Genomic DNA, 72,089 nt, shown 5'->3' with positions numbered 1-72,089 from the left:
ATACATTATACATTAAGATGGCTGCTCTCATTGTCCTTCAAGGCATGTAATGACAAAACTAAATCCCTCTGTACTGTTGACCTATCCACCAGAGAAATCGCTGTCTGGTTGAAACATGCATCTAGGTTTGAGGTGTCTGAGGGCTTTAGGCTTGTTCTGAAGGTAGAAATGACAGTTGGTTTTCTTACCTTGGGCAATTTAGCATACCTTTTGAATGAGGATTCTGGTTCTCTTTCCCCCACTACAGAACATTTCCTCCGGAGCTGTGTTTGACTTGGCTTACTTCTTTTCCTCTTTCCCTCCTCTGCTCCCTCCTTCTCACTTTCTCTTGTTTCCCCTTCCCTCCACCCTCTTTCTTTTTTTCATGGTCTCATGTACCCCAGGCTGATCTCTGACTCACTGTGGCATTAGGACTGGCCTTGAACTCTTTAATCTTCCTGCCACAGCCTCCCAACTACTGAGCTACCCCACCACACCAAGAGTAGTCATCTTTTTCTTCATACATTTTAGCTAGTCTAACATTACTTTTGTGAATTTCCAAAGTTCTTCTCTATTTTGGAACAGGATCTACTATTTCTTCTCTTTTTTTGATTTATTTTATTTTATTATTTTTTTTAACTTTTATTATTAGTTACATTTTATTAACTCTGTATCCCAGCTGTATCCCATTCCCTCATTCCCTTCCAATCACACCCTCCCTACCTGGTCTCCTCCCTGCCTCTTTCCAAGTCCACTGCTTAGGGAGGACCTCCTCCCCTTTCATCTGACCCTGCTTTATCAGGTATCTTCAGGACTGGCTGCAAAGTCCTCCTCTGTGGCCCAGCTGAACTGCTCCTCCCTTAGGGGGTGGGGAGGTCTAAGAGCCTGCCATTGAATTCATGTCAGAAATAGAATGCAGGGAATCATATGAAAGAAGGGGAAGTTAGTATGATGTGGAAAGGATAGCAGCTCCACAAGGACCAAATATATCTGGGCACAAGGTCTTTTCTGAGACTGACATACCACCAAGGACCATGTATGGTTATAACCTGGAACCTCTGCTCGGATGTAGCCTGTGGTAGCTCAGTAACCAATTGGCTTTCCCTAGTAAGGGGAACAGGAACTATTTCTTTTCTTGATTGATTCTTTTCCTTCACTACATGACATGATAACAGATTGTTATTCCTCCATGTTATCTGAAATTTCACCCTCACATTATTAACAGCAAGTGAACTCAGTTTATATATTGTTTTATTCTCAGACATTACCCCTACATCAACATGTCATACATCTGTACCCATTCATATTTCTTCACTTTGCTCATAACGTCTTTCTCTGTAGATGTTTGACATTTTCCAATCGTACTATCACTTATTTTTTCCTAGTGTTTTCTATATTTTTAATGTGTGGGTTAGTATTATACACTTAAAAGATTAAAAGAAATTTAAAATGTTTTTTTTCAAGCCTTTTCCTCCCCTCATATATTCGTGTCTCTGTGTTTAAAAAAAATCCTTCTGGTATGTATATTTGTAGATGGCATGAATTAGAGATGTAATTTTATTTCTTAACACTAGCCTCAAACATCAACTATGCCATTTTTCCATTTTTCGACAGGACTTTTCACTTGCTATTAGTCATAAGTGATTCCTAAAATGTTCTTATTATGGCACTGCTTTTGATAGAGCTCTAATGCGCTGCACAGTGTTAGAGTGTGATTCTGCATCAGTGAAATATGAAGGATTGACTTAATAGCATTAGGTCGTGATTCCTGGGATTCATTGTTCTATGCATGCATTACAAAAATGTTTAAAACCAAGACAATAAACAAATTGAACTTTGGGCTATGAAGATGCCATGATTTCTAAAATGTGACCTAAGAGGTGACCTGAGAGAGTATAGGGCACCTCAGTAAAAATGAGGTAGCTGCTATTTTTGGACTTATGAAGAGGAGGGATCTAATAAGTATACTTGAGAATTTGGAAGTTTGATGATTAATTCAGTCTTCCAAGCTGTAGAGTTGCTATACACTGCCAAGTGTTGCTCAAGAAACTTCTTTTTTGATTCGTGAAATGTTCCATCAACTTTAGAAACCTTGTACACTATGCATTAAGATATTTGGTGTGCAGTTATCAGATAAAAATAATACTTTTATCAGAACACTGGGTTTAATTACATATTTAAATTTATAAAATTCCTTTGGGTTTTTACCTACACAGAGAAATCAATATAATGAATAAAGTAAATACCAAGGAAACATTGATAATGACATGACTGAATTAGTGACTAGTGCACTTTTTCACTGTGATATATTGTTTTCCCCCATGGACCAGTAATTTATGTCCTTTTAAGCAATATATATATATATCAAAAAGAGTATACATATTAGCACAGAAGCTCTAAAGGTGTCAGTTTTCAAAACTTGATAGAATAGAGGGAAGTAAAATAATTTTTTGTTTATTTTATGTATGGCCACTTCTAATTTTTTATTTTCTAATTTGTAATATGGTTCCTTGTATTTAGAGCATAATCATATTGATCATAATAATTCCATTTTCTCAAATTATACTAATCATTTTGTTATTCTAATGCAATAGGTATAATTTCTGAATATACCCCCCCTTCTTTTTTTTTGAGTCAGAGTTTCTCTGTGTGTCCCAGGTTGTCCTGGAACTTGCTCTGTAGACCAGGCTGGCCTTGAAATCAGAGATCCACTTGCCTCTGCCTTCTAGTGCTGGGATTGAAGGTTTGCCCCACTATTGCCCAGCTGAAAATACTCTTAAGCGTAATAAAAGTTAAAGGTGATATGGACCTATTTCTGGTTTTTTATCAAAAGTGCCTTTGGCATTTTGTGGTTACAGTAAGGATTGCCTTTGGCTTTTGTTAAAGGATATTATTAATACTTGTTAGTCCCTTCTATTTCTATTAGCGCCTGTTAGGATAAGCTGCTGATTTCTGCCCTTATGTCTTTTCAACATATTGACAAAATTATCTATATTTTTTCCTTATTTATTTTTAAATAGTATTTTTATTCTTTGAGAATTTCACATGGGTCACTTATTTATTTACACTTTTATTAATTTTGTATGTACATGTCTTTGTATGCGTGTATGGATGTGAATTGTGCATGGTATAGTGCGTGTGGATACAGAGGACAACTTGGGGAAGTTAGTTCTCTCCTCCTACCATGTACATCCTGGGGATCAAACCCAGATCACTAGGCTTGAGGGCAAGTGCCTTTACCTGTTGAGCCACCTCACTGGTTCTCTCTCTCTCTCTTTCTCTCTTTTTTTTATTCTAATGCAATTAATTATATCGATAATATTCCTGGTTAGGTTTTTTTTTTTTTTTTTTTTTTTTTTTGCCTTTTTGGAATGTGGTGAATAAGAATGTCCCTCATAGACTCAGATGTTTGAACACTTGGTCCCCAGTTAATGGAGCTGTTTAGGGAACATCAGCCTTGCAGGAGGAAGTATGTCAGTAGAAGCTTTTGAGGCCTCTTACCCTTCCCAGTGCACCCTCTGCTTCTTGTTTGCAGTTCAAGATTCGAGCTCTCAGTTCCTGCTCCAAGTACCATGTCTGCCTGCTGCCATGCTTCTCTGCTGTGATGGTCATAGATTCATACCTCTGGAACGATAATCCCCAATAAATGTTTCCTTTAATAAGTTGCTTTGGTCATGGTGTTTTATCACAGCAATAGAAAAGTAACTAATACATGGAATTCTATTACGTCATACCAAAGCTCGTTCTTGTCATTTTTCTGAGTTCTATTTGTTTTTGTGTTTTGTAGTTCTCATAATATTTTCTTTTGGTTTTAAGGTTATTATAGGTACTTGTTTATGGTTTTGGTTACTTTTAGTTACTTAGTTTTTTTAATTTAATTTAATTTTATTAATTATACTTTATTCACTTTGTATCCCCCCATAAGCCCCTCCCTCCTCCCCTTCATTCTCCCCTCCCTCCTCCCCTCCCTCCTCCCCTCCCGGTCCCACCCTCCCTCCCCTTTTTTCACGCATGCCCCTCCCCAAGTCCACTGATAAGGGAGGTCCTCTTCTCCTTCCTTCTGATCAGATCACATGAGGAGTGGCTACATTGTCATCTTCTGTGGCCTGGTAAGGCTGCTCTCCACTCAGGGGGAGGTGATCAAAGAGCAGGCCAATCAGATTGTGTCACAGGCAGTCCCTGTTCCCATTACTATGTAACCCACTTGGACACTGAACTGCCATGGGCTACAACTGTGCAGGGGTTCTAAGTTATCTCCATGCCTGGTACTTGGTTGGAGTATGAGTCTCTGGTAAGACCCCTGTGTTCAAATTTTCTGGTTCTGTTGCTCTCCTTGTGTGGTTCCTGTCCTCTCCAGATCTTACTATTTCCCACTTCTTACATAAGATTCCATGCACTCTGCCCAACAGTTGGCCATAAGTCTCAGCATCTGCTTTGATAGTCTGCAGGGCAGAGCCTTTCAGAGGCCCTCTGTGGTAGGTTCCTAGGTTGTTTCCTGTTTTTTTCTTCTTCTGATGTCCATCCTCTTTGCCTTTCAGGATGGGGATTGAGTGTTTTAGTCAGGGTGCCCTCTCTTGATTAGTTTCTTTAGATGTACAGATATTACTGGATTTATCCTATGTTATATGTCTATATGAGTGAGTATATACCGTGTGTGTCTTTCTGCTTCTGGGACAACTCCCTCAGAATGATACTTTCCAGGTCTCACCATTTACCTGCAAATTTCATTATTTCCTTATTTTTCATTGCAGAGTAATACTCCATTGTGTAGATGTACCACAATTTCTCCATCCATTATTCAGTTGAGGGGCATCTGGGCTGTTTCCAGCTTCTGGCTATTACAAATAAAGCTGCTATAAACATGGTTGAGCAAATGTCCTTATTGTGTACTTGAGCCCCTTTTGGATATATGCCTAGGAGTGGTTGGATAGTTGGATCTTGAAGAAGCACTATTACTAATTGTCTAAGAAAGCGCCAGATTGATTTCCAAAGTGGTTGTAAGTCTATTTAATCTGTTTACCTGATCTTGACTCAACTTTTGTAAGTGCAATCAAGAAAATTCTCCATTTTTCTCTAGATTTTCCAATTTTGTGGAATACAGGTTTTTGAAGTAAGACCTAATGATTCTTTGGATTTCCTCAGGATCTGTTGTTACATCCCCCTTTTCATTTCTGATTTTGTTAATTTGGATTCTGTTTCTCTACCTTTTGGTTAGTTTGGTTAGGGGTTTGTCTATCTTGTTGATTTTCTCAAGGAACCAGCTCTTGATTTTAAAAGTTGACTCTTTATATTGTTCTCTTTGTTCTACTTTATTGATTTTAGCTCTGCACTTGATTATTTCTTACTGTCTACCCCATGTGTGTGCTTACTTCTTTTTGTTCTAGAGCTTTTAGGTGTGCTTTTAAGTTGCTAGTATTAGGTTACTCCATTTTTTTTTAACAAGTGCTATGGACTTTTCCTCTTAGCACTGTTTGCATTGTGTCTCAGAAGTTATGCTATATATTAATTTTCACTGGATTCCAGAAAGTCTTTAATTAATTAAATTAATTTAAGCTTTTAAAAAACATAAAACATTTTAATTTCACGTCTGTATCACCAGTAAGAAATTTGTGCTTGGATATGTTTGCAAACCTATTTGTTTAAGGATGTTAATTACAGCCAGTTTACAATAGCTTAATACATATTTTTTGAAAAACAAAAGACAGGATCCTAAAGCCTTTGAACAAAAAGCAATGAGGAAATAGATGCTAAGTACCCTGGTTTAGTCAGTATACCTTGCATACGGTTATTAGAATACCATAGAATATCCCATAAAGACTTATAATGCTGTATTGATTGCAAAATAAAGTTGTACTGAGAACTGTACACAGGAACCCTTCATCTTGTATGTGAAGAGAGAGTATGGTGAATTATCTAACCTGTGGCTTTTATGTCATATGGCCAAATGTTCCATCATCATGTGACTGCTTTAAGTACAGAAGGGTTCCTTTGGATGAGTGTAGAATAGAAGTCAAAAGAAATGAAGAATGTGAGAGGTTCACTGTCACTGGTTGAAGATGGAATGGACTGTCTCTATCCCTAGGAGATCCACAGAGTAGCTTCTAGAAGCTTAGACTAATCCCCAGGTAGCATACAACATGGAAACCTAGACCTTCACCTTCATCCATATGGATCTGAATTCAGCCAATGAGCAGTGGGTACAGTGTGATATTTCAACACAAGTTTATACAATATATGAAACAAGCCAAGGAACTTAGCATCTACATCACCATGTTGTACTTTTATGTTAGAAAGCTTTGGGCTTGTTTCTTCTATTTTTCTTCTCTCATATATTATGACCTGACCCTCTCTCCACTCCTCCCAGTCCTTTTCCCCACTTCTCCTCTCCCCGAAATCCACTCCTCCTCTGTTTCTGTTCATAAGATAAATAGAAAGAAAAGAAAAGAATAAAAAAAGAAAGGAAGAAAGAAGGAAGGAAGGAAAGGAAAGAAAAGAAAAGAAAAGAAAAGAAAAAAGAAAAGAAAAGAAAAGAAAAAGAAGAAAAGAAAAGAGCCATCATTCCAGGAATATAAACTGAACATGTAGTAACAGTGTGCAATAGACTAGGCTAAAACCCTCATATCAAGGCTGGATGACGCAACCCAGTAGAAGAAGGGCCCCCAGTTGCAGACAAAAGAGTCAGAGACACCTTCTACTCCCACTGTTGGTACTCCCACAATAACACCAAGCTATACAACCATACGGAGAGACTAGCCACATAGGGTCTGTTTTTGTCACTTCAGTCTCTGTGAGCCCCTATGAACCCTCTTTAGTAGATTTTGTAGGCGATGTTCTCATGGTGCCCTCAAACCCTTTGGTTTGTACAATTCTTCTTCCCCCTCTTCTCCAGGGTTGCCCTGGCTCTGTCTAGTCTTTGGCTGTGGGTCTCTGCATCTGGTATCTGCTCCCTTATGCTGCTGATTAGCACCTCTCTTATGACAATTGAGCTAGCTAGTAGTCATATGAGTAATGTTTTTTTTTTGTTTGTTTGTTTTGTTTTGTTTTTTTCAGTTCTGTTTGACGCTAGCCTAAGACTCTGGGCTATCCAGCCCCTGGTTCCTGGCCATCCAGGCAGTGTCAGACATGAGCTACCCCTCATGACATGGGCCTCAAGTTGGACCAACATTGGTTGGCCACTCCCACAAGTTCTGTGCCACCATTACCCCAGCACATGTTGAAGGCAAGAACCTTTGACATACAATATGTTTTTCCTTTCTAAATTTTTTTTTTATCTTTTGAGATTATAATTACACCATTTCCTCCTTCTCCTTCGTCTTTCCAAACCCTCCCATATAAATCTCTATACTCTCAAATTCATGTTCTCTTCTTTCATTAATTATTGTTACACACATATTTGTGCATGCAAATGTATATGTATATATTCTTAAATACATAAGCACAACATGCTCAGTCTGTATAATGTGCTTTGTATGCATGTTTTCAGAGTTGATAATTTGGTATTGGATAACAAATTGCTGTGCTCTTTCCGGGGAGAGACTATTTTTCCCACTCTCAGCAGTCCTTAGTTGCCTGTAGTTTTTTGTGTAGGACTGAGGCAATAGGGAGTTTGCTGTGACAGTGTGTCTTCTAAGAGTGTCAGAACCTATACCCATAAAGTCTGACCAACACAACTGCCTAAACATGAAATGAACAAGGACAACAATAATAGATATGCAAGAGTGTGTGCTTTTTATTTCTCTGATGCTTTTACTGAATCACACAGAGTCCATTTCTTTTATTTTATTAATTTTTTAAATGATCTGTCTCTTAATTTATCGTGTCTACAACTGTTTCACTTGGATATTCCCTTTTTGGGGAGAAAGAGGGTTTCATGTAGGCCAGGATGGTTTGGAATTCACTTAGCTAAGCAAGAAAGAGGACCCTGGGTAAGATGCTCAGTCCTCATTCAGAAAGGCAAATGGGATAGACATCAGAAGAGGGAAAAAACAGGCAACAGGACAGGAGCTAACCACAAAGGGCCTCTGAAAGACTCTACCAAGCAGGGTATCAAAGCAGATGCTGATAATCATAGGCAAACTTTGGGCAGAGTGCAAGAAATCTTATGAAAGAAAGGGGAGATGAAAGACCTGGAGGGGACAGGAGTTCTCAAGGAGAGCAACAAAACCAAAAATCTGGGCACAGGGGCCTTTTCTGAGTCTGATACTCCAACCAAGGACCATTCATGGAAATAACCTAGAACCCTTGCTCAGATGTATCCCATGGCAGCTCAGTCTCCAAGTGGGTTCCCAAGCAAGGCGAACAGGGGCTATCTCTGACATGAACTCAGTGGCTGGCTTTTTGATCACTTCCCCCTGATGGGGGAGCAACCTTACTAGGCCACAGAGGAAGATAATGCAGCCAGTTCTAAAGAGACCTCATAGGCTAGGGTCAGAAAGATGGGGAGGAGGACCTCCCCTATCAGTGGACTGGGAGAAGGGCATGGAAGAAGAAGGAGGAAGGAGTGAGAGGGGACAAGGGAGGGGGCTACAGCTGGGATACAAAATGAATAAATTAAAATTAATGAAAATAAATAATTAATTTTTTGAAAAGTTGGCAAAATATTTTCTTAATACTTTCATTTTTCTTAATTTTTTATTTAAGTTCTATGTATACTCATTTCTCAATAATGACATTCCATTTTTATTTAATCTGGGAAAATCATGGGCTTTTTAATCTCAGAAATCAGGTGTTGTTTAAATTCTTTCTTTTGCTTGTTACTACTACTTTTAGCTAATAACATGAGTCTCCTAATAGTCTTATTTCATAGGAAGATAACATAAATGTCATAATGCATACATATTAATATAAGTAGCATTTTAACACAAGGAGCTGGATGATAAGCTGAACTGGAAGTTGACTGAAAGCAATTTGGTACTCCTCGGTGTATTTTTTTTTTTTTTTTGTAATATTTGGCTCCGTGCTCTATTCTTAGATTTACCCAGAGAGGCTTAAAAGGCAGATTAAAAAGATTTTTAGAAAATATTTTTAGACTGTTAACCATAAATTCTCTGTTCTCTTGATCCCAACCTCTTCACAGCCTCTGCATTTTACATAAGCAAAGTGTTTCAGCTCTCAGTATTTTAGCTTCATTACCTTAGTCTTATTTATTTATTTATTTATTTTTTATTTTTTATTTTTTTTATCAGTTACATTTTATTAACTCTGTATCCCAGCCATGTCCCGATCCCTCATTCCCTCCCAGTCCCTCCCTCCCTCCCTCATCTCCACCGTGCCCCTTTCCAAGTCCACTGGTAGGGGGGGACCTCCTCCCCATTCATCTGATCCTGTTTTATCAGGTATCTTCAGGAGTGGCTGCAAAGCCCTCCTCTGTGGCCTAACAGGACTGCTCCTCCCTTGGGGGTGGGGAGGCCAAAGAGCCAGTCATTGAGTTCCTGTTAGAAATAGTCCTTGTTCCCCTCACTTTGGGAAACCAATTGGTTACTGAGCTACCACAGGCTACATCTGAGTGGAGGTTCTAGGTTATATCCATACATGGTCCTTGGTTGAATGTCAGTCTCAGAAAAGACCCTGTGCCTAAAGGAAGTCAGTGAACACAGGAGAAATCAGAGAACAAGTACACAGGTTGGGTATAGACTGTGGCTTGCCCAATAGACAATACCATCTTCCCATCAGCTTATTCTGTTTATATCCCCAAACCTAGCTTTGGAATAGTCAGGAAAAAAAAAGAAAATATAGTTAATTAGTAAGGAAGGGATGACAAGCACAATAAACTATGAAACAGTTTTGTACTTTCTCAATGCAATTATGAGAGGAGTGCTATTGCCATCTTTCCTTGATGATAACTTATTTATTTGAAAAATATATATTGTATATTGAAATATATATTTTCATGTACACATGTATGACAAGATACTGTAATATTCCTGTTTTCTCATCCCACTATATTTATTTTTCCATTTTATTCCTTCTATGCATTAGGGGAAGTATTTATAGAAGAGCATCAAATTTTCTAAATTCATGAATATATTTTACAGCTATCCTCTGCCCACCACAATGTATATTTTGTTTTATCTTGCTTAAAACTAACATGCTCAATATGAAGATTTATGTCTTGCTTTAGTTGTTGAAAATTGTATGTCACAATTTCTTCAAATATTAAATTCTCCTTAATGGAATTCCTTCCAAATGTATTTTTTAAAATATTCTTTCTTTCTGCCATGCATTCTAGCTTCCCTTTTATGTTTTGCACCACTTTACCTTTGAGGGCTTCATTTGGGATGATTTCTTTCTATTTAAATTATTTCCCAGCCTCTGAGTTTGCCCCTATCATATGTTTCAGTATTTCCATATTCATTGCCATGTTACACTGCTTTAGAGATATGAGGCTGAGATTGTAGTTTAGATGTAGAGCATGTGCATAACATGCAAGAAGATCTAGATTCAATCTCTACTACCACAAAAGCATTAAGAACAGAATCCCATATCATGCCTTTACATGACATTGAAGAATGCCCTCCACAAAAGTCTTTCATATTGTAGGAGAACTTTCTCGCTCTCCCATGTTTTGTGCTTTCTCTTAGGAACCCAGGATCAAGGCCTCTAATGAGACTGAATTCATGTCAGTGGATAGATGCTGTATTGCAAAGTTGCACTTACAAAGCTTCCCCATGCCTATTTCAACACCCCTGCTCGTTTCTAGTGTTGAATAATGTATTAGTGTTCATCCACCTTAATTTACTTCTAAAAACAGAATCTAGTCTGCTTCTAATTCCCTGTTACCTCAAACTCTGTGCAGTATGTCTTCATATATATCTCCCTGTTGATCTATGTGAGAGGGGCTCTGGAATACATATATAAAAAGAAATGTGATTTTTATTCCACAGGGTATATGCATAATTAATTTTAGTATCGCATGATTGCTCTTTGCACTATCATTTCCACTCTGAACTCAAAAGGTCGTTTCTTTCATCTATATCCTTAGGAACAACTCATATGTCTCAGATTTCTAATTTTTCTGGCAAAATAAATATAAGTGAATTGTATTTTAGTAGTTGGTTATCTGAATAATAATGAGTATGAGCATCTTTTCATCTATTTTTAACAATTTTTGTTTTCTTTTCTACAAGTATACATTTATATATTCTATCAGCTTAGGGTAGCATGTTTCTTTTATCTGGAACTATTTTGCACATGTTAGTTATTAATTTATTAAAGTTACTGCAAATATATTTTCCCATATATAATCTGTTACCTTTGTTCATGGCATTCACTATTAATGTGTGTGTTTGTGTGTGTGTGTGTGTGTGTGTGTGTGTGTGTGTGTGTGTTTTACTGGGCATCAAACCCAGGACTCATGCACACTAAAATGTGCTCTACCATAACTGTCTTCTGAGAGGCTTCATCCAGGAGCTGATGGAAACAGATGTAGAGACCCACAGCCAAACAATAGGATGAGCTCAGGGAGTTTTGCCTGAAGAGTAGGAGGAAGGATTAAGGGAATAGGAGGGGTCAAGGACACCACAAGAAGACCTACAAAGTAAACTAACATGGGCCCTTGGGCCTCACAGAGACTGAACCATCAACCAAAGAGCATTCATGGGCTAGACCTAGGCCCCTACACATATGTAGCAGATGTGCAGTTTGTTCTAACAATTGGAGCAGGGCTGTCTATGACTCTGTTGTCTGCTTCTGGATTCCTTTTACCTAGCTGGGCTGCCTTGTTCGTCCTTAGTGGGATAGGATGAACTTAGCCCTGCTATGACTTGATGTGCCAGGATAGGGTGGTACCCATGGTGGGGGGCTTCCCTTCTCTAAAGTTTAGGGAATAGGGCATTGGGGAAGTGGAATGTGATGATGGGATTGGGAGGAGAGGAGGGAGGGGGCTGTGATGTGGCTGTAAAATGATTAAATTAATTAATAAAACATATTTTAAAAAAAGAAAGAGAAAAGAAAAATACAAAAAAAAAGTACTCTACCACTGAGCTATTGTCCCGGTTCTACTGCTATTTTTAAGGTTTGGTTTAAAGAATTGTTATCTGCTCTAAAACATATATTTTAAAAACATACTATAAAAATATATCCCTATATTATTTTTACTCCATTAATTAATTTGTATGTGATGTGTTGTGATGTGATGTGATGTGTGTGTGTACACAGGTGCATATGTGTGACTATCCATGTGAAAGCCAGAACACAACCTTGGTTGTCAAACCTTTAAGTGTCATCCACTTTAATATTGAAACAGGGTCTCTTACTGGTATGGAACTCTAAGCAGGCTAGGCTGAGTGGCCTGTGAGTCCCAGGGATCCTCATGTCTCCACAGCTCTGGTTTACAAGCAGGCACAACTACATCCAGATTTTTATATGTGGGTTATGGGGGGGAGTAAAAAATCAGGCTGTCATGTTTGTTCAGCAAGCACTTTACCTACTCTACTATCTTTACTTACTGTGCTATCTCTCCAACTCATGTATTATTTTTTATTAATTTCTTATTTTAGCCTTTATATTTAGATTGTTCATCTTCTTGAGTTCAAGTTTATACACTTAGTACTACAGACTGATGAATAGTGAGTCAGTATTGCCAACACTATATACTAAATAGTCCATCTATTTCCCATTGATTTGTGGTGCTAGTTTTTCAGTTTATTGCTTCTCCATTTAAGTCTTTCTATTCAACTATATATCTTTTCCATACTACTTTATTATTTGGTAAGGAAAGGATGCATGTTGTTCACCAAATTATCGGTGTATTTATATTCTCTACTTGCTTTTATTGGGCATGACACTATAATTAAAAATAGTATGGATGACTTCTGGGCCATGGTGTTTAATATTCTTTGTATGACAAGCAATATACTGAGTTGAGACCTATGAGACTGAAGAAGGCTGGTTGCTTAAGTGTGTGTACCTACCTATTCTGGATAATACATTCAATATAAAAATTAAAATTATTCCAGTTTAAACAGCTTTTATTGAATATCATAATTTTATATTATCATTTCATTTAAAAAATACTTGGTATAAATTAGTGGTTTTATTTACATCTTTAACACTAGTAGGTGTCCAAAACAGGCTGATGTCCGTGGGCATACTTAATGATATATTTATTTGTTTTTCAACATTAAATACTGTCTTTTAATTTTTAACACATTCAAAACCCTCTTGGATTCACATAATATTGAACCCAAAGGCAATGGAAATAATATAATTAGTTTTTTGTTCTTTTTTTATTTTAATTTTATTAATTACACTTTATTCACTGTGTATCCCCCCTGTAGTTTCCTCCCTCCTCCCCTCCCAATCCTACCCTTCCTCTCCTTTCTCCACTCATGCCCCTCCCCAAGTCCACTGATAGGGGAGGCCTTCTTTTCCTTCCTTCTGATCCTAGTCTATTAGGTCTCATCAGGAGTGGCTGCATTGTCTTCCTCTGTGGCCAGGTAAGGCTACTCCCCACTCAGGGGGAGGTGATCAGAGAACAGGCCAATCAGTTCATGTCAGAGACAGTCCCTGTTCCCATTAATATGGAACCTACTTGGAGACTGAACTGCCATGGGCTACATCTGAGCAGGGGTTCTAGGTTATCTCCATGCATGGTACTTGGTTGGAGTATCAGTCTCAGAAAAGACCCCTGTGCCCAGATTTTTTTGGTTCTGTTTTTCTCCTGTGGAGCTCCTGTCCTCTCCAGGTCTTGCTATTTTCCACTTCTTTCATAAGATTATATAATTGCTTTTTAAATTTTAATCACCAAGTTCTTCATTTGGTTCTTTAAATGTTTTTAACATAGGCTTAAAATAGTACAGGGAATTTAAGCATTTTACAATTTCCTCAAATTTTTATCAGCACAATAAAGTATTACAAATTAAAGATGAAAGTCTGCACGGAGCAATTTTTACAAAAAAATCATGAAGAACGGGTCAAAATTATCAAAAGATTTTCCATGACAAAGAGATTAAAACTCGAAAGAGAAGACTTTTGCAGAGACTGGTGGAGGAAACTGAAATCCAGGTAACAAAAGATACAGCTATTTCAGACCTGATCTGAATGTAAGAAGTCAGAACTTGCAAGTAGCAATTGGCAAAGAGTATCTTTTCATAAAGAAAGCACCAATTCTTAGCAGTTGTTTTTTTTTTTTTTTTTTTTTCCAATTTTGGACATAAGATTGAGATATGTAGCTCAGGCTAGTGTCAAACTTACAATTCACCTGCTTCAACTCTCCCAGCACTGGGATTACAGGAACGTGGGAGGCTGAAGAGGGGTGTTAGATCCCCAGGTGTTAGAGTTCCTAGTTGTTAGGAGGAGCCCATCATAGGTTCTGGGACTCTCTGGTCCTCTGCAAGAACAGCAAGCTCTCTTAGTCATTGAGACACCTCTCCAGACTCTCTGTGGGTAGAGTTTAAATGTAATAAAGGTGCAAACCTTCCCAACAAGGACTATTCTTAGAAAACATGGAGACTCCACAATGATTCTGAAACCATGATGCTCAATCCTAAAGTGCCTCTTTTCTCCATCTTGGAGACCATACCACTCAGAAGAGAAGAAATGCAGAGTTGTCTGAGTAGATCACCGAGTCCAGCTCTAAAACTTCAAACTGGAGATAACAAATTAATCCTAAGAGGGTTGGAAACAAACAGTTTACATATCATACATACATTGGTTTTACAACAATCTTTTGGGTGCAGGAAATTGGAGACATATACTATGCAGAGGCCAGCCTAGCATTCATAATGTCTGTTTGTAAGTCTCTCCTGAACAGTTCTGAATGCTTAATATATAAAACAATTAGTACCATGTATACCCTCTTTTTTCCATGAGTGCTAGGCAAGATACATTCCTAAAGAAATCATGAAGGTATTGGTTATAGAAGATGTGGGTACAGCTTGGAGAGATGGTTTAATGGGTAAAAAGTACTTGTTGTAAAGCATGAAAACCTAGATTCAGACTCCCAGAATCCATATGACATTGTTTGGTTTTCTGTTTCTATGAACAAAAGCAACTTGGAGAGGAAAGGGCTTGTTTTTGTTTACATGTTATAGCCTACCTTTGAGAGAAATCAAGGCAGAAACTCAAGACAGGAACCGGAGGCAGGAACTGAAATAGACAATGAAACAATGCTGCTTTACTGGATTAATTCCTCTGGCTTACTTAACTATAATACAACCCAGGCCCATCTGCTCAGGGATGGCTCAGTCCACAGTGGGGTGGGTCCTTCTACATCAAATGGCAACCAAGAAAATGCCTCCATAGATATGTCCACAGACCAATCTGATGAAAAAAAATTCCTCCATTGAGATTCCTTCTTTCCAAGGTATGTCTGTGTTTGTGCCAAGTTGACAAAAACTAACAAGCACACTACATAAAGCTGTGTGTGTGTGTGTGTGTGTGTGTGTGTAGTTCCAGCCATCTTCTGGTTGTATGCAAAACAGAAACAAGAGAATCATTGGAAGCTAGTGAGCCATCTAGCCTGGCACATGCTGCCATAGAAAACAGACTTTGTCTCAACATAAAAGGTGAGGACTAACAACTGAGTTTTTCTCCCATGTTCACACTTCCATGGTACATGCATGCTTGCTTATGACACACACACACACACACACACACACACACACACACATTTTTAAAATGTGGGAACATATTGTAGAAACAAGATGCCAATTCCAAACAAACTCAGAGTATTTGACAACTGAGATTATCAATCGGCCAGAGTGCTATAACTCCTTCTTCCCCACGCTTTGGGGGAATGTGGGCAGTCACATACATGTCCTAGATAGTTTTTCAACATTTTTTCTTGCCACAAAAATTCCAGGGTGGTGTTAGTATAGCTTCCTCAAATTTCTCCTTGTCTTTCTTCTTTCTTCATCAATCACAAGAGTCATATTGACAATTAAGGGCTATAATGATTCACAAATGACATCCACAATTTTATCTCCAGTAATTTCCTAGAATTTGGTGGGTTTTTATTCTGAGGACATAGGGGTCAAAGCTGTATCTCAAGCTCATTTCTGGCCTTGTCTAACCATATTTTCTTTGAAGCTTTCTTGTAATCATTGACTTCAATCTACTGAAAAAAGGAGAGATGTCCCTTTAGGTTTGAAGAAAAATGGAACATTTTCTTTTCTTGTTAAAATGTATTTATTTATTATTGTTAATGTGTATGAGTTTTTTGCCTCCATGTGTGTATATGTACCACATTCATGCTTGGTGCCCAAAAGAGCCAGAACACACTGTAGCATAACCAGTAATGGGAGTCTAAGATGGTTGTGAGCCGGCACTACACCCATATTTTTTTCCAAGAGCAGTAAGTGCTCTTAACAGCTGAGCCAACTGTCCAGCCCACCTCCTCTCCATAAAAAATCTTTTAGAATATTTTCAAACTCTCATGCACACTGACTCTTTATACTCCAGCTCATAAAGAATTTGGATACCTAGGTATCACTCTAACCAAGCAAGTCAAAGACTTGTGTGAAAAAAAACTTCCAGTCTCTGCAGAAAGAAATTGAACAAGATATCAGAAAATGGAAAGATCTCCCATGTTCATGGCTTGACAGGATTAACATAGTAAAAATGGCCATCTTACCAAAAGCAATCTACTGATTCAATGCAATTCTCATCAAATTATCAATACAATTATTTACAGACCTTGAAAGAAAAAAAATCTCAACTTCATATGGAATAACAAGAAACCCAGAATTGCTAAAACATACCTCTACAATAAAAGATCTTCTGGAGGGATCTCCATCCCTGACTTCAAGCTGTACTATAGAGCAACAGTAATAAAAACTGCATGGTACTGGCATAGAAACAGAATGGTGGATCAATGGAATTGAATAGAAGACCCAGAAATAAACCAAGTATATTCTAGGAAACTGGGGTCAAGATGCCTAAGCTTTCATTATACTGGCTGTTTATGCAGAACCTTTCCTCTAGCTAACTGCTTATCTTAGCTTCTGTTAAGCTTCTTGCTTTCACAAAGCCTCCTCTGTAGTTTCCCAGTGAATTACCAGGATGTGATTTTTGCTTTAAAAAACCCTTACACTAAATGCCTGGTGCTACACTTGGGTCCTGAGTACCTGAATGTAGTCTGTAATGACTTTCAATTGGCTATAGGATATGGTCTTCTTTGTAGGTACTTTGTAACATTGGGGGGATATCTAAATATAGGGTCAATATAACTAGGCTCTGGACTTATACTAAACTTTCCACAAACATTGTAGTTTGAATTAATCAGCTTTACAGAAAGCTCAGTAAAAAGCAGAGTTCTTCTGGATCAGTTTACACAAGTGAGGGCATATCAAGGGCTATGAGCTATAGTTGACTTCGTACTTACTACATAAGCACTGTATCAAAAACTCACTCTAATAAAGGTCACATTAAATTCTGTTAAATTAAAAAAGAAAAAAATCTCTTGGCTCTTATAATCCATCTGCCTCCTCTTCTGCAGGATTCAAAAAAAGTGTATTTTACTTTTACTGAGTTCTGTATGCTTCTTATTAAACCAGTTTGTTGATTGCAGTGCTCAGCATTCTATATCTTTGCTGTGTATTTTCTTCTCTATGTTTAAAGTTTGAGAAAATTCTTCTGTGACTTATTGTCTGACGGTTTCTTTTATAGCTCTGTAAGAGTGTTCTTTCTAGTTTTACTTTCTTTTTTCCCCCATTATCCATGATCACATTTTATTTTGATCAAACCCAGCCATCTTTCCCCCTCCAATTTCTTTTAGATCTTTTTTCCTACATCTCCTGCCCAGTTTCATGTTGTTTTTTAACTTACTGAGCCCAATTCGTGTTGCCTGCATACATGCCGGTATTGGGCTGTCTACTGCAGTACAAGCAAAATGTACTTTTTTTGAAGGAAGACCTAGAACTTGCTACATAGCCTAAGCTGGCCTAGAATTCCAGAGTCTTCTGTCTCTGTTACCCAAGTTTCTGGGAATATAGATATACAACACCTGACTAGGAAACATTTTTGTTCAAACATTTTGTGATTTTATTGAACATGTATTAGATTTTTCTAGTAAAACTTAAAGACTTTTATTTTGAAGTCTTATGGATTTACAGGAAATTGCAAGGTCAGTACAGGTCAATCTTTCACTTTTCACATAGTTTTTCTCAATGTTTAAGTTGCTCAGAACTAGTGTACAATATCAAAATTAGGAAACTGAGATTAAAATAAAATGTGTATATAACTATATAATTTTATCATTCCTCTGCAAATTAGGATAAAGGTCTAACTCACTACTACACAGATCTTCTTTATGCTGCTCCTTTGTAATTATATACATTCTCACTTCACCATCTTGGATTCCTGGTAACCACTCTCCATTCTCCACCTCTCTCTTTTTTGACAATGTAAGTTGTTTTTTTTTTTTTTTTTTTTTTTTTTTAAGGCGGGTCTACTTATTCTGGGTGTCCTGGAGCTCATTATATAGACCAGGTTAGCCTTGAACTCAGAGACAAGTTTGCTTCTGCTTGTCAAGTGCTGTGATTAAAGGCATGTGCCATCATGCCAGGCTAAGAATATTTTTAAGATGGAAACAGTATGTGGCTTCAATTTTTATAGGGCTAGAGAGATGACTCAGAGGTGAAGAGCACTGCTCTTCCAGAGGACACTAGTTCAGTTCCCAACACAATTCCCAGCACCTACATGGCAGTTCTCAACTATCTGTTAATTCTAGTTGCAGGGGATCTGACACCCTCTTTTGGCCTACCTGGGCACTAAGTGCTCACAAAGTATACAGACATACATGTATACAAAACTCCCATATACATAAAAAGTTTTAAAATATTTTAATTACATATATTTATTTGTGTGTGTGTCTGTTTGTCTGTCTGTCTGCTCGTACATGGGTGCATGTGAACTCATGTCAAAGTGTTCATATGGAAGTTAGAGAACAACTTGTGGGAGTTAGTTATCTTCTTCTAACATGTAGGTCCTGGGGATTGAACTCACATACTTAAGCTTGATGACAAGCTCTTCTACTCACTGAGATACCTCACTGGCCCAATATATGACTTTTTGATATGTTTCTCAGTACAAGGCCCTTGGGATTCATCCAAGCTATCTGTAGTAATAGTACATTTCTTTTCATTAACCTTCAGCCATGGTGTCGATATAAAGCAGTTTGTTTAATCATTCAACCGTTTTATTATAATAAAGATTTTTCTCTTAAAGTCTTTTAAGAAGTGTTTTGACTATGTTTGCTAATTTTTGCTTAGTGCTTATATAGTATAACTTTTTGTATCTTTTACTTCTAATTTTAATTTAGAAGCTGGATTTTTAAATTGTGATGCTATCTTTTAACTATTGGATGCAGCCTATCATCATGTACATGGTTCAAAACATTTGAACCATGTGCTTTGTTTGTCTTGCTATCTTAAAAACTTCACTTTTCTCTCTTATTTTCTTTTGGATCCAATATGTTTTCCTCCTAAGTGAATTTTATTCTTTAGTCCTTTACACATACATTTTATCTCTCCCGTCTTCCTTCCTACCATTCCTCCCTGTCCTGTTTTTCTCTTTTTCTCTCATGTGTGTGTGTGAGTGAGCGTGCACATGCTTGTGCGTGAGCATGCTTGTTTGTGCCTAGAAGTACTTCCTCAGTCACTCCCTACCTTAAGTTTTGAGACTGTCTCTTAAAGGATCTTTGAAACTAATTAATTTGCCCAGACTGGTTGGTCAATAATCTCTAGGGACCTTCCTGACTCCATCTCCCCAGTGCTGAGATTACCTGACTTCTATGTGAGCATCCAAGTTCAGGTCCCCAAGCTTATGCAGCACACACTTTCCTTGGCCTGATACATTCCATTTCTATTATTTTAGGGGTGGAACTTGAAGCTTTACTCTTCATAAGTCTGGAGCTAACCAACAATAATAATAGTTGAGAGTCTTAATGTGATTAATTTGTAGTAATCTTAAAAATAAAAGCTCGTTCAAAATCTGTAATTCTCTTGGTTTCTTTTCTTAGATTTTATTTTTAACTCTTTGTATATGTGTGTGTCTCCCTGTGGGTCTGTGCATGTGAGTGCAGGTGCCCAATGGGGATAAAACATAGTATCAAAGACCATGGAGCTAGAGTTATAGGCAGTTTTGTGATGCCCAATGTGGGTCCTGGGAGACAAGTTCTGGTTTTTAACTGCTGAGCCATTTCTCTTGGCCCCTCCTCTTTTTGTTATATTGCTCTGTCTTAACCTCACACCTAAGGTATTTTTAAAAATTATTTATTTATTTGTATTTTATATACACTGATGTTTTACCTGCACATATATCTGTGTGAGGATATCTGCTCCTCTGGAACAGAGTTACACACATTGTGAGCTGCCATGTGGGTGCTGGAAGTTAAACCCTGGATCCTCTGAAATAGTCAGTGCTCTTAACTGATGAGCCATCTCTCCAGCCTCCACCTAATGTATTTTAAAAGTTCAAAATTTGAGTCTCATGTGAGACAATTTTCTGTTCTCCTCCTCATCATGGCACAATGGGAACTAATTTTTTTTAAAGCTCAAAGAGGCTCAAGATTTCCCTGATCACTTATTTCAGTTATCATTACTCTTTCTTTCACTAAAGAGATCTGACAAGGTGGTGAATTCAACTTATTTTACAATTAAGCAATGAAGAAGCTTAATTTTGGAACTCATTATCTCAGAGGTCTGTCTGACAGCTCTAAATGGAAAGGGGTTCTTATAGTAAGCTTCCTTTATTTCTTTATCTTTTATGGTGAACCCCCTATTCATGCCTACTAACTGGTTTTACGAGACATTCCCAGTGTTCTTAGAAACAAATAGCTGGTCACATCCAGTTCGTAAGGAATGTTTCAGTGGTCATGTTTCAGGACTAATAGACAGCTGATGTCTAATCTCTAGTGCCCATTGTTATTATTTTACTAAGTTACATATTTCAAAGAACTACTGTTTTAAGCTTCAGACTCATATACTTTATGTTGTTGATTTTCACATGGGATGTGATTTAAGACACTCAAATATATTATATGATTTTTTTTGCTCATTCAGAAGGCCTTGATACATATGTTCCTGCAGAACAGATTTCATTTCGGGAAATAGAAGTGTCCAATGTCAATCTGAGTAAGAGGGTGGTTTAATTACCTCAGCAACTGGAATTAAGCTAACAGATGCTGTGTACCCATCTGCAGTGTATGAGCTCAATTAGAAATCCTGAGTCGAGCAGAAAAAGACATGATTATATCAGTACTAACATCTTTTCAGGCACTTCTTATCAAGAATTCAGAAAATCATGAGTGTATCCTCATCACAGCAATGTTATTACTTATTAGATGACATTGGTGGAATACCACTAAAACTGAGTAAGAGCAATTCTAGCCTCCAAAGCTTCTCTCAGCTCTCCCCTAGAAGGATGAGAAGGGGAGAAAGACCACTGACTTTCACTATGATTGCTAACATCCCCAGAAAATCTTCAAGTACTACAGGCAGTCGAGCTTTACAGGTGAGCATTCTAGTTCTTCAAAAGTTTTCTCTTCCTAATAGCTAGGATTTTACCGTAAGGGACAAGTACTGGGAAATACGTACCTTCAAGGATTTCTTCAGATAGTTTTTTTTTTTAAATGTCTGCGAAGTTCAGAAGTGTAAAAAGCTATATATTATCTGAAAGTCATTTCTAAGTAAAAATGATGTTATGTGACCAATAGCTAACTCAATGAACAACTTAAATTAGTGAATCTCAACCTTCTTAAGGTTGCCACCCTTTAATACAGTTCCTTATGTTGTGGTGACCCCCAACCATAGATTTTTTCAATTGCTACTTCATAGTTGTAATTTTGCTGTTGTGGATCATAATGTAAATATCTGTGTTTTCCAATGGTCTTAGACAATCCCTGTGAAAGGGTCATTTGATTCCCCCAGAAGGGTCATGACCCTCAGGTTGAGAACTACCAACTTACATAATTTTTCTTCAGTAAAACCATCAATTTAAGCTAGCAGCACAGTGTTTTGCATGTACTTCCTATTTGGTCACACAGAATATTTGAAGGGCTAAAGCATTAAGGTTCAGCATGTGTCATTTCATAATTAACAGGGACTTTATTGAAACATTTACAAATAAAACTAGATTTTAAGAATTTGAGTACACCACTGTAAAAAAAAAATGCAACCACTACTAGTGTTGTTTGACATCATTGTCTTGATCCCTACTGTGACACTGGTAATATTCTCATTGCTTCTGTGCCAAATTGCCAACCCGATGAAAAGAGTAAATAACATGTTAGTAATTTTTTGAGACTTTTTTTTGACCACACATTTTCAGGAACCTGCAACATTCTGTGGGCTACACATTGAGAAATACTGATGTGCAGTATGATCCCAATTTTGCAAAAATATGTAGAAATATACATACTAAGTATATGAAAGAAGTTTCACCCAATTTCAATTGTATGAATCTTTTTAATGTTTCATAAACTCTTAAAAATCATGTCTTCTAATCTATGCACAGATCCCTTCTCAGTCTTTTGGCTACAATCAGGTTTAATGCTTGTATAGCAGTATATTAGTTATACATTTTTTTAGCTGAATTGACAAACACTATATTCCTGTGCACAGCGTCATATTCTAATACATGTACATATTATGGGATAGTTAAATTGTTACTTTATAAAATATATCACATTTATTTTTTGTTGTTAGAACAGTTAAAATCTTCTGTTATAGCCATTATTAAGTATATAACATGGTGATATTACCTCTAATTATCATGATGTGCAATACATCTTTCTGTCTTTCTCTGTGTGTGTGTGTGTGAGTGTGTGTGTGTGCATGTGCAAGGATGCATAAGCATGCTTTTGTGTACGCTTTTGTGCCTGTGCCTTATTACCACACCATTTCATCATTTACCATTTCAGGCTTGATATACTATAACTTTCAAATAAATGCTCTCATTTTATCTCTACCCTTAAGCCCATGTCAACTTCAATCTGTCTTGTACATTGCCGCCAGATTAATTTTATTTTTATGTGTGTGTTCATATGTGTAGTTACCAGAGGGTAAGGTACGCATCATTCTCAGAAATTCCTTTCTTCCTTTGATTCGGGGTCTCTCACTGGCCTGGAGCTCATCAATTAGGCTAGACTGGCTGGTGAGTGAGGCACAGGAATCCTCTTGTCCACTAACCCCCAGGGCCAGGTTTACAAGTGGACATTATCACATACAGCATTTTAAAGTGGGTTCTGAGGATCAATCCCAAGTCCTCTTACTTGTGAGGCAAAGGCTTTACCAGTTAATCTATCTCCCAGCCCTGTTTTTCCTTTTATATATGTATATTGTAAAATGTCCTGTTACTTCCTGAATGGCTATTTTGGAGCTGAGGGTTTAAGACCTTAAAAACAACAAACAAAACAAATTTCTTCACCCTAAATTATAATTTTTATCTTTTATTACTCCTCTTCCACAGGTTCCATTTTTCTGTTTTAGGGAAAATAGCTTCCTCCCTATCATAGGAACAGAATTCCTACCCCCATGTCTTTCTTCACACTTATCTATTCTAGGCCACTCTTCTATGGTGTCCTTCAGGCTCATCTTAAGTGCATCCTTCATTGATGTTCTGCTTCATCCTGCCAGATAACAAGTGTCTGACCCTAAGTATATGCCTAGGTCCTGTCAGTAGTCCATGTGTATTTATGTTTCTTATATTTGCAGCTAGACTTAATTCAAGCACAAGAACAACTTCTTGCCATTTACAACACACGCTTTATTGATGATGCACATATGAAGTCTTTGGTGACAAAATTCAAGTCAAAACAAGTAAGAGCAGAGTAGGCCATTCATGGACAGGATGGTTATCGATTCACATAGAGGACCCAACAAAAATATTACACCCAAGCAGCACAGTTCCAATCACAAAATCACAAATATGTCTTCAGTACGATAGCACTACAGGGGATTTGGTAATCAGAAAATGGTTCAGCTTAAAGCTGATGACTGTCACAGATAACATCACTCTGAATGATACATTATTCAAAACCAGCAGCTGAAAGGATTCCGTTAATATACATACAATTAGAAAAGCAATGTCTCATTTTTAATGCTTGCAACTGTAAAACCAAATAATCACACACCTTGAGGGCACAGATCAATCAGAACTTGTTCACCAGTTTTATAACTTTCACTTTCACCAAGAGGTCATGGTGATTTGCTAAGGCTCGAATTTTCTTAACACACACCCCAGATGTAGTACATAAGTAAAACAGAGATCCCTTGTTGAATTCTCTGTAGTTGAAGACTTCTGCTCTGAGGTTGTCAAAGATAATCTCAAAAAGAGTAAGAGCATTAATAAGAATTTCTGATTCCACATAAGAATTATAAAGGGAACTAAATGATGCCGGCACTTGGGTACCGAGAAGCTTTTTGAGCATGTCTGGATTTTCAGCAAAATTTGAAAGTATTTTCAAAATCTCAACCTTGATTTTTCCTCCCCCCTGAGATAACAACCGGAAAAAGTTTGCAATGGAATTGACAAGCAGGTGCTGGTAGTCATTAGTAATAGTCATGTTTGTTAAAAATTTTAACCCAACTACCTGTACTGCTGAGTTCAGGTTAGAAGCCATGATGTCATCCATCACTTTATTCATGTACACCTGTAGTCTGCCCTGGTTTTCATAATTTTCACTCAGGTTATTCATGGCCATTAAGGCTTTTTCCTTAATGTGGGGGTCAGTTTTGTTGATCATGTTTGCAATAATTGGGAGGCCTCCCAACTTTCGAATTGTTTCTTGATTACATGAGTAATTGGCATTGTTGCTCAGGGTGAGCAGGGCTACTTGCTGGATGAAGGGATCATCAGATTTTTGAAGCAAGGCTAGGACTTTCCTGAGATCTCGGACACCCAGAATCTCATCAATTTCATAAGGAAAGGGGCGCTTATGCATGGGAATGGTTCTCTTCCCCTTTCCTCTGGGCTGGACCTCAGGTTCAGAGTCCGAGTCTGACTCTGTATCAGTCCACCCAGATTCCCCTTCTTCAGACTCAGGAATCTCTGCTAGGAAAGCCTGTCCCCCATTAGCAGAGGCTGCAGCAGCTGCTGCAGCCCCATCACCAGGGCGGAAGCCCATCCCCAATTCATCCACTTCAACCTTGTTTTTCCTATTTTTGCCCTTGCCTCCATTCCGGTTCTTGTTTCCACCCTTGCCTCCACCTTTGGGTACAGCTCCAGTGGCTGACCCAGCCTTAGGTATAGCCCCTGTGTGAGCTCCAGGGGCTGCTTTCTTGCCAGCAGTGGTTGCTGCTGTCTTAGAGGACCCTGAAGTCCCAGAAAACATTGGCAGAGAGGCCTCATCCACTGTGGCAGATGTTGCTATTCTAGGAGACTCTGTGGATTCAGCAGGGGCTGCCACCCTAGGGACCTGCATGACCTCTGTAGTTGCTGCTCTCTGGGTAGATGCTGGTGCCCTAGCTAATGCTCCTGTCTTGGGAGTTGCTGCCCCCCTGGAAGGAACTGGTGTTCCAGAAGGAGTTGCTGTCCTGGGAGTCACTGTTGCCCCAGAAAACTGGACTGCCCTGGGAGGCACTACTACCCCAGGAGATTGGGTGGCCCCAGGATGCACTGCTGCCCCAGGAGACTGGACTGCTCTGGGAGGAACTGATGCCACAGGAGACTGCACTGACCTGGCAAGCACTCCTGGTCCCAGAGATGGGGGTGGAAGAGGAGGCACCACTGTCCCAGGAGACTGGGTTACCCTGGAAGGTGCTGCCGGCCCAGGGAAGTGGGCTGCCACAGGAATGTAAACTGCCCCAGGAGGCGCTACTACTGCCCAGGAAGGTGCTGCTGTCACAAGAGATTGGACTGCCATGGGAGGTGCTGCTGGTCCTGGAGACTGGACTGCCCAGGGAAGTGCTGCTGGTCCAGGAGGCATTATTGATGGGGAAGGTGCTGCTGGCCCAGGAGACGGGACTACCCCCAGAGGTACTGCTGGCCCAGGGTGTGCTGTTGCTGCAGAATTCTCTGTGGTGCTGGGAGCTTCCAGCAACTTGGGAGCCCCTACTATTTCTGGAGCCTCTGCTGCAATGGGAGCCTCTGCCACCTTGGGAGGAGGTGTATGTGCACAGGCAGCTGGAGTCACTGCTACTGTTTCCCTATTAGGCTCAGTCCCAGCCCCATTCGCCTCCTGGACTTTACTTTCTGCCCCATTCTGAACCTTAGGGCTGGGTGCAGCTGGCACCACTTCTTCAGCTACAGCTGTGTCAGAACTGGCTGCTTCTCCTTGAGCCTTGCTCATTGCCTCAACACTGACTGGGGTTGGGGGAGTGAATCCTGGCCCAAGGTCAATTGTAAACCCAGCTCTTAGCCCAGCTCTGGCCCTGGTTCCAGTACCCACAGAAGCCCGGTTTTTAGGCTTGGCAGGTCGCTTCTTCTTCTTCTGTTCTTTTCTCCTAGTATATCTGTAGACACAGTACCAAGCACTAGCCCCAATCACTATGCCAGCAGCTACACAGCCAGCATCCCGGGCACGGCTCATGGTACACCTGGAGTGATTCTCTGATCCAGGGTGTGGAACTGGCTTGCGTACCAGTCAAATCAAGGTTCTCAAGGTTAGGTTCGAAAGTTCTTCTGAGGCTGCAAGCTGAGCTGGACCTAGTAGGAGTAAATATTAGAAATGAGAGGTACAGGGTCTGGGCTCAATTTGTTTACTTAGAGGAGAGTCTGAGGTCGAACCTGTACTTGTTGATTTAGAGATTAGCTCCAGGTCATACCTTCAACTCTAGTTCATCTTCCCAGTGCCAGTACCTATAATTTATTTGTTCCCAAATGGGGAGGGGTCATATGCAAACCTGGCCCGAGAGTGGGAAATATGAGATTCACCTACAATACTCCCACCCCTATTCAAATGTTTAGGTAATGTTCATGTACATACCAGCTTCTTGGGATCAGGAGCAATTTCCAATGTGCTCACAGCTGCAGAGCCTATAAGTGGATGGATCTGTGGGTAGATAACAGGTGGTTTTGAGCCTTTAGTAGACAGAAGATTGGTTCTTCCCTGATTTGCATTCTGGTGAGCAAAAAAAAAAAAAAAATCCTCAGGAGTCCTCCTTTTCTCCCCCATCTATTAACATAAAAAGACAGATAACACATGCCCCCTTTCCTACACCGAAAAGGACCAGCCAGAACAAAGATATCTTAAAGAAAGAAAAGATGCGGGGGGAGGTATTCTGGTTCCATCCTCTGACCTCTGCCACACCAGAGGGTCAACATTTCTCACCCCAAACACTGACCTGCAAGATTTCAGAGGTCTTTCTTTTTCCTCTAGTTCCGCCAGAGCTTCGTGCTGAGGTCCAGCTGAAGGGCAGAAATACAGACTCCGGGACAGACTAAGAACCTGGTGGACATACCAGCATCCAGAACAAGAGTCCTAGTGTTAGCTTTCTCCTAACTGCACAGCACAATGTCAAAGAACTCCACCTTTCAATTCCTTTAATACTTCTTGCCTCTCCCATCCCATCAACGGCAATACGCCCCTCCCGCCCCCTCCACCCGCTCCGCATTTGCGCAGGCTCCTCAGGCCTCAGCGCCCCCTTTTATTTCGCCCCACCCCTGGCAGCCATTTTTCTGAGACAGCGCCACACCCCTTTTACTGCATCGCAGAGGAGGGGGCAAGGCGAGAGTGCTGAGAAAGCTGGTTAGGATGCAGCATGGGGGGATTCCTTCCAGAATTCTAGGGTTTCCTGTTTAAGCTCAGCCGTTCTTCATCCCCTCCCCCATCTTTCTGGCCTAGCACTAGCGCCACACCCCTTCTACTGCGTCGCAGCAGAGCAGGCAAGCCTAGAGAGCTCAGAAAGCTGGTTAGGATGCAGCATGGGGGATTCCTGCCAGAATTCTAGGGTTTCCTGTTTAAGCTCAGCCGTTCTTCATCCCCTCCCCCATCTTTCTGGCCTAGCACTAGCCAGCAGAAAAAGGGCCGCTAGGCCCGCCTCCTCAGTTTCAGGGTCTTGGTTTCTCCGCTCTGGGCTCCACCTCCTACCCCCATCTCAAATCCCCAGCAACCACCATTTATTTAGCCTGCGTACCCGAATTCCTTTTTCAGAGCTGAAAAGACCAGGATGAAGGGCTGTGTGGGCCGCAGGTGTCTGGAAAGCAGCCTGGCAGTTAGCATGGCGGTTTAATACCAGATTCTCTCACGGTCCCCGAGCCTGTGAAGCCCATACAGCGCCAAATCCGCCATCTCTCCTACATAAGCTGGCACACCCATTTCCTAGGCCCTAGAAGGACAGGGGGCTGGTCGGGGAGGGGAGGGAGCAGGGTTGTGGCAGCAAGGTGTCTGAAAAGGGAGGGTGTTAGTGAAAAATAGCGATTTCAAGCCCCTCTGGCCTCCCGATCCCAACCTTCTTGCTGGGCTTGTATGGGATGCCAAGTTTTTTTGTTTGTTTGTTTGTTGTTTGTTTTGTTTTTTTCTCTTGCATCCTCTCAAAACAGCAAATAGGGAGCTGAGCCTGCGTGTCAAAACAAAACCGCAAAACAGCTGAGAGAGAAGTTAGCAGTTTCTTCTATACATCTGATAGTCTTTTCATTCCACTCTTCCCGCGGCCCACCAAAATCCACTGCGCCTGTGATCCCGGGTCTGGAAAACCCCGGCCCTCGGAGCATGCAGAGGCTCCTGTGGCCTTGACATTAAATATCCCTAGGCTATTTGTATCCCCCAGGTCCACAGGATGTTCAATCTTACCCACCTTGCCAGTTCTGAGGGAATTTTCTTCTTCTCGCCTGCAGTGCGCAGCTTGTTACCCGGAGGAAGATGGCAGGGATGGCCGGCAAGGCTTTAAGTACCTTTGCCCAAATCAGCTCTTGGTCACGTGAGGGCCTCATCACCAGTAAGCTCGTGTCCCTGAATTCCACTCCCACCAAGAGCTAGAGGCCCCTCCTTTATCTCCACTCCTACCTCATCCCACTACACCAGGTCCTGTCAATCATCATCCTGTGGAGGAGCAGCTTCTAGGAGAATTGTCGACTTTTTCTTACTTTTTTCTTTTCTTGTGGAGCTATCTCAACCCCTCCACCCTTTACGTGCCTTCCCAGGTTACTCCATTCTCCATCTTCCAGTTCCTACCTAGGGATGAGCATTTCTTTTGCAGTTGAGTTTCTGATCCTGTAAAGATAAGGGACAAATATTAAAGAGGAGGCAAGAATTGGACGTGAGATCTGTTCTTCTGGAAGACTGTTTTAAAAGCTATCGCCGCAGCTTTATTTTTATGGGAAGAAGATACAATAAAACAAGTTCTCAGTGTGGGAAACTGTAGCAAAAATGGACAGAAACCTTTTTTTAAAAAAAACAAAGATTTCTCTCTTACGTTAATTTTGGTTAATTGTTATCACATAGAAAATGAGTTCTATTGGACACATGGGAACTAGATTTCAAAGCATGCTAAGTAAATTTAAGAATCTAAAAATGTATTTTATTGATAATATAAACATATTTCGATATGATCTGTGGTTTGATCAGTAAAGATGCATTCAGTGGGCCTATCTTATTTATTTTGGATAAATAATATCCCATTTTTCTTCTGGGATAGGTTTTAAGTTGAATTAATAAGTGATCTTTTTTCCTGTTAACATTATCATGCTGTGGCTTACTGCTTTGTGAATCTCCTGTAATTTCATGGATATAACCATAATAATTTTGAACAATTGTCCCTGGGTTAGATTCCAGTTTAGTGATTCATCTTTAGGTGAAAAGAAGAGTTTCAAGGCTAAGAAAAGGAATTGTGTGAAGGGGGTAGGATGGTAAAAGCCCCCTTGCTCTGTTGTCCTACTGCTCCCTCCCACACCCCTGATGCTTTAATGATTTCCTGCATGTAGACAGCTAACTTTGTTGCTTACTCCCAAGATATACATGGACAGGTCGTCAAAGTGGTGGCATGGATGAATATAGCTACTTGCCTTTCCTCTTTTAGGGGTAACTCAGTCATGCATGGAATGATGTGCTTTTTCCATCTTCCTCTGGAGCTGAATATTTCAATAAAGAAAGAAGTGATTGCTGGGGGAAGCTGTTGTTAGATTGGCTTGATGTATATTGTTTTACACAGTGTCCTGGTGAATGTTATCCTTAATATTCCATGTGCTACTATTACCTGGTCTGACAGTTACAGCCTGGTGGTCCCCTCACCTCTGGCCACCTTAACTCCAAAGCCACCAGTAGAATCCTAGGTTTGCTGTAAAGTAACCGCCACTCTTTATCTGCTTTGGTGCTCCCTTAGCCAAGTATCTGTCCAGATCTAAACTGCAGCATCCAGTGGCCACACTGATTAACTTTGGCTAGGTATTGGTACTTAGCTAACTGTGTGTTCTGTCTGAAATTTTATTCATCCTAAAGGTTTTATTTTTGATTGTGTATGGGTCTAAATAGATTTTAGGAGGTGGGATTAGAGGTCTCTGACCCCAACAGTTTTTCAAGGGGTTTGTGATCCATCTCTCAGATATCAAGAGCTAATAGAATAGCCTAAAGAGATTGTGTTTTGTGTATCAGTCAAGATTAAGAACCTTCTTTGTCTAGTAATAAATATTACTAGGCATGTTTGAAGCTTTGATTCAACCTCCCAGAGTGAAAGGAAAATTAAATCAAAGCAATAAGAAAATATGTAAAGTGTGTACAAAGAAAACCTTGTAGCTTTTCTAGTCTCAGTTACTGCTAACAGTTTCTGATTTTCTTTTAAAGGTCATCTTAGTAGGTAGATTTATGCTTACTGGTCAAGTTCCAAATGAAACAAAATCATAAGGGAAATAGGCATTGGTCTTTATATTGTAAATCTACAAAGTCTTATGGAATGTTATCTTAAAAATCAAGATTGCCTTCCTAGAATCAAGTCCTGTGAGTTTCTGTCCATTTTTATGTTATGTTTTATGTTTTCACAATTTTCCTCAGCTATCTAGTTCAGAATACTTGCTGATTTTTCTAATGTTTTAGTCATTTTGTGGTAAAAACACCGTTTCTTTTCAAAATTGCTTATTACATTTATGTCATGTGTATATGCATACCTGTGTGTGTACACCATAGGTATTTAAGGTGCCGGTGGAGACCATAAAAAAGGGTTTGAATTGCTTGGAGCTGGAGTTACTAGCAGTTGTGAATTATTGTTTTGTGGGTGTTGGTTCTCTGCAAGAGCAGCAAACACTGTTAATCCCTGAGCCATTTCTCCAGCCCAACCAGTATTTCATTCTTGAATTTCAGGTTCTGATGGGAAACAACATTAAGAGAAAATATTCTACTATTGCATATTTATTTTCTGCTCTCAAGTTTTTAGATATCTTCCTACCTCTGCCTCCCATGTGCTATGATTACAGGCATGCATCACCAGTCTCGGATAAGTTTTTCATATAGTTCCAATAGTTCTTAGGTGACATTTTTGGTTTGTGTAGGTTTATACTATATACTAAATACCATTTTTCTATAAACATGTTCTCATTTTCTCTTTTCTTTTTTTTTCAGATTTTATTTTATTTTTTTATTGTTACCAAGACAGGGATAATTTTAAACAGGAAAAAGATGCCGTGATTTTCAAATATATGAATGTCTGAGTATACATTTTTATTTTTCAAAAATATTATGTTTTATGAATTCCAAATGTTCAACCAAAATATTTGATTGAAAATATAATTTCTACCAGGAGACATTCTGGACAAGCACCCTTAATTATAAAAAGGCAAGATTTGTTTTTGTTTTTTAAGTAGCAATACACAGAAAAAAACAGAGGGAAAAAAGATTTAATGTTAATACAATACAACTAAATGCTACTAAATACCTACTTGTACAACCTTTGGAAAAGTTTATTAAAAATAGGAAAGCAAAAATAGAACTGACTTTCACGTATTAAGAAGGGTAAAAAATTGCTGAGTAGTATTGCATTATGTAAATGTACCACAAATTCTGTATCCATTCCTCTATTGAGGGACATCTTGGTTGTTTCCAGGTTCTGGCTATTATGAATAAAGCTGCTACAAACATGGTTGAACAAATGTCTTTGTTGTGTACTTGAGCATATTTTGGTTATATGCCTAGGAGTGGTATAGCTGGATCTAGAGGAAGCACTGTTCCCAATTGTCTGAGAATCACCAGATTGTTTTCCAAAGTGGTTGTACAAGTTTGTATTCCCACCAGCAATGGAGGAGGGTTCCCCTTTCTCTACAACCTCTCCAGCATGTGTTGTCACTTGAGTTTTTATATAGCCACTCTGATAGGCGTAAGGTGAAATCTCAGGGTTGTTTTGATTTGCATTTCCCTGATGGCTAAGGACGTTGAGCAATTCTTTAAGTGTTTCTCTGCCATTCTATATTCCTCTACAGAGGATTTTCTCTCTTTAGCTCTGTACCTCATTTTTTTAATTGGATTACTTGATTTGTTGTTTTTTAACTTCTTGAGTTCTTTATATATTCTGGATATCAGCCCTTTGTCAGATATGACATTGTTGAAGATCCTTTCCCAGTCTGTAGGCTGTCGTTTTGTTCTGACAACAGTGTCTTTTGCTTTACAGAAGCCCTGAGGGAGGAGCAGCCTTTCCAGGACACAGAGGAGAACATTGCAGCCAGTCCTGATGAGACCTGATAAGCTAGGGTTGGATGGAAGGGGAGGAAGACCTCCCCTATCAGTAGACTTGGAGAGGGACATGGGAGGAGATGAGGGAAGGAGGGTGGGATTGGGAGGGGATGAGGAGGGGACTACAGCTGGGATGCAAAACGAATATAATGTAATTAATATAAAAAAGTAAAAATTTAATTAAAAATTATTTCTGTCAAACAAAAAAAATTAAAAAAATGATTTTCTAAACCTGAGTTTCTGTTAGTTGATACTTTCATCCCATTTTAGAAACAAAATGCCAACATAATCCAAATTTATGTATGCAAAATCCAAAATACTATGAAAACTAAAGATATTTATAATTTGGTCATTTCTTCCTTTCTAATACTCATGATTCCTTCTTATTGTTTATTTATTTATTTACTTATTCATTCATTCATTCATTTATTCATTTATTTATTTAGTTCTTTTGACCAGGACCTCTCTGAGAGCTTCCTCATTTTTTCTCTTTTGTTTTAACCTGTATTGCAACTAGTGTTATATCTGATATAATCTGTCTTTTTTCAAAGTTATTTTAACGTATGTTTACTAGTATCACTCAAAAATTAATATTCAGAAATATTACCAATGAGCAAAAGCAACTTGTAAGATCCATTATCCTGGTTGCCCACAGGGGAGTGATAAATCTGCCAGGTCAGAGAGCCTCATGTAATCTTTATCAGGTTAAGGAAATTTTGTTTTATATATAATTTAATTTAACCAAAAATGAATCATGAATTACATATAATTCTTTACTACATAAATGAAGTTTTCCCCCTTGTTATTTTTAATAGTTTGAGATTTTAAGACTGACTGGCTTAATTTATAAAGTGTTACTCTAGGCTTATAACTCAGTGGTAGAGTGCTTACCTGCTAACAGGAGGCCCTACGTTCAGTCCCCAAACTCAAATGCTTTGATTGTTAAGATTTCTTCTTTTCTATTAATTTGCTGTTTTTGAGAATTATGAAAATAGACCAGTCATTGTTGTCACTTTCATTGCCTGCCAGTATAGTTTGAATACTTCTAGACATTTAACACTTCTGTAAACTCCAAGCTGCCTTCCTATGTTATTTAAAATAAATACAAATATCTTCACTACAACTGACAAGACTCTACTATAGTCAACCTTCTTACATACACTTTTGTCTCATCTTTCCTTTCTCTAATTATCCTTCTTTTATATGCCTGGGTCAAATGACCACATACCCTTCACAGAGCCTTTATATTTATTTGCCTTTCTGCTTGAGATTCTCTCCATCTACATATCACCATATATACCTCATAACATTATGTTTTTATCAAAGGTGAACTTTAAAGGGCTATGAGTGTAGCTCAGTGGTAGAGTACTTAAATAGTATATGCAAGACCCTGGGTTCAAGCCCTAGCTCATCACAAAAAGGTGAACTATATATGTATATATATATATATGGTTAATGTATATTGTAGAGAATAATTTATTTCACTATAATATTTTCATATATGCATGTGATATACTTAAATCATAGCTGCATGCCACTCACCCTCTTTTATTCTCATTATATCCTTCTTTACTATTAGTCTTCTTTCTCCTTTCAGGGTTTTTCTTTGTAGGTTCCAGACTTTCAAGGAAGCATGCAGTAGCTATCTTTCTGAGACTGCCTTATTCTGGTTAACATAAAGAGTTTCAGTTCTATCAATTTTATTTCTATTTTGGTAACCAGAGACTCCTGGTTCTACCCATTTAGGGACATAATTTCTTCTTTATTACACACACACACACACCACATTTTCAAAGCTCAACTTTCTAGTGAGTCTTTTCCTGGTCAGTTTGTACCTCAGAAATAAAGCCGTCTTTTTCAATTATCAGAGAAAAGCTTAATTTTTGCCGTGTGTGCAGAGTATAAAGACCAAGAATGGTACACTGTCTTGCAGTGGAGGTTAAAAAACATGGAGGATTGTATATGTCACTCTTTGCTTTGCTAATAGGGCCAGGGAAAAATTAGGACCTGAATTCACTTGAGATATGGTCTCATAATCAGTAGATCATATACTGAAGTCATTTTGTTTTGCTGCTGTTGTTTTTGTTCTTTGATAATTTCATTTATTGTGTTTAGATCATACTTACACCTTCTCTCAACTCCAGATTCTTCATTCTCTTCCCTATACATTCAACCTGCTGTGTTAAAAAAAAAAAAAACATTTAGTCCAATTTGTGCTGCCCATATATTTTTGTATATCCAGTTCACATTGGAATATGCTCAATTTACCAGGGTTTACATTCTTAAAACTGATCTCCCAGAAGCTATCAGTTACCAATAGCTCCTAAGCTAAGAGTGGAACTTTATTTACACCTGCTCTTCATGGGAAGGGTCTTCTGGCTTGAGATTTTTTTTAGGCCTTATGCACGCTGTCATGGCCATTGTGAGTTCTTATGTGCAACATGCTCTGTTGTATCCAGAAAGCATTATTCCTTGTAGTCATCCACCACTTCTGGACTAACAGGTAGAGATTCTTTTTTGTTTGTTTTGTTTTTCAAGACAAGGTTTCTCTGTGTAGCCTTGGCCATCTTGGACCTGCTTTGTAGACCAGACTGGACTTGAACTCACAGAGATCCACCTGCCTCTGCCTCCCCAAGTGCTGGGGTTACAGGCATGTGCCACAGTGCCTAACTCAAATAGAGGTTCTTTTTAAAATTTATTTATATATTCACATTATATTTCAATCTTAACCCCCTCCCTCCTTTCCTCTCAGTCCCCCTTCCCACCCCCTCCCCCTATTCTCCCTCCCCTTCTTCTCAGAAAAGGGGACTCCCCCTCCTCAGCCCACCCCAGCACATCAAGTCGCATCATTGACTGACCATGTCCTCATCTACTGAGACAAGGCAGCCCCACTAGGGGGGAGTGATCAAAAGCACGCAATAGAGTCCATGCAATACACAGCACTTGGTCAACTCATTAGGGGACCCACAGGAAGATTAATCTTCCCATTGGCTACACATGTGTAGGGGGCCCAGGTCCAGTCCATGCATGCTCTTTGGTTGGTGCTTCCATCTCTGCAAGCTCCCATGGTCTAGGTTAGTTGACCGGATAGAGATTCTTAATCAGGCAACAATTCTATTCTTTTAGGGGCTATATGACTGTGGCCCAGGAGGGAACAAGAAGAAAAAGGAAACTCATCATGATTGATCCCTGAAGGTTGATGTGAGGGTAAGCACTGATTGGAGGCTAATGACATGGTGGTGGAAGGCAGTAGCACAAATTGTAAAGTTTGGAGTGCTTCATTCTTTCCCATTGGGGTTCATGGCAACTTAACCTCTTTCTCATTTCATTCATGCTTTCTAAAAGACAAGGTGTCAGCAACAGCAGAAATGGTTTGTGACTTAAGAAAGTAGAATGGAGGAAGATGTTTTCAGGGAGCAGTTTCAGCCAACTGGGGTGTAATGTAACTGTAACTGGGTTACATTCAGCCAACATACATAGGGGTATGGTTTCACTATTTGCAGCTAGAATGTCCATCAGTAAGTGTCTATAAGCTTTTTAATGTGCTATTAGCCATCTTTTCCCCTCCCACTGGTATAGAAGAAATAGGGAGTCTGGGAGTCTGGGAGCCTGGGAGCCTGGGAGCCTGGGAGCCTGGGAGCCTGCTTGGGATCCAGGTTGCCAAGTGTATCATACGGCCATCACGGCCATCAGCATTGAGTTTCTACTATTTTCTGGGTCGTAGAAGAGCAGGACAAATGTCTCATCTGCTCAAGGGACTCTCCTTGGTTTCATGTGTGTTTGTGTGTGTGTGTGTGTGCACGCGCACGCACGCGTGTGTTTATAGAAGCATTTTTGTTTTAACATGAGGAAAACCTCTCTCCCCCCATTATTTGTAATGGACTTATGTTTTCAAGAAACAAACTTGGTGAAGTACTGCAATAAACTCTGTGAGTCAAGAAAACAGAGTTGACGTGACTGAGAAAAAGGAAGCTGGAGAACATATACAGAAATGGAACAAATTGGTTTCTGGTGTGTTAAGTAGGACTCCCCAGAAGTAAAATCTGAGATGAGGATTCTTGTGAAAATGATTAACTGAAAGAGCACTCTTAAGTGAAATGTATATGGAAATAAAATCATAAGACAGGGGAAGAAGCTAGATGCAAACATAGTTCTGCTAGAGTCTAGACTTAGTCTGAGACCAAGGAAACTCTGAAGTACGCAAGACACAAAGGAACTGATCCATCTTGTGATAAGGATGCTAAGCTTCATTAGCCACTGAGAAGGACAGTATATGTGGATAGTGTCAGCTGAGAGGAGAGGGGTTTTGAATTCACGAAGTGGCTCTGACAAATATTCAAATATGAATCTTTAGTAGCCAACACTCGTAGGAGCTGGCAGATAAATGCATCCACCTAGTAAGTGAAATCTGAAAGGTAATCAGTAACATCTACTTTACATTCTATTGTTGGCCTGTCTTCACTCTTGCAATAAAAGTGGGCTTCCTTTCCATGTACCTCCACTTCCAGAAGATTCAATTTCAGCTTTACTATCTTTGATGTCTTTTTTGTGTATGCAGTCTGTCAGGATATGACCAGCTTATCCACAAATAAAGGGAAAGAGGAAACGGCTTGAGCTTGAGTAATCTTCTAATTGCCTCATAAGTAGTTCCCTCCAGAGGCTAGCTTTCCTTCTTTAATGGAGAATTGACTCATCCCCTCACTGTATGAATTTTCGATGGGGACTATCTATGCAACTTTACACCTAGTGAACCTTGTCTATTGCATGTAATGAGATTAGGCACTAACACAGAAGTTGAAGAAAATTTAGGCATAAGATACATGACTCTGACACATTTAGAACAGGTTTTGTAAAGGTTAAAACTGCACCATACGTCTTTCATTTGTACATGGAAGGGTAATGGAAGGGCACTGAGACATAGGGTCCCAGCTACATTAATGGCTTTCTATAGATCTAACATCCACGTGGTAGTCCTGAATTCTAGGGAGTAAAGATAATACTTTAGAGAATTTAAACTTTGAATCTCCATATTGTTAACATAAAACAAAACCAGCTTTCTTTCTTCCTGTGGGTTCCTTGCTCTTGAAGTGTCGTTAAGTTTTACAAGCCAGAACACCAGGAAAGCATTGTTCCACACTGCAAAATCATTTCAAACTTTGTTCTGCTTTTGCTGTAGGCGAGGGGAACAGAGATCTGTGTTAATGTTGCAATTGCTTGATTTAGGCTCCAATCTCCCTGACACATCTCACAGCTGTCCTGTCTGAGGCTTGTTATGTCTCTGAGACATTGTTGAAGTAGGGAACAGGTATTTCCTTGTTTACTAGAGCCATTCCTGTTTCTTTTCAACCCTTTTGTCTAAAAGAGTCATTTTTTTTTCTGAGTATGGAGAAATTCCCATCTCTTGAAATACAAGAGATTTTGTTCAACCTCACAGATGAAATTAGAAAACTATAAATAAGTTAGTCAAGACTTTATAGAAAATGATGGACAATTTTATAAATCATTTTATTCATTTTAAAGGATAGATCCAGTTAAAGTAATCAAATGTTGAGAAATTGTACTGTAGTCCAATTTATTCCTCACTCCCCTTCCACTCTAGTTTCATTTTTAATTTAAAGTAATACCTCCTAGTGTTTCCAGATAATTAAATAGTATAGGATAATATAGGATTCAATATGAGAATCTATAAAATAAGCCTACAAAACAAGGGTTCTCAAGTCCTAGGTAATGCCCTATTTCTCTTCAGTAGCAGAATTTCTCACACAACCATATTTTTACTATTCAATTTAGATACAATGTGGTTGATCAATTAGAAAATCTGATTTGCAAATTACAAAGAGTGCCGGTAACATACTATCCAATTCAGGAAAAATTGTCACTTGTATTTAAGAAAAACCTCTGAATAACACGGTATAAATCAGGGACTTTTAAGCTTAGTTTATTTCAACAGTGGGTGACAAAGGTGATTAAAATTCATAAGAATGTATAGGATGCTTTGTGCTGGTGCCATCACTGTTTGTGATAAAGAAAAGCCATTATTTCTGTGCACATATTCCATGTAATGAAATCCTGAATTTGTTCACTAAGGTCAACATTTATTGCTATGTAGTTATAGGTTAAAAATATTTATTATTTGAATTCTTACAGCTAATCATTAGTTTGATTATAGCTGGTGTCTATTAGTTTAATTTTCAAAATTAACTCACTATTAAACATTTTTTATATATTGAAGTTCTTATTATCCTGTAAGTGAAATAATTATTTCTTGCATGGAAGCAATGAAAATTTTCATTCTAAATGTTAATATTAAACATGTAGAGCCAATATTAATGAAACAATTAATTATAAGTGTAATTACTAACTGGGCACGGTGGTGCATGCTTGTAATCCCAGAACTCAGGAGGTATTTGTATGAGTTTGATGCTAGACTGTCCTACAAAGTGAGTCCATGACAGCCAAGGCTACATAGAAAATCCCTGTCTTGAAAAAACCAAACCAAACCAAACCAAACTAAACCAAACCAAACAAAAACAAAAACAACAAATAAAACAAAACACACAAAAAGAATGTAATTAGTAGTGTAGGTTTTTGATGCTAACCATGAACTAGTTAATTATGTGTGCAGTTCCCCCACACAAAATTTCATTTACCAAATTTTGGATTATGCCTACTCTGAAATTTATGAAATGTAGACTAGAACAGTCGGTGGATATACTGTACCCTTTCCTAGAGAAGCTTCAACATCTTCTGGTCCATAGTGCCTGGGTGTGCTCCACACTGCAATATTTTGGAATATGTGAGTTTCTAGATCAGTGGTTCCTAAGAGGTGTTTTGAATGGTTATGTACTGTCAAAACAAAGCACTCATACTATGTGTAATGTATAAATATTTATCTCTATATATAACAAACACATAGTAATATATTACATACATTTTTTTTAAACATTATAGTTGATCACTTGCAAAGGTAAGGCAAAGGAAAAGCAATTTATTCTTCTGTTGAGGCTGGTACGCCTCACTTGCAAGTTCCTTGTTTCAAATAAGATAGGTACAGAGAATTAGCCTGGCTTGGGAACAAGAGATACAGGAATTGGTCCACTTTAGAAAAAACAAAGTAAGGCTTGGAGTGGTGACAAATGCCTGTGATTCCAGAACATGGGAAATAGAGCTAGGAGAGAGGCAACTTCAAGGACAACTTGTGTTACACAGAGCGAGATTATCAGAAAAAAAAGGAAGGATAAAAATTAATGTGAAATTTAGAAAAGTACATGTATTATATAAACTTATTTTTATACATTATATTATATATGCATACACATATTGATATATGTATCTATATATGAATTTAAAAGTTTTGGAATAACCAACTACTAAAGAAGTACCAGACTTTTACAGGAAAAAAGAATGTCCTGAGACTGGGGAGGTGGCATGGGGGATAAGAACACTTGCTCTTCAAGCATGAGGCTCTGCACTTGAGTCCATAGTGCCCATGTAAAGAGCCAGGCATGCCTGTGCACTTGTGTAAGTCTGGGAGGGCAGTGATAGACAGATCCCAAGGACCTACTGGCTAGCCTCGCCTAAACAGAACATGTCTCAAGGCAGAGAGCAGTAGAGGAAGACACTCGAAATCCTGTCTGGTCTCTGCATGTGCACACTCTCACACTCATGCACATATCAGAGAGAGAGAGAAAAAAAAAGAGAGAGACTTTATATTAATGAGAATGTTGTTTTACTAGACTGTGAAATCAAATTATGAAATTTATCACAACTGTTATGATTCCACATGAACTGTCTCCCAAAAGGCTACTGTATCTTCGTTGCCAGCTGTTGATCGTTTTTGGAAGTGATTAGATAGTGAAGACCCTGACTTCCTTAATGTGTTATTAGCTCGTTGATGAATTCACAATTTGATGATTAATTACTTATCACTTCACCTAAACTAATAGGGATTATATAATACATATACATTAAAAAATAAAAACATATTAAAACAGATTTTATTCCCAGCAGCATCTCCAACACTTAGAAAATCAAATCTGGGGCTGATGATATGTTTAATGGAAACTTGCTTTATTAGCACATGGGAAGTTCTGAGTTTGATCTCTTGCAACTGAAAAAAAAAAAAAAAAAACAAAATAATGAACAATGCCACCTTAGCCAGTCATTTAAAACAAGAAACACTTTTACCTGAGTACCTATTATAATGCAAAATGGAAGAGAGGTTAGGCATAAAAATAGACAAAAGGCTCCTAAAAGATATGACTACCAAAAATTAAAAGTAAAAATTGGAAAAAAAATCAGTTAGCATGGGGATGTTGATTATGTTAACACAACCCAGACCTGATGGATGTGGGTATCAATAATGAGCAAGAATAAAGCATACTTTGGAAATAAAGAAATGTCTGTAGTTAAGACAAAGGCTTCTATCTGCATCTATCAATAGATTATGTAATCATCCTGTTACTTAAACTGATGAAACAGATCATTTGCCTATAGTTTTGAATTGAAAGAAATTTAACTTTGGAAGTTAGTAGCTTTGGTGAGGTAAGTCTGGATACGGACACACATGTTCAAAATAAAGCTTCTCTTTAAAGGATAAACATTTAAAAGCATGTCACAATGTATATGAATAGTAGACTGTAAGACACAGTGAACCCTCTGTCTATTCAGGCATGAAATGACTGCAGCACACCAACACAAACTATAGAGTAAAGGTTGAATGGGTCTAGCTGATGAAAATGCATAAAAGGTATGTTCTAGGTCTGTGGTTTTTAACCTTCCCAATGCTGTGACTATTTAATACAGTTCCTTGTGTTGTAGTGACCCCTCAAAATTATTTCATTGTTATTTCATAGATGTAAATTTCCATTGTTATGAATCGTGATGTAAATAGCTGATAGGCAGGAGCTCTCAAAGAGGTGTGACCCACAGGTTGAGAATCACTGTTCTAGTTAGAAGTGAAACATACAAAAGCTAGACAGTTAGAAGGAATGGGAATTTAGAATAATTCAGTATGGCCAAAGCAATGAAGGTGAAGTAGACACAGTCAGTGACATGTAAGGCCCTATTTGGCAAGCTTAGGTTATTTGGACTGTATTACAGTGCAGTGGGAAGCCGACTATTGAGACATTTTAAGTTAGAGGTGAAAGAACTCAGAACTTAGGAAGATTTCTTTGCCTGCCAAGTATATTGGCTGTCCCCATCAGCATTTGACAACACAAAAGACTACTCAGATTTCAGAAATGAGATGGCTTGAACAAGGGAGGCAAACTGGTATCCAAAAGGACTGTTCTGTCAAAAAAACATTTTTCAGAAGTTTTATCCATCAATTTATTTATTTAATGTGTGTGTGGGCTTGCGTGCATGGATGCTACTGCACACAAATGAGCATATAAAGACTGGAAAAAAATTTTCAAGAGTAGATTCTCCCCTTATGCCATGTGATCATTGTGAGGCTCAGCAGCAGGAAGTACCTTCATCTGCTGAGCAACTTGCTGGCCCCAAGAACCATTTTGAGGATAAATGGAGGATGATGTCTCACCCATTTGGTCTGTTGCAACAAAGTCAGTTAGACTGAGTAGTTTGAGAAATGCAATTGTAAAGACTACTGGTTCCAGCTTTGGAGATGCCAGTGTCCCCTGTCACCACTTCCTGCAGCCATGGTCAACCACACTGTGTTCTTCAACATCTTGGTGATGGTGAGCCCTTGGGCCACATCATTCTCCTTCGAACTGTTTTCAGACAAAGTTTCAAAGACAGTAGAAAACTTTCATGCTCTGAGCACTGGAGAAAAGGATTTGAATATAAGGGTTCCTCCTTTCACAGAATTATTCCAGGATTCATGTGGCAGGGTGGTGAATTCACATGCCATAATGAAACTTGTGGCAGGTTCATCTATAGGGAAAAATTTGAGGCTGAAAACTTCATCCTGGAACATACAGGTCCTGACATCTTGTATACGGCAAATGCTGGACCAAACATAAATGGTTCCTAGTTATTTTATCTGCACTGCCAAGACTGAGTGGCTGGATGCCAAGCATGTAGTCTTCAGGAAGTTGAAAGAAGGCATGGACATGGTGGAAGCTCTGGAGCATTTTGGGTCCAGGAATGGCAAGACCAGCAAGAAGATCACAATTTCTGACTGCATACAACTCTAATTCTTTTGACTTGCTGCCATCTTACCCACCAGACCATTCCTTCTGTAGCTCAAGGGAGCAGACTTATCCTATCTGCTCGCAGTACCCTGTAACTTCTGCTTTCATTGAAGTTCTCTGGGCTCCATATTTTCCTCATTCCCCTCCAAGTCTAGCTAGATTGCAGAGTTAAGTTTATGATTATGAATAAAAAGTAAATAAATAAATAAATAAATAAATAAATAAAAGACTACAGGTTCCAGATCAAGGCACTGGCAGATTCAATGCTGGATGAGGGCTCATCTTCCTATGTGGCAAGTTTTATGTTCTTTTATGGCAAATGAGCTGGGAAATTCCATTTTAAACAGGCACTGACTATTTATGAGCATGGAACCTTCCTCATTCCTTAAAGCCTTTGCCCCTTAATAAAATCACATTGAGGATCAGGTTCAAGCATCTTCATCTGAAGGCACATTGACATGTCAGATAATATTTAGATGGGTTGTAGGGATGAGGAAGGGAAGAAGTGGCTTGGAGAATGAATGGATTGTTGGTGCCTTTCGCTGAGAATGAGAACACTTTTAGGAGGGGGCAGATGAGGTTGAGCAAAATAGTTGGAGCTGGAATGTTATCCAAATGAAACTCTTCTGTGACATATTGATTATATGGATGAGGAATTAGGCTGCTGGGTCTGGACTGGAGATCCAGATATAGGATGTGGGTTTTCTGACCCCTGGAAGTGGTTCAGCTGGGTACAGGAAGACAGACTTTGTAAATGGATGCAATCAAGATGGTGAAATCACATAGGTCAAATATTATCACATGATGTGGAACAGGAAGACTTGAATAATTTTTAGGACAACATTGTTTTTCTATGTTTTGTTTTGTTTCATTTTTCTTTCTTATTAATGTTGTACCTTCAGGCTGCCCATGCTAGCCTTAAATTTGCAATACTCTTACCTCAGTCTCCCAAATGTTCTACTACATCCAGCTGTATTCTACATTTCCATTCCATTCTTATTTTGCTTATTTACCTGTTTATATATTTGAACACACACACATAGTTTTGTTTCACAATAGGGTCTCAGTAGCCAAGGTTGAACTTCAACATGTCATATAGTTGAGGATAACCTTGAATTTGTGATTCCCATGCCTCTACCTAACTTCAACATGTCATGTTGCTGAGGATAGCCTTGGATTTGTTATTCCCATGCCTCTATCTCTTGTGCTGAGATTTTAGGATACACTGCTGTGCCTAGGATCAGACTCAAGATATTGCACATCCTGGACAAGCATCCCACTAGTGGCTTTATTTCCCTAGCCTTTTTTGTGGTATTAGAGTCAGGATGCGGCTGTGCTTCCCAGGGGAGCTGAGAGGTTGCTACTCCTTTGATATTGTATATTCTGTTTTTGAGAGTCATCACAATGAGGTCACCATGAGGTGACCTTAAACTTCTGCTTCAACCTCTGAAATATTTGTATTTCTTAAAATGTTTAGGGTTCTTAGTACGCTTCCTCTTTGACATAGGCACTTTTTCACTCTATGTTGTTTGTGGAGTTCTAATTGTCATGTGAGTGATTCTTGGATCCTTTAAAAGTGGGATTCTGTTTTAACATTTCCACGACCTTCCAAACCATTTTTCACACTGGCTGCATCATTTTACATTCCCACTAGCAATGCACGATATTGTCTCTAACATCTGGTACTGATAATCTTTTAATTACAACAGCCCAGGGCATAAATATAATTTTATTGTGGTTTTATTTTCCTTCATTTTATCATTGGGTTGTTTTCTTATTACAGAATGTTAAGAATTTTTTATGTACTTTTAATGGGCAGCTAATAAGAAACATGATTTTTAATATTTTCTCCTAGTCTGTGGCTTTTATTTTCAATCTTTTCACACAACTGCTTAAATCACAGGGCAGTAGTTTTAAAATTTCATAATTTAAATTCGTATCAAATTTTAAGGAAATTATGCTTCTGTTGCAGGCCTGTAAATCACAAATTCAAGATTATCCTCAAAGAGTGTGTGTGTTCAAATATATAAAATGGTAAATAAGCAAAATAAGAATGGAATGGAAATATACTATACAGATGGATGTAATAGAACATCCTTTCTAATCCAGAGTCCAGATTTTTTTTCTGTTTTTTCCATCTAAGATTTATATATTTTATATTTAGGTCTATGATCTATTGTGAGTTGATTATTTTCATGTGATGTGAAATGAAAGGTGAGGTCTTTTCTAAACTGGCATATAGATGTTCCATTTTCTAGCCCCACTTTTGAAGTGTCTTGCCCCCTTGTAATCACTTTAATTATTTACTAGAAATTCAGTTAGTCATGTAAATTTATATGTGTTTCTAGATTATTTTTTGTTTATTTCATTGATCCATATGCCCAGTTATACCAATATCACACAATTTTGGTTACTGTTGCTGTGTAATTAAATTTTAAAATTACATTTAGCTGTGTCTAATGAAAATTTATTTGCTTTTCCTCATGAGTGGACAGTTGCCAAATTCAATTTTTACACATAGGCAACAACATGTTGGGCTCAGCGACAAATGACATGGCACATGACAACATGTGAGTGACACCAAATTATTTGTTCACAAAAGGATAATCAGTTACATCTTCTTTTTATCCTGATAACCAGTGAATTACCACAGTATCTTCATCTCATCAGCACACATGTGGTCTAGCGAACTTGATAATCAATAGCTGCTTAGTACATAGTTAACTGAATAAATTAGACAAGGGGTAAATTACAAATTTCTGCATAGTTTTTCTTCACTCTCATGATATCACAGGGCATGCAAAAAAAGTGTTTTTGTTTTGGTTTGGTTTTTTGTTTGTTTGTTTAAACTTTCGTGGTTTTACATCACCATTCCCAGGTCATACCTCTGATCTTCCACAGGCTTAAACTCTTAGGCCAAATCGCTGCTACCCTTATTTGTTGCCGTCATCTGTTATCCTGCTGTATTTTACTTCTCATTCACTGATGACTTCAACATCTGGTTCACTGTCTGTTCTTTCTCTTCTTTATTAATCTTGTCATCATTCTTGGTGACTTCAACATCATGTAAACAATCAATCAAGGTTCTCATTTCCATGGCCTTACCTATATCTCACATTAGCTAACTACTCCCATTTATCACACTCTAGATTTTGTCATCAATAATAGTGCTGCCAAGTCCAAATTATTGATTTTAAAAGTTCTTTCCTGGTCACTCCTTTCTATATTCTTAGCCCACTGTTTCTCAGTGTCCACCAGGAACTGCAATCCATTGAACTTACTGACATGGTTTTACTGTTTAGGACTCTCTTCCTGGACTTTCCTCTTTGCCTTAGTGAATTTTGTGCTTCTGTAACAGAATAGTACAGACTTAACTTTTTTGTTTGTTTCTTTGTTTTTTGAGACACGGTTTCTCTGCATAGTTCTGGATGACCTAGACTCACTTTGCAGACCAGGCTGACCTCAAACTCACAGAGATCCGCCTACCTCTGCCTCCCAAGTGCCGGAATTACAGCAGTGTACCACCATGCTAGACTACCAAGATTTAATAACTTATTATGAAGTTTATTTGGTTCATAGATATGGATGCTAGGAAGTCCAAGATTGAGAGATTCCATCAGGTGATTCATAACATAGCACCTCACCACATGACAAGAAAATGGGGGTCAGGGAAGAAATTTATTATATAGCATTAAACCTTTTATAAACAACATTAATCCATTCATTAGAGTGGAGTTCTCATGACTTAATTAGCTGCTCAAATTGTGGCATTGGGGATTAAATTTATAGCACATGAATTCTGGGAAATAAAAAAGTCTTTGTATCACCATACCTAATTTCTATGTTCTAAATTCATAACCACTTTTTCACATGTATCATTAATTCGGTCTTCTTTCCTCCTATCTTTACATATCTGGGGAAATAAGAGGTTTTTTGTTTTTTTTTTTTGCTTTGTTTTGTTTTTTGTTTTTATACCTTACTCTGCGGTTCTAGTTCTGTTCCTGGCCTGCTAAAAGTACTTGCTATTACTATCTATTATCTTTTGAATTTCAAGAAAGCAATATTTCTACGTATCCTTCATAAATCCAACTACCTTTTAAGACACAACACACCAAAGCCTACAAAATTAAGTGTGTAATCTTTAACATATTTCTGTATCATATTTTATTATCTCTTTTGAGGAGGTACTGTAATTGACAAGAAAATTTACTACTCAGTAAAGTTCTTGCTATTTCTTTCTGAAGTTTCATCCCTGTCCTTCTCTCCACTTCTCATGTGATTTTTTTTTTTTTTTTTTCTTTGGTATTCTATAAACTCAAGTTCACATCAAAGGAAGATAAATGGTGGAGTTCTGTTTCTGATTATTCAGACCATGCCTCATACTAAAAACAATGAAAAAGTGTTGGATACAATATTTTAAAACTCTTAAAATTACCAAAAGGTTGACAAAACTCTATGAAATTGGCAAGTTCAAAATCTAAGTCAAAGTGAAAATTTAATAAATGAGAAAAGTACAAAAACTCTTTTTACCCTGAGGGTATTTACTAAGCTATTGAGTTTGAGCTAAAATGTTCACAGGTTAATGAGGCATGAGGAACAGAAGACAAAGTGCAGACGGTGTCTGCTTATAATGGACTGAGCAGAGACATGTTTTAATAAAGGTGCAATGCAAAAAAACGTTAGAGTAATTTCCCCCTGGTAAGGCAAGTTTTTTTTTTTGTTTTGTTTTGTTTTGTTTTGTTTTGCACTGAACAGATTAAGGGCTTGTTCCCAAGATATGTAAGACTCTGTGGTAATCTTGTGGCATTCTTAAATTATATAGAGAGCATGTCAGAACCCAAAAATATTCATGTAATTATCAACAAAAAAACTTTAAGGGAAAACATATTCCTAGAGATAAAGAAAGCCATTCAAAGGATGACAAATTCGGGGGCTGGAAAGATTGCTCAGTGGTTAAGAGTATTTGATGCTCTTGCAGAGAATCAGAATTCTTTCCCCACAACCACATGGTGGTTCAGTTCCAAGGGATCCAACAATCTTTTATGGCCTCCTTGGTTCCTGCATGCATATTCTACATAGCCATACACTCAGGTATGTACACTTACACATAAAATAAATAAATATTTTAAAGGATAACGAATTCAATAGGATTATAACAGGTGTCCTAGAATTAGCTAATGATTTATACCTAATAACCACAATAAGTATAATCAAAATTTGACATAAATATAATGAAAAAAATAGACAAATTAATACTAAAAAGAAAAGATTTTAGTATACTTCCTAATGAATAGTATAAATAGACCAAAAAGAAAGCATAAGCTTGAGTGTGGTTGGTGATAGAGTCCTGTAATTTTTTTTCCCTGAAGTGGCTGAAATAGGATAGTAAGTTCAAAGCCAGCAAGAACTGCATAATGTGCCCTTGTTTAAAAGATGTGTTTATTTTCAATGATGGTTTGTTATGGGAGTAGACAGCTACTTTCTGATTGGATTTGAGGCAAATTCATATCTGATATGAATTTAGGCTGGGACAGTTTAGGTGCTATGCTTGAACATCCTATTGTTACTCATGTAAATGGATAAGATATGCTTGTGAAAATTGCTTTCTCAACATTTATGCTGATGTCCATAGCTTAGTGCTGTTATCTAGTTTGTTCAGAGAAGTGTTTTTTTGAGCTGGTAGCAGTTACCGAATAAACTCATAACTGTTCAAAGTGTTGAGAATAAGAGACTGTTGAATATTCAGGTATAAATCAGACATCCATCTTTCCTCCTCCAAGATTCCAGGATCATCATGGAAGAGCATGTAGAAAGAATCTAAGAGACAGAAGAATGGGTGACTGTTGGGGCACATTATCTTCCAGGCAAGAAATGTCTGTCACACTCTTGAACTCTTAACAGCTGTGATAACCTGAACAGGGCCAGGCCAGTCAATATTTTCTATGGAGAGAAGATGGGCTTACAAGATGCCACCTCTTCTTGAGGTTCTATAAGTAGTTAATGGTTTCTAAGGGAGGCATATTTTCTTCAGTGGTGTTGCCACTAGTAAGTTGGCATGCTCACTCATGCTCATGTAAGTAACCTAATTAAACTCATTAATTTACTAAAAGCACACACAAAAAAAGACAGGAAAGTAAAAAGGAGACTAAAAAGAGGAAAGGGATCATCAGGAGTGGAACGAAGATTAAAAACAGGGTAATAGAGAATAAATATGATCAAAATACATTGTGTACTCATGTGCTGATTTGTTTTTGTCAACTTGACACAAATTTAGACCTATCTAGGAAGAGGGAATCACAATCCAGAAACTGCCCAAATCAGATTGGCCTGTCATCAAATATTTCTTGATTAACAATTGATGTGGGCAAGCCCAACTCACTATGGGTGGTACCACCCCTAGGCTGATAGTCCTGGGTACTATAAGAAACAGAATGAACAAGCCATGGGAGTAAACTAGTAAGAAGCATTCTTCCATGGCCTCTGCCTTAGTTACTGCCTCAGATTCCTACCTGGGCTTTTGCCACGACTTTACTCAGCGATGAATTATTTCATTGTCAGTTGAAATAAACACTTTCTTTGCAAGGTGCTTTTGGTTATGGTGTTTTATCACAGCAATAGAAAGCAATTCAAGACAACAATTATACAAATGTCATAATCAAACACATTATTATATATAAATAATACATGTTAATAAAAACAAAAACAAAAGAGACACCAATTCCACTATTTTATGGATTTTAAAAATGTGCTGCCTATTCTACAAAAAAGTAATTGTTTTGATACTGAGAGCAGGAAGTTAGCAATAGGCAATCCCATTCAGTGATAATTTGAAGTTATTCTTTGTGCACTTTTATTTTTTTACAATGTTATTTCTTTTGAAAAAATTCCTGAATTCATCCACTAATTCACTCAGCAAAATTTGTTGAGTACTTTGTGTGTCATAGATATTGTTGTAGGTGGTAAATTTCATAAGACAAAAAAATTAGACAAAACAGTGACCTCTCATCAAACTTACCTGTAGCTGAGGGAGATGTGTATAAACAACAAATATTATACATATGCACACAGTAGAATATATTACGTGGTGTTAAGAACTGTGACATTAAATAGAATATGTTAAAAGGGACTGGAAGGTCATGAATGTAATTGCAAATTTTAAAAGAAAGAGAAAAATAGACTTTACTGACAAAATGTTATTTTTTCGACTATTTGAAGAGGGAGATGGTTAAAACCCAATCTAGGTAATAAGAACAGGGTAGCATCAGCATGTTATTATAGTTACATACTAGATCATTTGAGCCCATTATCCCTACCACTTGTGTGCTTCCAATTTTTTCAAACTCCTTTGCTCATTACTTTCTATTGTCATTTTAAGACAGGATCTCACATAGCCAAGCCTTCATATAGCTAAGGCTAAGCTTCTACTCCTGATTCTTCCTCTACCATGCCTGGCTGCAGTTTGCTACTAAGGCTGGTATATGTTAGCCTTGTGTACTTGCATTACTTGAGTTGCTTCACTTGCTTATATAGAAAGCTGTAAATCCTGGGAATTTATGTTTCTCAAGTGGCCCCCACAGGCAGTGACTAATTGATTTCAAGATATAAAAGTAGAACTCCCTTGGCCAAATTCTGAGGCATAATTTACACTTCAGAGTTCCCTTCAGAGTGACGAGGTGGAGGCTCCCATAGTCTCTGAAGTCTTATTGCTTGCATAGTTTTTTTTTTTTTTTTTTTTTTTTTTTTTTTTTTTTTTTTTTTTTTTTTTAATTTCCCTGTCCTGCTATTCCCACATGTTTTCTAGTTTCTCCTGGGAGTTTTTCCTCAATAAATCATTCACACAGGAATTCTTATTTCATTTCTGTTTCTGGGAAACAAAATCTTAGAGCAGCAGTTACGTTGTGGAGTTCTGTGTGGAACTCAAGGCTGTGTCAGGTTGAGATAACTAAACTATTTTGCTCCACTTCCTGCTCTATACCATATATAAAACTGTATGTTTTATATGAATATAAATTGCAAAAGAAAATATAAATATGATTTTTTGAATATGAGTTTTATACAATTTTAAAAATACTTAATTACCTACCCAATACAGGGCAGCTGGAAAATAAAAAGTAGCAAACTAGAAAAAAATACAAGCACTTGTAATTCCATTATCCAGAAGTATAGCTTCCTAGAGAATTTCTTCTTTTTACAGAAACAAATAATGTTGTTGTGAACCTTACTTTACAAACTTGGAAGCATAAGAGGTGTGCCACTCTGATGTTCAATATATAAAATTAAGTTTGACTTCAAGCTTCTATCCCACTTGACCATAGACTGTTTCAATCACTGTTAATCACGGTCTACTCTACTCCCCTCCATGGTCTTTTTTTGTCTCACCAGAATTGAAAGGCTCCTAGAAAAAGTATCACTCCATTTCTATAGCTCTGTTCTTTGCCATTCCACAAAGCCAAGAACTGGGCTGTTTCTGAGCCAGGATCATTCCCAAGATTGCAGAGGCTGGGAGTTTGCCTCTTTAGATCACTTTAACTATATCATTGGGATGTTCTTTTCTGAATTCTTGATAAGAATCTTGGGCACTACTTGTAAATTTCAAAGGCTCTGCAGACTGCTTTTTTTTTTTTTTTTCCCAATCTTGGGAAATCTTCCATCGGTCTCTCAATCATCTCTGCCCTAACCCTTTGAAGTACAATATTCCTTAGGAACTCAGGATTTCAATGAACAAAGGCCAGGAAGAGTGGTTGTCGACAGACAACAACTATTTTCAGCCCTATAAAAACAACTTCCTTAGGAGTACAAAAAGTACAATGGACCTGATTATCTTTTTGGAATTGATGGTGGAGATTTAAAGAAAAGAAAAACAGAGAGAAGAAAAGGCAAAATTTTGAAATGATATTTCAATGCATTCTTCTGGCATACATATATTTTATCAAAATTAAATAATATAAAACACAGCATTTTTGCTTGGTGTTTTAAACAGTAAGATACCTTGTCAATGACATAAATGGAAATTTTTATTGTATGAGGATTTTTGTATGAAATAGAAGGCTATGTCATGTTTAGGTCCATGCTCTCAACAAATATGCCTACTATCCTGCTTGCCCACAATATACATGAAAATATTACTGTATAAATTAATAAGATTGCAATAAACTAAATCACTTCTGTACAGTAAGGGAACAGCAAACAATGTAAATACAAAAATCACTGACTGGGAGAAAATATTTCTACACCATACATCTGATAACAAACAAGTAACAACTTACAATCAAGAAAACAAACAGTCCCATTAAAAAATACATACAAGGCCTGAATAAATACCCATCAAGGAATTACAGGGCCAGTGAGATAACACAGTAGGTAAAGGCACTTGTGCCCAATCATGAATCTGATTCCTGGGACCCACATGGTGGAAGAAGAGGACCAACTCCTACAAGTTGTCTTATGACTTCATCACATGAACTTTGGCACACATACACCTGCACATGTAAATACATAAATGTAAAACAAGAAGTTAGCAAAACAAATGTCAGCTCTAACAGAAGGGAACTGATAGAAACAATGAACAGATACATCAAAAAAAATGCTCACCACCTCTCATCATCATGGAAATAAAAGCCATACCATAGTGACATCACTTTCATGCCTATTAGACTGGCTACCATAAAAAATAAACACAGTGATAAGTGTGGATGAGGATGTGGAGGAGAATGAACCCTTGAAGTCATATTGCTGGCAATATGAATTGTGTCATATACTGTGTAAATACTATGGCATTCCTCTTGAAACTAAAAAAGATAAAAATTATTCCATTGGCTTCTACATGCATATCCAAAAGATATCAATAAGTTAGACATGATATCTACGCTCATGTTTATTGAACTACTTTTCACAATGAATTCACCCTATGTGTCCAGTAATGGACGATTAGGTAAAGAACAATTTATATATGAATATGTATCTATGCAATAGAATACTCTATATTAAAAAAAGAATGAAATTCTGTGATTTGAGAAAATATGGATGGAATTGGAGAAATTATTCTAAGTGAAATAGGCTATACACAGAAAGATAAATACTGTATTCCTTATTCAAATATGGGTTAATAATCAACCTCAAAGGAATATTGTTATCAGAGGCTCTGTAATGTGAAGGGGAGAAAAATAATGGAACAAAGGGTACAAATTTTCTGTTAGTTTAGCAGAAAAAAATGTAATGATATAGTGTACTGCATGATGATACATATATAGTTAATAAGAATGTATGATGTATTTCAAAATTGCTTAAAATATAGTTTTATCATTGTCAATACAAAAACTGATAAGTTCTGAAAATTATGGGTACTCTAATTAACTTGATTATATTTTTCTATAATGTATGCATATATCAAATAGCCACCTTATACCTCCCCAAATAGATATAACCTTTATTTATCAATTAGAAATTAAGAAACTATTACTGTCAATAGTAGACTATTATCTGGAACACTCCAGTCTACCCTTGTTAGTCTGTAGGCTGTATTCAGTTGTTTATGTTTTTAATCCTGCTATTATAAATAATCTTCACATTTACCATGTTGTTTGACATAAGAATTAATATTTTAAACAGATTTTTTTTCCAAATCTTACTATTTCCCACTTCTTACATAAGATTCCATGCACTCTGCCTAACAGTTGGCCATAAGTCTCAACGTCTGCTTTGATAGTTTGCAGGGCAGAGCCTTTCAGAGGCCCTCTGTGGAAGGTTTCTAACTTGTTCCCTGTTTTCTTCTTCTTCTTCTGATGTCCATCCTCTTTGCCTTTTGGGATGGGGATTGAGCATTTTAGTCAGGGTCCTCTCTCTCTTAATTAGTTTCTTTAGATTTACAGATTTTAATAGGTTTATCCTATGTTATATGTCTATATGAGTGAGTATATGCCGTGTGTGTCTTTCTGCTTCTGGAACAGCTCACTCAGGATGATCCTTTCCAGGTCCCACCATTTACCTGCAAATTTCATGATTTCCTTATTTTTCATTGCAGAGTAGTACTGCGTTGTGTAGATGTACCACAGTTTCTGCATCCATTCTTCAGTTGAGGGGCATCTGGGCTGTTTCCAGCTTCTGACTATTACAAATAAAGCTGCTACAAACATGGTTGAGCAAATGTTCTTATTGTGTACTTGAGCTTCTTTTGGATATACGCTTAGGAGTGGTATGGCTGGATCTTGAGGAAGCGCTATTCTTAGTTGTCTGAGAAAGCGCCAGATTGATTTCCACAAGGAGCGCAACAGAACCAGAAAATTTGAACACAGGGGTCTTACCAGAGACTCATACTCCATCCAAGTACCAGGCATGGAGATAACCTAGAACCCCTGCATAGATGTAGCCAATGGCAGTTTAGTGTCCAAGTGGGTTACATAGTAATGGGAAGAAGGACTGCTTCTGACATCATCTGATTGGCCTGCTCTCTGACCACCTTCCCCTGAAGGGGGAGCAGCTTTACCAGGCCACAAAAGATGACAATGCAGCCACTCCTGATGTGATCTGATAGACTAAGATCAGAAGGAAGGAGAGGAGGACCTCCCTTATCAGTGGACTTGAGGAGGTGCATTCCTGAAGAAGGGGGAAGGAGGGTGGGACCAGGAGGGGAGGAGGGAGAAGCTTATGGGGGGATACAAAGTGAATAAAGTGTAATTAATAAAAAACTCACTTAAAAACATTATTTTTAATCAAAATGCATTAAATTTTATTTTATTTTTAATTTGTTGCTGTTATAATATAATTATATCTTTTCCCCTTTCATTTTTCTCCTTCTAACCCCTCCTGACCTCTTTTTCTTTGTTGTTACAATGTATACATATATTCCTAAATATATAAATACTGCCTGTTCAGCCCATATAATGTTAGTATGTATGTTTTTAGGTTTAACTATGTGATATTTGAATTTTATTTTAGACAGTTTCTTGCTATAGATCCTTTACTGGTCCTAAAACTCATTATGCAGAACAGACTAGCCTTGAATCCCTGCTGGGGTTAAAAACCTGTGACACCATGCCCAGCCAAATTTCTTCTTTGTCTTTTTGTGTTCTGTTTGTTTATTTGTTTGTTTGTTTGTTTTTTGGTGTGTGTGTTTATGGATATGTGTGTATCCATATATGTACAGGTGCATGCATATGTATGTGGAGGCCAAAGGTCAACATTTGGTGTCATTCTTCAGGAGATATCCTCAGTCTGGGACCTAGGCCTTCCATGTTAGGCTAGGCTAGATGCCCAGCAAGCTCCAGGACCTTCCTTTCTGAGAAGTTTCCAGTGCTGAGATTACAAGCACATACCACAGTACCAGGTTTTTACATGGCCTCTGGGAATTGAATTTGGTTGGGTCCCCTTTTGTGCTACATTTAACCAACTGAGGCATGTGGTTTTGTCATTTTGGAGCTCAAAGAAAAAAAAATTACATTGCTCATATTAAATGGAGAAGAGAGGTAAAGCAGATGGAAAACTCAAAGAAATGAGGTGAGTAGATACTTTAGTTGAACATAAATATAACAGTTTTGTCCCTTTCTCTAGCTTCATGATAGCACTCATTCCTCCACAGAAACGACAAGGACCCACGGGAAACAGAGAAGCAAGGCAGGTTCTTTGTTGTTGTTGTTCTCTGCAGACTATTGTTATCTCCCTCAGTGAATACACACATGCAGTTCACAATCATCTGCAGGGTAAAGCTTTAGCAGCTTCCAGACTCTTAAGAAAGCACAGTTCTTATTCTCTTCCCCACCAATGTGGGGCTCAGCCTGCATCTTCACATTAATACTGGAAATGAAAGGGGTTAAGGGTTCAAGTTAAACTGTGATCCCAAGGTCTTTATATGCCCAGGGGACTTTCTGGCACCTGATAACCATGGTTCAGAAGTTGGTTGAGCAGTTTATATGAGCAGAGAGAAAGTAAGATTCTTCTTTGGAAAAGGGCTGTGAGGGGCTGAGAACTGTAACTCAGCTCAGTAGTTACATACAAGGGGATGCTTACTCACAGAGGGAAGCAGTTTACAGATAATATTTTAAAGAAATTTATCTAGTCTTAGCAAAGAAGGATAATCTGCCTGTTTGAAAGACAATGTGAATGTCTTCTGGCAGCCCTCTTTCCCATGGGAAATGAGAAAGGAGAATGAAAACAATGTCCTTGGGTGAATGCTTTCTTAAAGTGTCCTCAGAGTTATCTGCACAAACCAGAATTTGAAGTGAAACTACGAAGGGAATTAGCAAAGTGGTGGTTAGGTGCTTTTGATGAATTCTCCTGAAACATTTGTTATTCCTCTTTCCAAGTTAGAAGAAATAAATCACAGTTTGTTTGTTTTTAAAATAGGAAACAGGAAATATCAGATAAATCACCCAACGGATAAGAGTTCTATGAAAACTAGCAGTGGTTTCTCTGCCTAGAGCTGAAGTGGTAGCCAACACCCTGTGGGGTAGTTCTGAATGTTATGGCAATAATGCTCTTGGAAGGAATACCATAAACACATAATATTGAAGATATCTTGTTACCTAGTCAAGAAATATTGAACCTCTGGTCATCATACTTTCTTTAAACTCTCACCACAAATCACACATCACTGTAAACTTAGGGTGATAAAGAAGAGGACAACCTGGAAAATTTGTGTCCACGGGGAGCCGTTCTTTCCATCACATCAAAATGATGAACTCTCTTCTATTAGTGGAACCAGGAGAAGTCTTCCTAGGCATGTAAAATCCATCCATCACAATGGATAATTGGCCAAATATCTTTTCATGTTGAAGTTAATTGTCTCTTTTTTGCTCCTCATCACATTAGAGCCTTTCCTGACCTTCCAAATTTAGAAACAACTTCAGCAACTACTAGATAGGAAGCTTCTCTAAAATGAAGAATTTTGAAGTTCGGTGACTATCTGAAACTTTCTGAAGAAGACAAAAAGACTGTGTACCCCTACCAAGACTGTGTACCCTCACCATCAGCTTTTTGTATTTAATACCTACTTTTGGCTGTGATCCCCAAACCATGGATCTTTATACAATTTAACATATAAAATATAAAGATATGGTAAATTTCCTCATTTTTGGCTCTATATTTTTGACATTACCTAGAAGTTTGTTTTATTTTTGAAAACCTTTAATGTAATGTTCCTTTAATATCTGAAAAGGATTATATTATGAGCTCCAGTTGTATAATTTAATGTTTAATACAAGTCCATGAGGTAGGCACAGCTATTATGCTAGTTTTACCAAAGAAAAAAATAGAACTGGAAGAGATTTGTATAGGCTAATTATAACAAAAAGGGCTTGGGCCCAAATCCAGATTATATGATTAGGTATATATCTTCTCAAACATTAAAATGTTCCATGGTAGGTCAAAAGTTTCAGTTTTCTTAACATTTCATAAATAGCTTGATGATACACTTATAAAGATTTAAGCATTGGGGGAAGGAGGATGTGGGAGAAGAAAGGTGTAGGTAATGGGTTAACCAAAACTAAGGATGTATGAAGACATTTTATGAAAACAGACTATTTTTCATTCTTCAAACACTTATTTTATTTTTGCTTTTTCTATAACACAAAAGTATACACCAAACATGCAATCAATTTGTATTATGTAATCAAGTACTACTCTTAATTGATCAGAGAAAGAAACTACACTCAACAACAGCACTTTAGGTGCTATGCATGGAGGGGATAAAGTGACTAAAAGATGTTTAAATTGGCTATTATGATTACATTACCTAATGTTCTATACCGTATAATACAGTTAAGAGAAACTTATGCAAAATGTGTTGGTATCAAGGAATGTTGCCAAAATTAGGACAGCAAACAAACCTATAAAGTTGCTTTATCAAGATAATATATATGTACAAAACTGTCGATGCTTTTGAAGACTATTTTTAGTCTACTCAACAGAAATCATATATACAATTACTAAACATATTCTTAAAAGTATGAACTTGAGCATTTGGAACACACAATTTAAAAACCTAAGTAATAAGCAAACTTTGTATTTACTAAAATATGAAAATCTTATATTTAACAGTTATATAAAGAAACGTAATTTGACATGAATGTATGAATTACTCTCCCGTCAAAACCAAATTTCACAAAAACACCATTGCAAATTAAGACAGGGCATCTTTGCAAGAATATGAGTTTCATGAATTAGTATCCTGTTGAAACCAAGCTTCAGAAAATATCAGCACTAAACATAGTACATCTTAGCAACAATGTGAATTTATTGAATTACTCTCTCTGGTTGAAACCAAATTTCACAAAAACATCACTGCATCACAAAATAAGACATCTTATCAATATAAAACTTTTAACTTTTACTCTATCAAAACATAAACCTCAGATATGTATAGTTCGTTTGCAATCAGTTTCCTAGAAACTATTCAAATGTGAGGTATATTTATTCCCAGGCACATTACTATAAAGTACTTCCCAGGCTTCTGAAGGATCATCTCACTTCTTATTACTGGTCATTCTTATTCTTAAAATGTGTTACTATATGCTCTTTCAGGTTTGTGGACTGAGTGCACTCCTTGCTACAACCATCAAATGGGCACAGGAAGGGCTGTCTCCAGTATGGATTCACAAATTGTGTGTGCACAAATTGAAATCAAGGGAAAAGCATTTCCCACAGCCTTCAAAGGTAGATTGGCTGGGCTTCTCTCCAGTGTGAACCAGCTGATGACATTTCAACTTTGAACTCTTAGCAAAAGCTTTGCAACTTTATGCACAAACGTGCACTCTAGGCCCACAGATGTGCAAGTGATTTCTTGTAGCAGTGTTATCCCGGAAAATCTTCCCACAACCTTTATGAGAGCAAACTACAGGTCTTGGAAACTCTCCTTTGAACTTTTTTGTTTCATGCTAGTAAATTCTGCCAGTTGTCTGGGATCAGACAGGTCAATGCCAGGTATTCCTTCAGGAGTAAATTTCTTTCCCATCATATACTCGGAATAATCTAGAGGTGAGTCAGCAGTCTGCCCTTCGGCCACTGAATCTTTATTATCATTAGCCTCCCACATGGGGAAAGAGAATTTTCCCTCAAAAGCTTCGCTTTGTATCCACCTGTGCACCCACTGTTGCTCACCCACATCAAGGTTCATGCCTTCTCTACTGTCTTCAACAATGGTCATCAAACCACAAACATTCCCTTCACAGGGGCTGAGCTCACCTTGACCATTCTCTGCCGCCATGAAGCTAGGAAAAGAAGAATTGGTCAGCTGGAGATAGTCATCTTGAATAACCGGCAAAATCATCTGGCTTTCAAAATCAAAACTGATTAGTAAGTTGTCTGAGTCCTGGTAGCCCACCACCTCCCTTCTTGTCTGCAGCATGATCACTTCCTGATCATGTTCCCTATTACTCAGATTGCCACACAGAAGTGGCTGCAGAGTGACAAGAGGAGAGTGGTGGTCTGGAGAGATGGCTCAGAGGTTAAAGAGCACCGTTTGCTCTGACACAGGCCTTGAGTTCAATTCCCAGGAACCACAGGGTGCCTCATGATCATAATGAGATCTGGTGCCCTCTTCTGGCCTGCTGTCACCCATGCAGGCAGAACACTGTATAAATAAAAAATATATTAAAAATATAAATAAAAATAAAAATTAAAAAGCTTCTTTAAAAAAAGTAAAAGAGGAGAGTGCCCAACTGGCACTTACATCTTTATCCATTTCGATGGTTTGGCTTGTGCAGCTTTCCATAGAAGTTGTCTCTAAACTGAGTGACTGCAGCTCCACAAAATCGGTGGGAATATCTGTGTTTTCTGTGGCGATGCCCATACCTTGCTCTGAGGCCATGGAGGAGACCCATATAGGAGTACCGGGTAGCAAGCATGTGGGCAATAGCTGTGCAAAATATTCTTAGCTGCTTGACTGGTGATATAAGTTGCAAATGGGTGGTGAACAGATCAACAAATGCTCCAGGATAAATAATAAAGAGAAAAATTCCAAAGCCATTAAATTGAACTTGTTCCCTAATAGCTGCTATACCAAGTCCAATTTCATGTACAACACCACTAAATGAGGATTGCTGTGAAGAAATAAGTCAGCTGATTGACAGGTAAATTTATACCAGGAAACACATCTTGCAACACTTGCGCATTGTGAAGAGAGAAGGAAGAGGAAGACGAAGAAGAGGAAGAATAAGAAAAGGGAGAGTCAGCCATCATTTGTGCCAAAGTCTGAATCAGTGTTTTTCCAAGGAGAGAAAAAAAAGCTGAACATTTGTTTTGAACCTTTTAAACACATTTGGCCAGGTAGACAGCACTCCAACCACCCACCAACACCATTACCAGTGACACTGGTATCATAATAGCAGCAGATAGACAGACACCCCAGTGTCACCCTCCTGCAGTCCACAAAAAGTCGTCAGCCAGGCACCTTACAGTCTCAGCATCCACACAGGAATCCACAGACTAATTTTAAGCTAATTAAAAATATAGTTTTAAACAACAACAACAAAAAAGAGTTTGAATAGAATTACTGCATGTGGACAAATAATGCTCCTTCAAGAAGATAATGAGTTATTAAATGAAAATCTCAGTGCAGAAACAGGTTATTTCCCTATGAGTTATGTTCAGGGAGGTCTTATAAGCACTCCAAACTATACAAGCTATTGTTATTGCTCTTCGTTGCCCACCATAGTTAAGTGGTGAGACCCTTTTGCTGAATACACCTCGTACTTTGGTTGTAGGACATTGAGAAATCACTCTTAAACTGACCAGAAAACTCATTCCTTGCTGGCTGGCTTTCAGAGTGCTGGAAGGTGCTATGTAGGGCTGGGGTAAAAAAAAAAAAAAAAAAAAAAAAAAAAAAAAAAAAAAAAAAACAGCAGTATCACCTAGTACTGAACCTTGAATGCAATAATACTGACCTACCAAGCAAGACATGCCAGTGATGCAAAAGTGGCCAGACTAAATGAGGATAATCAACCACCCTCTTGATTGAATTTGAGCCTTACTCCATAGAGAAGGAAACTCATAACTGGTACTATAAACATGGCCAAAACTCATTGTTAGGGATATTATGGGCCTGAAGGGGAATCTAATGATGTTTTTCTAGTCATGTTGTCCAATTGTGTCCTAAATATTTATTTTTATATCTGTAGGTTTATGATGCTCCCAGTCTTGGTCAAAGAGACTTCTTATTGCCTTGGATAGTGGTTAATGCAGAAACTAACTCTTCAAGGGGCTGAGAATAAGTGATTGAGAGCTCTCAGCTGTGAATGAACACTTACATCAGCCTCTGATAAGGCTCAGATAACATCACAGAAGAGGAGGCAAAAAGAATGTAAGTGTTGGAGGATGGAGAGAAATGTTGTGAAATGATGTTTTCTGGACATGACATGGCTGTTACATACATGAAGTCACAGCAGCTATGACAACATGTATAATCTCAAGCCAACTAAAATTCTAGCATGCATGGCAAAACTCATGAGGCTCAGACTCTACTTGAGGTGATATTAGCACCTCAAGATTGATGGTTGCCAGGAGAGGGAGAGTCACTGTGTGTAGGGGTGATGTAGACACTGGTCATTGCCCATTCCCAAGTGGATGACCACATGCCCATGAGCGCATGGGCAGCACTAATTTGACTCATTGAGTTGAAGAAATACAAGTAACAGAAGAAGACATAAAATTGGGAATGAGATGTGTTGGGTGGTCCCACAGAGAATTGAAGGAAAAACTGGAGGTTGTATATGACCAAGATTTACTGTAAGTATTTGTAAATTTCAAAGAATAGAAAAAATTAATTTTTAAATTTCAACAGTTGTAACATTTATTTGTACTTTGTGTTTTAAAAATTAATTCTTTTAGAATTTTATACAATGTATTTTGATCCTTTTAATTGATCCAGTCCTTCTCTCTAACACCTTCCAGATTAGTTTTCATCTCTCAAACCTCCTAACTCTGTGCTTTTTTTTCTTCTAAATATAATAAATCCATCAACTCTGATTAGTGCTGCCCATATATATATACTACTGGTTGTGGAGCCACCTACTAGAAAGTGACCTTAAAGAAAGCATTGTATCACTCCCTTAAAGAAAACTGACTCATGATCACAAGCCATCAACTATTCATAGCTCTTCAGTTGGGAATGGGGACTCATGAAGCCCTTCTCACTTCATGGTAGACTGTCGATTGGCTTGAAAGTTTGCAGATCCTGTAAGTGTTATTAGTTCCCGAGTAAAATGGCCCTGTTACAGATTTGGTGAAGTCTGAGAGCTGTACTATTCCACAGGTAGAGGAATATAAAGTCAGGGGAAAGTTGGACACTATGTCCATTTAGCAGAATATTAGTAATAGATTCTATTGTGGGCCTATAATAGGTTCTTGACAAGATTTACAGTGCCAGGCATGCACTTACTCAGGTGGAGCAGGTCTTAAATCCAACAAAAAAGCAGTTAATAACTTCCCCACAACACTGGTACTTCATGGACAGCCATATCTTATTATACTAGTTATTACTTGCAGTACACAGGTGAGCAGGACTTTGATGAAACATCCCCACATCCACTTGCCAACCTCCATCCTAGCCCCAAGTAACCTGTATAGCACCTTTTAGTATATGAAAACCAGCCAATGGAAACTTCCTTGTCAGTACCAACTTGATTTCTCCATTTACTGTGACGAAAATGTGTGGTATCTTCATCAATAGGATCTTATCATCAAGTTCTGGTGGGCAACCAATGATAATAGTAATAATTGCATGTATTGTTTTTGAGGTATCCAGGGCACCTCTGAACAGCTCCTTGAGGGAAGGTATCCCACACCTGGTACTGGTTACTTTGTTTATCACCCTAAGGCTTCTGGCATAATCATAATCCCCTCTGTAGGATTATACCAATTAAATATATATGATACAAAATATGTATAAATCATATTTTTAAATATAAATGAAATATAATTATATATGAAGCTTATCAAGAAATAGGTTTCTATGTGAATTTTTCAAATAAAATGTTAGGTATCTCTCCCCAACCTCTTCTCCACCCTACTCTCTCATTCCCCTCTGCACTTGAACATCCCCTTTCATAATTCCCTCTTCCATCTTCATATCACCTGGGTTAAAAATACTATTTAAAATAAGAGAAATTTTGCATCATCATGTATTTTTTCTCTTTCTTTCTTAACATGTTCTTTTAGCTTTTGTGATCCTCAATATTGAACCTAAGGACTCATACATATTAAGCAAGTGGTGTACTGGTGATCTACTTCCACAGCAACATACTCTTTGAATTAATTTCTTATCATATTTGCACACTTGTTAAAGAATAAAATATAATTTTTGAATTACAGAAATATTAATTAGTTGGATTGAATTGAAGTCCCAAACATAAATCCACACACATGTGGTCACCTGATTTTTTTTTTTATAAGGAAGCAAGAAATACAAACTGGAAAAAAAAAAGCATCTTCAAGAAATGATGCTGTTCAAATCAGATGGTCGCATGTAAAAGAATCCAAATAGTCCCATACTTATCACCCTGCAGAGAACTCAACTCCAAGTGGATCAATGACCTCAACATAAAACCAAAGACACTGAATTTAATAGAAAAGAAAATAGGAAAGAATCTTAACTTCATTGACTTCCTAAACAGAAAACCATTAACACAGGCCCTAAGATCAACAATTATAAATGTGACCTCCTGAAATTGAAAAGCTTCTGTTAGGCAAAGAACACTGTCACTTGGACAAAGAAGTTGACTAAAGAATTGGAAAAGATTTTTGCCAACTCCACATCTGATAGAGGGTTAATATCTAAAACATAAAGAACAACAACAACAACAACAACAACAAAACCCTCTAGATATCAAGACAGCATATAACACAACTTTTAAAAATGGGATATAGATCTAAAAAGAACATTCTCAATAGTGGAAACTCAAATGGCTGAGAAACACTTAAAGAAATGTTCATCACCTGTAACCATCAAGGAAATGCAAATCGAAACTACTTTGAGATTTCATCATACATCTGTCAGAATGGCTAAGATCAATGAAACAAGTGACAGCTCATGCTGACAAGGATGTGAAGTAAAAGGAACACTCATATATTGTTATTGGGAGTTCAATTCCATTTAGATACTATGGGAATCAATACAGTGGTTCCTTAGGAAGATAGGAGTTAATTGACATCAAGATCTACTACACCACTCTTGGGGCATATACTCAAAGGATGTTTCATCCTATCACAAAGACTCTTGCTCAACCATGTTCATTACTGCTCAATTAATAATAGCCAGAAACTGGAAACAACCTAGGTGTCTCTTAACAGAAGAATCAACAAAGAAAATGCAGTGCATTTATACAATGAGGTATTACTCAGCTGTTTAAAACAATGACATCATGAAATTTTCAGGCAAGTAGATGGAACTAAGAAAATATCATCCTGAGGGAGGTAACCCAGATCCCAAAAGATAAATATGATATCCACTTATACGTGAATGTTAGCTGTGAAGTCAATGATAACCAAGAACCATAGTGGGTAGTTACAGAGTACGGAACTAGAGGGAACAGATAGAGCTTGTTAGGAAACAGAAATAGAATAGCTAGCTATGGATATATATGGGCAATAGAATAGGAAGATCAAGTCCAGAGGGTAGAGTAGGAGAGAGGGTGTTGTGGAGGGAATAAATGGAGAGACACCTAAAATTAAGGAGCAGTTGAGAGGTAGTATGGAAACCTAATACAGTAGAAACTTCCTAAAATATATACATATATGAAGCTACCTTAAATGAGATAGCCAAATAATAAGGGAGACAGAGTCCCTACTGGCCATCACTAAAATAAGCTTCTAGCACGAGGCCTGGATTACATCTAATTCAGTTGTTGGCCAATGGGCCCCAATGGGAATCCCCAAACATCCCATGCTGTTGACAAGACTATAGGTTATTTTCTGCAAACTGAAAGCAAGGCCTCATTGGTGAAGACAATACCTACACAACTCATTTAACAAGAGGATGTCACATTGCTGCCTACATAGAGCCTTCACCCCTACATGCTACCCATGTTTGGTACAGGAAGGTGCTCTGCATGCTACCTAAAGAGAAACATAAACACCAAGTCAGCCACAAACTGGTTATCTACATTGCTGTCTGGCCTGCAAGGTATGTTAGGGCCATGGTGGCACAAAACCTGGTGAAAGTAACCAACCAAAACTTTATTTGACTTAAGACCTACTCCAAGGGATGGAACTTATACCCAACACTGCTTGGGTGACAAAGAGCTAGAGATTAGATTGCCCAGAGGCCAAGGATAAAACCAAATAACATGGTTTTAAGAATGAAAGAATAAGATTCCCTGCACTCTGCCCAAAGATTGGTTATGACTCTCAGCATCTGCTTTTATACTCTACTGGGTAGAGTCTTTCAGAGGCTGTAGTAGGCTACTGTCCTTTTTCCTGTTTTCTCCTTCTTCCAATGTCCATCCTGTTTGTCTTTTTGAGTGAAGATTGATCATCTTACCTAGGGGCCTCCTTCTTGATTAGCTTCTTTAGGTATACAGATTTTAGTATGTTTATTCTTCATTGTATGTCTAATATCCATTTATAAATGATTATATACCATGTGTGTCTTTCTGCTTCTGGGATAGCATACTCAGAATGATTTTTTCCATATCCCAACATTTCCCTGAAAATTTCATGATTTCCTTGTTTTTAATTGATGAGTAGTATCCCATTGTGTAAATGTACCACAATTTCTTTATCCATTCCTCCGTTGAGGGATATCTGGGTTGTGCAAGGAATCTTATGAAAGAAGAGGGAGTTAGTAAGACCTGGAGAAGACAGGAGCTCCACAAGGAGAGCAACAGAACCAAAAAATCTGGGCACAGGGGTCTTTTCTGAGACTGATTCTCCAACCAAGGACCATTCATGAATATTACCTAGAACCCTTGCTCAGATGTAGCCCATGGTAGCTCAGTATCCAAGTGAGTTCCCTAGTAATGGGAACAGAGACCATCTCTGGTATGAAGTCTGTGGATGACTCTTTGACCACCTCCCCCTGAAGGGGGAACAGCCTTGCCAGGCCACAGAGGAGGACAATGCAGCCAGTCCTGATGAGACCTGATAAGCTAGAGACAGATGGAAGGGGAGGAGGACTTGGAGAGGGGCTTGGGAGGAGAAGAAAGAGGGAGGGTGGGATTGGGAAGGAATGAGGGAGGGAGCTACAGCTGAGATACAATTCGAATAAACTAATTAATATAAAAAATAAAAAAAAATGATAGAATAAACATATGTGTGAGTCTGTGTGTGTGTGTGTGTGTGTGTGTGTGTGTGTGTGTGTGTGTAGGTCAGAGGACAACCTAGGGTATCTTTCCTCAGATGCACTCTAATTTTGAAAAGTTAGTTCTCTTGAGAGTTCAAAGTTTTGTTTAATGTATTTTAATCATATCCAGCCCATCTCTTCCCAGATCCACTGCTTCCTTCCAGCCCACCCAACTTTGTGTCTATTAAAAACAAACCCTTCAAAGTCAAGTTGTTCAGTCCAAAATAATCTTGAGTGTGTGAGCTTTAGTGAATTTACTTAGGAGTTTCACTCTGAAAGCTGACCCTCCCTCTCCCAGAAGCAAACAAATACCAATTGCTCCCCTGCTAAGGCTGGGGGCGGGGGTTATGTGCTAACTGCACTCTCCTTGCTGGGACTGGGTCTGGCATGGACCTGCAACAGGTCTTATAAATGTTGCTGCAATTGCTGCCAGGATAGAATGCCCTATTGTATCCAAAATATTTTTATGAGACAGGATTTCTCAGTGGCCTGGACCAGGTCAAATTGACAAACCAACTTGTATCACCGTGCCTGGAATTTTTTTTTCTTTCAAATAATGATTCTGGGGACTGAACTCAGCTACTTATCCTTGTAAAGCAAATTCTTGACTAACCAAGCTTCCTCTGCATACTCTCGTTTTCAGTCTCTGTCCTTTATTTCCTATCACTTGTAGCTAATGCTATCAAATGTGAGTGCATGTGTGTGTGTGTGTGTGTGTGAAAAGTCATTAGAGTTGCCTCTTTTAGACTAGATATGATGATTTTTAAAAATAACATAAGTAAACCACACTTAATCTGGGTGCATGGTTTTTATATTGTTTATTTGGTATCCTTTTTGTGTTTATATTCAAGGAAAATGCTAATCTTCAGCCCCATCTCTTTTTTGGTGTTGTTTTTATAATATTTTCATATGAGGATAAAAAGCTAACCTCATAAAAATCGGTATTTTCTCTTCTATTGTGTTCTAGAATTAGTAGCAATTATTCTTTGAAGATTGGTAGAATCAATTTGGTAATTTCCTATATAAATTAGTGTGAGTTGTCCTATTTTCATTTTTAATGACTTTTTTGTTTGTGTCTCTATCACGGAAATTTCTTCTTCAGTTTTTGTTATGTCTTTGAAATCTGTATTTCCTTGTGATTTTACAGCTACTCCTAAACTTAGCATATTTTCATTTACTGGAGCACTTCCTGTTGAGGACATTATGTGCATAATTTCATGCCCTTCAAGAGCACCATAGAGAAAGAGAAAACTGGTTGTTCCTTTGGGAAGCCATAGGGTTCAGGTGTTCAATGAGTGCCTTCTCCTAGACTACTCAGGGAAAGTTTGCCTATAGTGCAGAAAAGGCAGTTACTCTAACTTCAGACAAGAAGGAGCATAGTAAACCTGGGAATATTAACTTGTCATGCATGCTTCCTTTACCCTCCTCTATTCCAATGCAAGAGCATTTGCTTGTTATTAATTAGTATTGTATTTTGAGGAGAAATTCCCTTTAAAAATACTGATTATCCAAATATTACTTTATTATTGTTTTCAATAACGACATCACTCTCGGAGGTAAAAATTCAACTACACAAGCATTTGTAATTAATACATTCACTTCCTCCTTTTCCTTTTCTTGTTCTCTTTTTATTCTAGCCTTTCTTTGGTTCCAGTTTTTTGTTTGTTTGTTTGTTTGTTTTGTTTTGTTTGCTGAAGTTACCCGTGTTTCCATTTACTTCCTTGAGTACTCCATGCCTTTATATAAGAATTCTAAAGAATTTCCAAAGGGAAGCATGGTTTTCAAAATTCCACGGTGACACTGTGTAAAGTTCTGGCTAATTATCCCTTACTATGAGTGCTGCCTTGAGGCACTAGCCACCCTTCCTCTCCCTGTTTAATGGTCCCTGCCCAATAGCAGAATGACTCAGCTCTTCAGCATCTGGTGAAATTAGTCCACTTCACACTAATTTAAACACATCACACCTTTCCCTTCTATGGCTCAGAGATCTTCATGGAAGAAGGGCTCCAAAGATTGATGGTGACCATTTAAACAGGTTTTCTAGACACCATAGAACAAACAGTTGCACAGCGATTTTGATAGCATATACAAGCTCTGGTCAGACAAAATCCCATCATAGAGAGGAGAAGATAGATAAGAAACTTTACCACTAGCTGAGGGGCTTTTAGCATTTGATAGTCACTGGAGAGAGACTTTTTTTTTTAACTTTAGTGACGTGATCCCTGGTGGGCCAACCATACTTCAAGAAAGGCTCCACTTCCAAGAATCCTTGGGCAACACAAATTGGACTCAAAGAATGTGTTCAAGACACATTGTATGAAACTCTCAGAGAGTTAATAAAAATACTGTTTTTAAAAAGGTTCTGACTAACTTTTTAGCATCCTCATGAAACAATATATTCTCAGCGCTTGTTGGCTTATAATTTGAATTGGAATATTACTGTGTGGATCAACACAGTGGAATGCTTTGGGCAATGAACTTTGCTTCCTTTCCCCGCCCACCCCCCATAACTGGCATTTGAAGCTGGATAGCCTTGAATGGACAGCCATCTGCTTGAGACATTCCTTTGTTACTTTACATTCCAGTTAAAGGAGTTAGAACATTTCTGTTTCACAAACATGCCTCAGGCTTTTGTGTTAGTTACAGCTCTTCTGTTAGTTAAGTGCCTAATGGTAGCAAACAGGGTGTAGACTCTAGCTGGACTTCCTGCCTGTCTATCTGCCTTTCAAATTCCAGCTCTATGATGTCAAGTAACTTTTTTAATCAGTGAAATAGTTATTGATTATAGCAATTTATAACTCAGTGAGGTTTTGTGAGGATTACCTGAGATAATGTAGGAGAAACACTTTAAAGAGTATTCCTCATACAGTCCCATGAAAGTGCAATTGATATAAAGTGATTATGTAGAAAGTATCTGTTGACTTAGATATAGTAAAATAATCCAAAAGAATCGTACAGTTGTGGTTTACACATACTATGAAAGTGTAAGACAATTGTGTAAGACAAAAAGTGTAAGACAATTGTGACTAATTGTGAACTCAGGAAAACAAAACAAAAAGTAAATGTTTCAGAAATTAATAAATTATGTGGTTTCTTCAGGCAATATCTCATTCACTTCTTCTTCTTCTTCCACCTAGATCATATGACAATTTCAAATGTAGAATTCCTGGTGTTGGAACTGATGATGTCAAGCCTAATAGAATACTTAGCATAAGCTCTCTCTGAGTCAGCTTGGGTTGAGAGTGGACCTTATACTTGCAGAAAGGAAGGAGAATATGCTGATAATGAAAAGAACGTGCTCTCCAAAAGTCTTCCTTAATTTGTTATCTAAATGTCCTAGTAGCCACAGCAGCTCTTAAAGGAAGAATACTTTAACCAATCTCCTTAAATCTTAACACTTTCTTTTATCTAGCATTTTCCCCATTAAATAAAGATACCTACTGTTTAACAAGAAGGCACTCCTTTTGTTGCCTTAATCTTCTTTCAGTCTGGACCTGTGGATAATGTCTCTCTAAATACACCTTCAATTTCTTGAAATCTTCATTATTTTAATACACAGACTTTTGCTGCTCACTCAGACCTTAATTATTGTTTTTCTCTGCTGTACCAGGGAAGTCCTTGCTTTTGCAGTGACTGTTGTTGCCACTGGAGAAAATTCCCCTGGCAGGGTACTCAGGGTTCTCATTTACGCATTCATGAGCTTGGCTCAGGGAACTCTCAGTCTCACTCTGCAGCCTCTCTACTTGTCCTAATTATCATTCTATTTCTCTGGTGCTTGGAAAAGAGAGCACTAGAAGTTTCCTACATAAAAAATTCCTCCTTATGATGGCAGAGTGAAGAATTGCCTAGGCATGATGCAAAAGCTGTGCTAACTCATTAAATTCCTCCTCACTTCTATTAATAATATAGTCACAGTTATGCATCTTTATCTATATTGTTGTTTTCCTGGGTATCTTACTATTTTATGCCTTTGCCATTTGAAAAGATATATGTACTTCAAAAAGAGTTTGCAGCAGGGGTCCCTGTGTTTTGTGTTTCTATAAATATCCAAGACTATTATTCTAGGAGCCACTGAATCAAAAAAGAATGAGACTGGGGTCAGTAATGAAGCACTCACCTAGCATATGTAAGGTTCTGGTTTAATTCCCAGCACCCAAAAGAAAAAGAGAGCAAAATATTTTTTAATATATAATATATATTCTTTTTTATTAAATTTTTATTTTTTATATTAATTACAGTTTATTTACTTTGTATCCCAGCTGTAGCCTCCTCCCTCATTCTCTCTCAATCCCTTCCTCCCTTCCTCATCTCCTCCCTGCCCCTCTCTAAGTCCACCTATAGGGGAGGTTCTCCTCCCCTTCAATCTGACCCTAGGTTATCAGGTCTCTTCAGGACTGGCAAGAGCAAAAATCTTAAAGAAATCAGGCCCCCTTTCCTAGGAAGGGAGGAACAAGAAGGAGAGGACATGAGGAGAGCTGAGAGCCCAGGGAAGAAATGAACATATCTTGTGTCCAGGATGATGAGGCCCTAAACAATATTCAAAGGTCCTGTGCCTGGGAATGGAGAAGAAGCAGCTGAGAGAAGTATTGGAGCCAAGGGAAACCAAGACAAGAAAAACTTTTAGATCATTGCCAAGAACCACTAGTAATCTTGTATCTAAGATTAGATGTTTTCTTACTGCCAAGCTTTGCTTCCCACTCAATACTTTGCACTGAATACAATACTACTAAAAAGAAGGGACATACATGACAAAAGCATCAGTTTTTTTTTTTTTTTGCCACCTTGTGTGATAGGTTCAAAATAAAAATTAAATTGACTTAAACTTTAAACATATCTTAATTTTTATTCACTAGATTTCTTTTCTTGTCTTTTTTTTAGGGGGTCAGGATCTCTTTATATCACCCCAACTGAACATAATGTTGTTGCCTTAGCCATTCAAGTGTTGGGGTTACAACCATGTTAACATGTTTGAGTTGCCCACCAGATTCTTAAAAGAGAAAACAATGTTTATGCATTTAAATCTGTGAAAGCTTGAATATCTGTCTGTAAGAATTGATTTTTTGGTAGAATCTTCCAATTAATAATATAGTTGACTTTGTTTTTTGTTTTGTTTTTGTTTCTTGTTTCAGATGGGTTAACACTGTGTTTCCCTGGATGGCCTAGAATTTCTTATGTAAATCAGACCTGCCTGCCTTTGCCTTCTGAGTGTTATGATTAAAAGTTTGCACAGCTGTGTCTAGCATTGGTAATTTAATAACATAGTCTAACTGTCAAATATTATAGTGACTTTTGAATGGGATTCTGTGTAAATTTTGTTTGTAGAGATTAAAAGGATAGAAAATCAGCAGGAGACTGGGCATCCCCTAAACAGCTTTCTATAGTCTTTCTGCTTTTGCCTATTTAATATGAAGACAAGTATAATATTTCCTAAAATAGAAAATTCAAGTTCAAACGTTCATAGTATCCTATGGTATACATATTCCTACAGCTACAACAAAGTTTTTGTTTTTCCAATATATAACACTGGAGCAATTTCTGAAAGTAATTTCTAACATATTTTAAGCAATGGTTAAAGAAGTATATGGCTGCTTTCAAAGGTAACTATTCTGAAGGCAAGTTTACACTGTAAATTCTCATGCTTATTAAAGAACAAAATGCTATTAAAATGAGGAAATCATGCAATTTGCAGGCAAATGGAAGGAGGTAGAAAACATCACCCTGAGTGAGGTAACCCAGAAAAAGAAAGACACACATGGTATGTACTCACTTATAAATGGATATTAATGAAAAAATATAGGACAACCATATTAAAATCTACAGACCTAAAGAAGTGAAACAACAAAAAGGACCCTAGGGAGGATGCGTAATTCTTATTCAGAATGGCAACAGGATAGACACGAGAAGCAATGGAAGACAGGGAATAGGACTGGAGTCTTCCATAGATGTCCTCTGAAAGGCTCCACCTAACAGGGGATTGAAGCAGATGCAGAGACTCACAGCCAAACTTTGGGCAGAGTGCCTGGAGTCTTATAGAAATGGGGGAGGATAGAAGGACCTGGAGGGGACAGAAGCTCCACAAGGGGAACAACAAATCCCAAAAATCTGGGCCCAACAGGGCCTGCAGAGACTGATACATCAACCAAGGACTATGCATGGA

General features: G+C 38.0%; 1 protein-coding gene and 2 pseudogenes across 7 annotated transcripts; 1 reads left to right on the top strand and 2 right to left on the bottom strand.

Annotated features, from left to right (window-relative positions):
- Positions 1-23,661: 23,661 nt before the first annotated feature.
- On the bottom strand, positions 23,662-28,808 carry Armcx2 (armadillo repeat containing X-linked 2). 7 transcript variants are annotated; one of them, XM_060375711.1, is made up of 5 exons: positions 28,656-28,808; positions 27,996-28,246; positions 27,204-27,307; positions 26,846-26,980; positions 23,662-26,565 (listed from the first exon to the last, which is right to left on the bottom strand). In XM_060375711.1, exon 5 carries the CDS (start codon positions 26,447-26,449, stop codon positions 24,071-24,073), a length of 2,379 nt encoding a protein of 792 aa, XP_060231694.1. In that variant the 5' UTR covers positions 26,450-26,565; positions 26,846-26,980; positions 27,204-27,307; positions 27,996-28,246; positions 28,656-28,808; the 3' UTR covers positions 23,662-24,070. The 7 variants fall into 7 exon arrangements, with proteins under 7 accessions (XP_060231694.1, XP_021516787.1, XP_021516788.1 ...); XM_021661112.2 differs by having other exon boundaries at positions 26,846-26,911; XM_021661113.2 differs by having other exon boundaries at positions 26,846-26,911; positions 27,996-28,187; positions 28,656-28,805.
- A 13,363-nt stretch (positions 28,809-42,171) lies between these two features.
- Positions 42,172-42,669, top strand: LOC132649844 (peptidyl-prolyl cis-trans isomerase A-like; annotated as a pseudogene).
- A 15,462-nt stretch (positions 42,670-58,131) lies between these two features.
- On the bottom strand, positions 58,132-59,464 carry LOC110563882 (transcription factor YY2-like; annotated as a pseudogene).
- Positions 59,465-72,089: the final 12,625 nt, after the last annotated feature.

The sequence above is a fragment of the Meriones unguiculatus genome, chromosome X, assembly GCF_030254825.1.
Source record: "Meriones unguiculatus strain TT.TT164.6M chromosome X, Bangor_MerUng_6.1, whole genome shotgun sequence".
Lineage (NCBI taxonomy): Eukaryota > Metazoa > Chordata > Mammalia > Rodentia > Muridae > Meriones > Meriones unguiculatus.
This window is presented reverse-complemented; position numbering and strand designations above follow the sequence as displayed.

Bases quoted from the DNA above. Each gene is read 5' to 3' on its own strand.
- Armcx2 (XM_060375711.1), bottom strand. From the start codon at position 26,449: ATGAGCCGTGCCCGGGATGCTGGCTGTGTAGCTGCTGGCATAGTGATT.